The 72,089-nt window shown below is 38.8% G+C and overlaps 1 protein-coding gene and 1 long non-coding RNA gene across 2 annotated transcripts; one reads left to right on the top strand and one right to left on the bottom strand.

Moving 5' to 3' along the window:
* Positions 1-54,433: 54,433 nt before the first annotated feature.
* On the bottom strand, positions 54,434-63,981 carry LOC108166989 (uncharacterized). The gene is made up of 2 exons (XR_001777390.1): positions 63,739-63,981; positions 54,434-56,762 (listed from the first exon to the last, which is right to left on the bottom strand). It is a non-coding gene; the product is annotated as an uncharacterized LOC108166989 (long non-coding RNA).
* A 1,249-nt stretch (positions 63,982-65,230) lies between these two features.
* Positions 65,231-68,810, top strand: pou3f1 (POU class 3 homeobox 1). The gene has a single exon (XM_008431089.2). It carries the CDS (start codon positions 65,558-65,560, stop codon positions 66,683-66,685), a length of 1,128 nt encoding a protein of 375 aa, XP_008429311.1. The 5' UTR covers positions 65,231-65,557; the 3' UTR covers positions 66,686-68,810.
* The last annotated feature ends 3,279 nt before the right edge of the window (positions 68,811-72,089 follow it).

Here is a 72,089-nt window from a genome sequence, read left to right as displayed (position 1 = left end):
ATTATCAACCAAAATCCAAAAACTGAAATTCTTGCAGTGTGTTTTTAAAAGCTTGTTTGTTTTTTTAACCATTTTAATTTGTTGCTTTAATTCTGCCTCATATTTCCTTTTATTTTAATTACTCAAATAAAAATGGACAGATTTGGTAAATGCCAATTTTTCATGTTTACAATATTCTTTTCTTAAACCCTATATTGTATTACCATAAATCATATTATTTCATTGTCTTTTTCTAAAATAAAATGAGATATTTTTGCAACATTCATCAAGAAATAAAACTGATTTTATTGGTGTTTACTCAAAGGCTAATTGTCAAGTACATCACAAATATAAATATAAAACTTCCGCTGTAATAAACTCAACTTTTTCTATACTGCTTCACAGTAAGAGAAAAGTCATAAAAAAAACATTTTGCATTGTTAAAGAACAATTTGAAATGCACCAAATGATCAATGTGAGAATTTAAATCATTCCCTGATTTACCACATACATACTGGAAGAGTTACAATGATGCTGTAACCAGCTACGTTTTTGTTTTACAGTTTACAGTTTTAGCACTGTAGAAAAATATATAGACAGTAATACAAAGATAATAAAGATATTTGAACCTTTTTAATAGTAATTAAGTTCGTTTTTTGGTATTTCTCTAAATAAAAAAAACAATGCTATAGGAAATAGATTGGCTTAAGTGCAATGGACACAGAATAAGAATTGGATTGGAAGACTAAATAGCAATTTGTAAATTGGTGTATGACTTGATCAGTTTTTGTGAGACCTTCTCACAAATGATCATCCTTTGTGTTTACAAATGGGGTCCAACCGACCTCACACCCGTAAAACTTGTATAATTTGCAAGTTTTATAGTCCTCCACTTTTGCCTCAGTCCTCGCACGCACAAAGATCAAACTAAAAGCCATATCAAAATTTCTGGAGTTTTTCCACTTTATTGCTGTTTATTGTGTACAGTGAATGGCAGACATTTAAATGTGACTTGTTGCTGGGACAGCAATACTCATAAGTGTAAATAAAATAAAAAAACAAACAAATAAATAAAAAGCTCTCATGGGTCTCATCAAGACTTTTCTTGTCTTCAGTTCATTTTTACAAAAAATATACTCCATGGAGATCTCAGACTTTCCAAGTCGTTCAGACTTTAGGGAGCCTTTGTCTGAGAACTAAGAACATGTGAGAGGATTTTATGGACATGAGGAGCTAAAGGGACAGTAGAGGTGTCATAACTTTTAGAAGGGTGCCAGTGCCCCTCCTGCAACACTTCAACCAACCCTCTTGTGTCACTACTTATCACCACTTAACTATATCAATTTTACTTTTCGGCATCAGTTCAAATCTTTACACATTGTTCCTCATTCCATTGGTCACATTTCATTAAACTGACATGGACTCTTTTCTGTCACCTTAACTGATGTCCTTGTTTCCTCTGAAGACAAAACAAAAACAAATCTATTAAAACGTATACAATTTTGACTGTTTCATTTGGTTTATTTATTTGTATTTTCTAAATACAGAAACTAACAGAAAGTTGTCTTACTGTGCCACGTGATGGAGTGGTGCAATGAGGATTTTAGGACACATGGCTCAGTCTTTGCCAAAGCTCTCACGCAACAAATGGATGGAAAGAGAATCAAGGGGCATGGCATTCTTGTATAAACCGAGCCAAGTTCTTCATCCCCCAGCAGAATCGCTGTGCTTTTACTTCGGTGTGATTGGCAGCCACAGGAGCTTTATAACACCGGCTGTGTCAAAAGCATGCACGCTTCAGAATCTGGTCTTTGTGTGGCTTTGCTATGCAACAAGGCTGAAAAAGAATCACCCAGAGCAAAAACTCCATGGACTGATCCTGCCCATCCCTCACCTCTCCACTGAGGCTCAGAAAGAGTAACAGGACTTATGCACAAGCGTGAATATGTGTGAGCAGATTGTATGAGGGTGTGCCTATGCATGTGTAAACTTCAGCCGATAAGGGATGTGAGAAGGTGGAGGTGCAGGTGGAGGACATGTGGGAGAAGGAGTGAAGGAAGCGACAGTTAGAGAGTTGGTCGAGGTTTATAATGGGGCACAGCAGACGCCAAGCTCTGGCCCTAATTGATCTCTGGGTAATGTAGAGGGCCCGGCCTCGGGGGCCACTGGAGGGGTCATTAGGATGCAAATATAACAATATTCCTGAAGCAAATGCTAGACAAACCCATTGACAAGGTGGGAGAGATGAAAGACGAACAGTAGAAGCAGAAAAATTATGTCTGCTTCAATCTGTCATTCATGCTCTGACCACCTTGATTTATCCTGCTGACAACTATTTGCTTTACAAAATACATACATTTTTCTTTAAAGGGGACCCGCAATGTAAAGCTCAAGTTTTGCATATTGTTATCCTTGGAGTGTTTCTAGGACAACAATTTGTGGTGACAGTTTTCTTCAGTTTGGACTGTTTCTAGAAACATTCCAAGCGTTTAAAAAAATTACCCAGCCATTTTCTGGCAGTAAGTTAAAGTGTAAAAAAGGAAAGTGGGCCAATTCAAAAACCTCACAAGTGTTAAGTCACGATTGGCAGGGACTCCACCCAGCCAAGACCAGCCCTTCACCTAGCAATCCAAGCAGAGCTTGAGGACATTTGGTCAGCTGGTTTTACTGCAGGACACACTATACAATGGCTGCTGGAAAAAAGTTTGTGTTTTCTTCAGAAACCACTTGTTTGGTGATTACACAAGAAACTTAATTCCTTCTGCTTCTGTGTCTGACTCAGAGTCAAAGATGTACTGTTCTACAATTGAGAATCTGGCTCGATGGTCTATCCTGTTGCTGCTGAAGAAAATTGTTCCCACAAAAGCCATTTTTGATGTTTCGTACAACCAAAGCTCCTTCTTACACATGTTTGCAGTGTCTCCTACATGCCCTGTATCAAGCTTTTAAGTCCCTCTGCTTTTTAGTCCTTCAGCAATGCTTTTTCTCCCATCACTGTATTCTGACTGTACTATATAGGCTACATGTGGAGTTGTATTAACAGGTTTTCCTGACCTGTATATCTGACGATGCGTTAATTTCCAAATCTAACTCTGCTTTAAACTTCTCCACAACTTTATTATGTCTGGTATGTTGCTTGGGTTTCAAGATACTTGTTGTACTTTGTTTCTGACAAACCTCCATTCCTTCTTAGAAGATTGGTTTTATGAAATTGGAAATGTGTTGGACTCGATTTTATTTTAGAGGATTAGGATGCAGTGCAAATTCATAACACATTTTACGGTTCCTTGTCACATCACAATTATGTACTATACTACTTTGTGTTTCTACATTATATATAATCTCAATGTTGCAGTACAAATGGTTTTCCAAAGCAAAACCTATGAAAAACAGCGTATTTGATTTCTTCTCTTACTCAAATGACATTTAAAAAATATGTCTCCCTAACTTTTGTTATACTTTAACTCTCTTGGTTAAATATATTAAAAATACCCCTTAAGTTTTTAGCTAATGTAAATATCTGAATGTTTAGTATTTATCGTGATAGCTAGTACCATCAGAACAGCCAGGCTTTTAAAATAATTACTATACTAGTAAGAGACTATTTTTTTAAAAATAAATTTAGAGGGAGATGTAAGAAACTGCATTTTTTTGATCGGAATCAGTTGTTTGTGTTAAAAAATTACTTGCATTCCTCTATTAACACAAACTTTGACTTCCAACCTTTTAACAGTGAAAGCTGCTTATCCAAATACTTGTGCCCAGGTCCTTGTATGTGTCTGTTTTATTTGTCTTTTTCATGTCTCAATTTTTTAAAGACAAAAGCAGAAGATATCCATGGCAGGCGCAGGGGGCTGGAGGCCAACGAGAGCAGGGATCGTTTTTTCATTCTCCCCTAATTGACATGAACAGTTCTTTTGACCCTAATTAGCACTCTGTAATCTCTCATTTGCATATCACAAAGCCAACAGCATTTGCATATTTGTAAACGAGATGGGTCCTACATCTGCATGCGTTCCCTTGTTTCCTCGTCTTTCTTCTTTTGCCCCTCGCCTTTTTTCCCAAAGCTCGCTTGCTCTCACTGTCTCGCTTTCTCTCTCTCTCTCTCTCCATCAGATGGTTTTTGTGCCAGAAAGTGGCAGCGACAACAGGGCAACATGCAGACAGAGACAGGAGGGAAGCACTGGTCACTTGGCACGTGCCCTGGTATGAGTACTGACAATGAGGCAAAGGGAAAAGAAAGGCCTGCTTTCAGGGATGTCACAGAAGATAAAAAGAAAACAGGAAATTGGGGGAGACAAGTTTATGCAAAACACAAGTTGTGGGAAGAAGATTAAGAGATGAAAAATGATGATGATGATAAGAGGTTTTAGTTATGCTGTGGAAAAAAAAGAATCTTACAAATCACTATCTCAGTATGTAACCCATTATCAACAGCATTGTTATTGTTCTTTTTCTTATTTTTTTTTTATATTTTAGTTGTTAGCTAAAAAATGTTGAAGGGGACAAGCAACACCTGATAAAAGCTCAGCTACATTCCATTGCAATATAACATTAATACAATACAATAAGAATCAGAGAATAACTTTGAAAGGTTTCTCTAATTTAGCTTTGCTTTTTCCTCTACTTCCCCCTATGAAAATTAACCTACCCAGTGTCCCATTATCTACGATATTATTGGTAGTCAGTAACAGTTAGCACCTGTTGTTGTGAGTCATTTTTGACATTTTGGAAAATCATCACATCAAATTTGCTATCTGTCCTAATTTTTATATTCTTTGATACCCCAGTGCATTTAAATTCCAAGGTGACATTGGAAATTATTTTAGCCACAACTGCTTAGCAGAAATTATAAATGCCATTTTATAAATTATGTTACCAAGCTTTTTCTTGTCGGATTCACCTAATCATTACCTTCCATTGCCTCTCATTTTTTTGTTATAATTATGTTATTGTTCTTGCATCAGGTACCTGACATCTTTTTTTTTTTTTTTTCAGTCTACATCTCGCTCCCTTTGACCGCTCTCCTCCTCCCCTTGTCAGTCCTGACCTCAGTGACGCAGCTCTCTATTACTATGGTAATGGGGGCTAATTGAATGGCCGAGGTGTAATGGAGAAGACAACACAGCCTACATTATGATAAGGAGCCTAGACAATAGCCCCACGTCCAGGGTCACTTCTCGCCAATAAGGAGGGCTTAAAAGGGGGCTAGGTGTCCTTCTTGGTCCTGTCTTTCTTTGCTTCTAGGGATTCTGCATGGGAACTTTTTATCATTCAGGATTATCATGGAGTTACTCTGTGGAGGTCAAGGTGTAGGTATGAAATAAGTGTTGCATGTTGGTTTGTTTTAGGGTGGAGACATGTTTTGGTGTTTTGGGAAGGCTTGGTGTTCTGCTCACAGAGTTGTCATTAAAAAAAGTAATGGAGTTGAATTGCTGTTTTTCATACTGGATGCTGTGATGCTGGGAGAATGAGTGGGCATTCATTGCTCTCATTTAACAACAGCCGTAATGTATTCAACATAAAAGTACAGGGGGTCCACTTGTGTCTTCAAATCTTCCATTTGTGACACATCTTCTGATTGCAGTGTTTGGGACAGTGTAATTCCAAATGCAGCATTTTGACAACTTTGATGCTTTTGAATATTCACACGAGATATAAACACCAGGGATCCCATCAATGGGAGCTTTAAAAAGCATCCACATATTGTAGGGGACAAGGGGAAGAACTAAAAGGCTGAGGAAAACTTTTACTTTTGAAATGGATATGATTTAGTGAGCAATTAGATTGCCATTTAAAGTACAGCTTTTAGGTTGTGTGCTGCTCTGTATCTTTAGAAGAGCTGCAATTTAAAAGAAATCTGGTTAATGGCAATTTTGTTTTTACCAGCTTTCATTACGGCTCCCCCTGGCAAAAGAGAACAATGTGGTGTTTTACAGCGAGCGAGAAGATGAGGAAGACCCAAATTCATTGACTGAATCGCATTAAAGAGGCTCACTCAGAGGAAAGGAGAAAGCGCTGCTCCCTTTGATTTTGTTTATGTTCCAGAAAATTGCATCGCCTTCACAATTAGCGTGGTGTAAGGTGTGAGTCTGTGTTTAAATGGGAGTTCAAACAGATAAAAAAAAGGCGAGGAAGCAGAGAAGAAAGTGTCGAGTACTGCTAACTAAGCAGATATAATAATGATGATTACCATTCTCCCTTTCTTGCTTCAGTTTGTCAAATAACAGGTCCAACAACAAACTTTATTGATAACAGAAATATTTTTAATTGTAAGGCTGACTTCTCTAGATCTCTGGATTTGGTCTGGATCTGGACCAAATGTCAAGTACATCCAGACTGAGTCCACACAAAGCGTCCCAACATTCTTTATTGAATTTTCATATTTGTTTTTTTTAGTTATCAATCAGATGATACGACACGTCACTGAACTCATTTATGTTCAAGTTTAAGAAAAAAAGACTAGTTTTAGAGAAAGACCATCTTTTCATAACTAATTTAAGGCCCAGTGCATATTATGACTATATTTGGGGATCTGTAGATTTCACCTAAGAAATAGTTAAACTGGTCAAGTAAAAGTTAATATTTCTAATCAAAGTGTTGATTTTCTCTTTACTTTCAAAAATTAAAGCAGTTTTATGGTCTCAAACAAAAAAGCGTAGGGGACATTTTATCGTGCTTGTTAATTATAATAAAATATTCAACAAAATTTTGTTTTTTCGACAAATGACAAATATGAGAAATCATATTTGGATCCTTGAATATAATTTTTTTTCAAATCCTGGTGATTTGAGCCCCACTGTAATGAAGACAGCTTCATTACTGGGTCTACTTTTACTTAAATCGCTGTATAGCACTTTAAATGCACTTTTTGCACTTTATTAACAAGCACTTTATTTAGCACTGCACTTTAAGCAGAGATTTGCACATAAATAACAATTTGTACAYGAGAAGTTTTAATTGTATTTATTGAGGGTTTTAGTAATTAGCATGTAGCCTTTTGTTCTGGGCTCTGCACAGCTKCTCCTCATTGACAAGTGAGCTGGTTGCCTGTGGAGGGAGGATAATTGTTACTCAGAGCAATGAGCTACTGGTGGGTAAAACTGAACAAATGTGTGTGCATAATCTGTGAAGKGTGGAGTGCTGATATTGAGTGACTCACCTGYCTTTTCTGTGTCCTCTCCAGGGTGTTTGGGCAAATACTACCCCGGGGGTCCAGACACCATTTATAGGTTCTGGGAGAGGCCATTGAGGAGTGTGGGGAGATAATCGTTTATGGGTTTTTGTGGTGTTTCATTTGGTGTAGGATAAAATATGAAATATTTATAAAAAGTAAATTTAAATGTTTATATTTATTAAAGTGTATTTTATTTAAATAGGTGGAGATTTGTTAAGGGAGATCCCACTGTGAAGTGGAAGTGGTTGAGTCCAACACAGCTGAGACTATTTAAGCCTTCAGTTTTCACCTGTGGAATGATTGTCTGTGTATTGATGCTGTGAGGAGAATAAACCCACTGCTGTTACCACCTGAATCTGCCTCCTGAAGTCTTCATCATCGTAAAATCCAACCGCAAAACGGCCGCCTTGTTACACCCACTCAATCACCAGTAACAGACCACCAGAAGGGTCAAGCTTTCTTTCATTCGAGGTGAGGTTTATTGTTGTAGTCTGGTGTTTTCTTTAAACCTAAAATATCCCACCATGTTATTCATGAAACAAAGAGCAATCCAAAATGAAAAAGTTTGGCGTAAACTAAGCACATCGCAAAAACTTTAGATCAGTGGTTCTTAACCTTTTTTGAGGTACCAAACCCACCAGTTTCATATGCGGATTCACTGAACCCTTCTGTAGTGATAAATAAAATATGATCTTTTTCCCCCAAATTCAAGACATATGGGTTACCCACCTAGAGTCTAGTTGGGTCACCCCAAGATCACTAAGTCTTAAAAGGTAGAGTCTCTGAGAACAGTTCTTCAAAATATAGTCAGTGTTTTCAGCAAAGTTGAGCTGACTGTCCAGGAACGACCCAASRTATTTAAAATTTGCCACAGTTTCAACAGGTTGGCCATCGAGAGAAACTGGAACCACTTTAAGGTCTTGTTTAGATCATTTAATTAGCTCTATATTCTTAAGAGAATGAAAAATTAATAATACATAATAAAGACTTTGCGGTATTAGTAATGTAATTATATTAGTTGTGTTACCACCCCCACGCCACTAGAGGCAGTACCAACCCCGAAAAGATGCGACTAAGGAGCAGATTTAGAAGTACACCGAAAGCTACAGAATTTGGTAAAAACTGTGAGCTTTGCTGAAGTAATTAATTAAAGTCACAAGTTCAAATCCATGCTGAGAGTGGAGCTCCTTCAATCAGTGCTCCTCCGCAGCCCTGATTGGCTAAGCACTGTAACATGATCATCTGCAGCAAGTGATGGCAAAGCGGGGCGCGTCATCACGACTTTACACAAGCGTGTCTTTACCTCCGCGACAGAGGCTCCGCCGAACCCCTGAGACCGAACCCAGGTTAAAAACCTCTGCTTTAGACAGATACAAAATATTTCAAGTCTAGGATTTGGAGAGTGTTTATTTTTTTCAGCTAAATTGCACCATTGTTAGCTTTCAAAGAGCGACTTCTCCATTTATTTTTCTTCTGCCACCCTCGATTATTCTACCTTTCACCTTTAGAAACCTTGCCTAGTTTATTGATATGAAACTACCAGACTCTCTAAGAGACTTACAGAGGTTATATGTCATTTGTAGCTGATATTTAAACTCTTTAATACAATCTATGGCATATTAAAGTTTCAGATTTAATGAATGAACCTTTAGAAGTTTGATTACAGCTTGGCTGAAAGGGTGAATGTGCAAGAAAGTGTTTCTTTAAACTTTCTTTCAACAAAAACACACACTTACGTACTGTATCTGCTTTGAACCCCTACCTCGGCAAAATGGCTGGGTCAAGTGGGCTGCACTTCCCAGTCTCAGTACCGGCCCAATGAGCAGAGCATCAGAGAGGAAAAACTGAGAAAACTGGAGGAGGAACAAAAAAGAGAATAGAGAGAATGAACAGAAGGAGGCAGGATCCCATTTGAAGTCATCTCCTGTTGGAGGTCTGAGCATCTACCACCTCTCTCCTTCCCTCTCCGCCACTTTCTTTTCTACATCATGTTGTTGCTGTGTTTTCCACCCCTGCTGAGGGCCCACTCATGCTCCCCTGCCTCAACCCCATATTGGATCTCAGTAGGTATTTTGTGCTTTTAAATGAATAGGCAAATGAGAATCGGGGTCCAACTGAAGGAGGGTGGGTAGGAGTATGAGTAAGGGAAAGAAGATCCAGGGGAGCGGAGGCAATTGGGTCTCTGAGCGGAAACTCAAGCCCCCCACCCTTCACCCTAAACACTCCACGCACAATCACACACACGTAAGCCCAAATGTCATGGGTGGCTAAGAGCCTGGGGGAAGGCACCTCATTTCAATGTGGCTTCCTGCCGGGTTTCCCTGATGCAGCGAGTGGAAGACCCTGCACTTGGAGACCCACTGATCTGTGATAAAAGCTGCCACTGCATCCTCCTCATCCTCTTCCAAATTTAAAATCCAATTCCAGCTACTCCAAATTGCTTACTACTCTATTTTCTACTTGTAAACAGCAGCTTCTTGCACTTCTTTAGGATATTTGTTTGAAGTAATGTCTCATCTGAAGTGTACTTATCCATCTGGAATGGAAACTTTATCATTAAAGTAGTCATGTAAATGACCAATTTCATTGCTATGAAAGGTAAGGCTTAATACTAAGAGCCAACTTTGATAAAATAATTATCACTTCACTGGTCAGCTTCCTGAAACTGTTTAGCCTAAATCACTATGATATTGCTCACAGTTTTCATGTCATGAAAGTAGATTTTCGAGTCATTTTGACCACTCAAAGTGCTTTACACTACAGCCACATTCACAAATGCTCACACATTTATACAATATGCAGATTGGTAGGCAACGTGAGGTTAAGTGTGTTTTGTAGAGCCACATCAACATGTGACAGGAGGAAGCTGGAATCAAACCTACAACCTTCCAATTACAAGACAACTACTCTACCCTTTAAGCCACAGTCGCCCAATAGCTACTATTTAACCCAAAAAGAGCAACGCCAAAACAGTTCTGCAAAATATTGCAGAAATAAACAAATTTACATTAAAAATGTCACAAATTCCACATAAACATTAAGATGGCACTCTTAAGGACCAATTTGAACAGATTGTCTGCACAAAAGTTTATTTGAGAGCTTGATGTTCAGTATGAACAGTGAGCCTCTATACTGGGTACGCTTAATCTTTATAACCAAATTGGCAAATTTTGAAACGCCATTTACTGGAAATATATTGTGTTTAACATTAGAAGGAAATCAAAACGTCCCTTAAATGTATTGAATGTTTTGATTTCCAGTGATAACAATATAGTTAAATTATATTCAATAGCAGTAATAGTTACACCTGTGGAAACATAATGCTTTGCTTTAAAATTTGTTTCAGCTGAGGCTTAGATTAAAACAGTGTTGAGATTTTCTGATTGTCATTAACATCGTAACTTTTCAAATAATCACCATTGTTTTGGTGATATTTTATTATCAGTTGAAAGTGAAATTATTTCTTCTCAGTTGTCATACGGTGATGTGGTTGTAGGTGTGGAGAGAAGCCGAGACCCAGGTTGTGATGATAATGGAGAATTTAATGATAGCTCGACAGTCCAAACAAGCAGGCAGCACGGCAGAGCGGAAAACACAAAGGCTCAGCACCGGTAGCAACTGACTCAAAACAAAAGACAGACAACGACAAGAATCCGACGAGGAGCACAGGCAACAGGTGAGACTAAATACAGTGGGAGGGTAATTACAGGAACGAGACACAGCTGGGATCAATCAACAGGGACGACAGGACAGAGACTCACAGGGAAACAGGGCTAAACACAGAAAATCTCAAAATAAACACACAGAAACACGGATCATGACATCAGTGGTGCCCAATAAGACCTTTACTGACATTAAAAAGTAGCAAATTTATTAGTCTTGGACTGACTTCAATAAGAATAATCTAGTGTAAAACTAAAATGCACCTTGTAGTTAAAATGACCATAAAAAGCTGTGTGAAAGCACAGCTGGTGAAGAAATACTTCACGACAGGGAACCTCGGCTAAACACAACACATCCATTGGCGATTGATGGGCCAGACCCATTTAAAATATATTTTGTGGTCCCTGCTGTGGATCATTATCTTTGAGAAAATGTAGTAGATTTTTAAAAAGTTTTTGCTCTTGTTTCGTGTTGCTTTTCGTCTTTTGGTAATGATACAGACATTTTCCCTACAAGTCATTTTCTCATTGAGAAAACCAGCCATTACCCAGACATGCTTTTAAGCAACCATAATTTATTGTCACACAGTTACAAACCAAACGATTATGACTCATTTGTTTGTTTTCTACTCAAGTAACTAAGGTTACTTAAGATATGTTGAAATCTAGATATATTTTGTACTCTCTGTAAAAAAAATTTGGCATTGTTTTTTTTTCTCAATACAGGCTGTAAAGTTTTGATTGCTTAGCAGGATCGTTGTATATTGATGTAACGGCACTTTCACATTGGTTTTTTTAACATTTCAAAACAAAAATGAATATTTTTGACACATGAAATCATCAGATAGCCAAAACTGTTCATTTGATAAATTAATATATAAATATAGATTAAAATTAGTCCCAGAAAAGTACAAAGGGTGGAGCATCTAGGTGAGCCACAGTACCATCACACACCCATGCCATGGTGGTTTGGAGTTGGCATAGGGTTCTCCAATAAGGTCCACTAAAATATTAATCCTCTCCCCTCCCACAGCTTGAACGTGTCACACACACACACGCACACACTTGATATCGACACACATTGTAGCTCCCACTGGTTTCTGCGCCGTGCCTGCAGTGGGCCCTGAAATATTAATGTATAAAGTAAATTAAAGCTGCAACAAAAAGAGATGGGGTTTTTCTTTCTTTTTCTGTATATCTGACTGTCTGTTCTTTATGATTGGGTGGGGGTGATGGAGGGTGGTATAAAGAAGGAAAAAAAAATAGTGGGCGGATGATTAGAGAAAGGGATAAGGTGAAATAGGTGGGTGGCACATAAAGGAGCGTGGAGAGATTTGTGTTGCTCCTTCAGAACACAGATTTGAATTAGAATAATTAAAGGGTTTCAAACAAACAGTAAAGAAACAAATTTGTTACTATACGCATGGAAAATGAAAGAGGTTAGAACAAGATCACACTTAAAGGTCATGGGGTCACATATACAAGAGAATAAAATAACACAGGCTTATTGGCATGTAGATGTAGAGCTTGGAAGTTTGCATGCAAATGTTTTATCATTTTACACTTCTGTCTGTTTAAAAACATCACGTCGCCGCCGACCTTGGACCCCCAACACTAACTCCTGACCACTTTGACTGACAGTTAAGAGTTTTTCAACCCTCTCAGAGAATATTCAAATCTGATCATGATACTTTTCCTGAAATTCAAACGCTTCCTCTACATATTCCTCACACACTTCCATGTCTTTAAATCTCAGTTATGTACACCAAAGCTTTCCATATCTGCTTGCTTGTACAGTATCAGCTAATCAGACATTGCAAGAAGTACCAATCTTCAAACGTGTTCACACAGCACAAAGACTCATCCTAAAAGCCCCGGATTGCCACCTGATCAAACACTTGCATAAAGACATTGATACAATCCATAAATCTTTCTGTGGCTCATTCTCCTTCTCTGTTAGACACTCACGCTCAAAAACTCACGCGTACACACACACTTTGCAGCAGCCGCAGCATAGACTTTATCTCCACCATCAATTTCCGCTTTCTGCATATGGCTGGAGCTGCTTATGCATGTGCCGCGGTGCTGTACTTTATCAAAGGACCCGTCCTGGGCTTGGGGCCATGCATTATTAAACACAAGGAGTACCATACACACACGTGCACACGCGCACACACACACACACACAAACTGGGGCACACAGCAGGGCCTGGCCGAACAGGTACACACATGCACCTACACACAGACGCACTTACACACAGAAGCACACACGCTGCAGTATTTGTTAACATTACTGACCTGGTGACAGAGGGCAGACACAATTAGAACTTATTCAGAAATTCATGCAGACAAAAAATGTGGACAATATTCTGTGGTCATTGACTCTGACGCTAACAGAAAGCACACATTGCTGTTTTTGAGGTACACTAATCAAACATCTGTGCACAAATTATGGCTCAACCTACTGGTTCATGTGATTTCATGCGCAGCAAAATGCAGATTTTTTCCTTCATACAGTGGAAATTTACAGCACCCTGTTCAAGTATTAACACATCTTTTACTTTTCTAATTCTGCGACGCAGCAATCAAAAACCGCTTCCCTGTATGTTAACATTTTCCAAAACCCAGCATAAATACAGAAATAGAAAGAAAGGGATGCTTGCTTCTCAATTTCTTTTTTGAAGTGTGACTTATGTGTCTATTCATCCTCCTTTTTATGCCACACTAAATAAAAGACAAAACACAAAGATGTGAAGAGATTACTAAATAACATGTAAATATATAGTATAACCTGTCCAACTGATTTAAACTTTAAAAATTCATTGGACAAGCTATTTTCTGATAAAATGAGCAGCATTTCTCAAAATACCTAACCTAAAATTAGTATTAGTATAAAAATACTTCAATAATAGTTTAGTTGTACTGATTTTTGTTTATATATATAAAAATAATTCCTAAATAATCAATGGAAAAAAGTTAAATCTATCAAATCCTTTCCAAAGGCATTTTGACAATTTATCTTTGTTGATGAGCTCTAACTCTTTGAGATAGGAAAGTCTGATTGCCATCACCTAATCTTTAGTTCCCTCTGCAGATTCTATGTCAGACTCCAGTCAAGGCTCTGTCTTGGCCACTCCAGATTGTATAGATACAAGTAAAGCCCTAAGGCCTTGATTCATTGAACACTTAATCTTAACTATTTTTTTTTCCTTTTTGCTGCTATGGGAGAATATTTGCTCTCGATGTGAACAAGTATTACACGCTTGTGAGAAATCAGTTCTTTTGTCTCATTTGCCTTTGGATTGAAGGATGAATTAATATTCCTGGAATAAAAGAATAAATGCATTGGAAACCAAGGGTCTATTGCCCGTTACTGCCTGCTTGCATCAGCCATTTACTGCAGCTCTTTTAATGCTGCAGTATAAGGTAATATGCGCTTCTTCCTTTAACAGGTGTAGGAGTCAGCCAAGGTAAGCAGCTGCTGGGTCGCCCTCCCTCTCACCTTCCTCACCCCTTCTGTCTGGAAGAAACTGGAACACTTACAGCGTTGGAGGCAGGAAGTACCACAGGTGTACGTGAGTGCGTGTGTGTGTGTGTGTGCATGTGTGTGCAACGATAACATACCCTGCCTCACCCAAACACTGACATGCCTAGCAGGTGTGTAAAGAGGCTCTTCTGATCTTGGAGACCTTTCAAAGTTTGATACGCTGTGATTGGAATTTGATTTATTGCTAGATTGGTTGGTTTTATATCAGCAGGAAGTAATGTCTTTGAAAAAAAATCGTAAAATGAAAAAGTCCCTTCTCACCACCTGTGTTGCCTTCTCATCTATCATTATTTTAGGCTTAAAGCATTTAGGGAGCAGGTAAGAAAATCATTATTACCTGCTCCCTGGTCATGAAGCATGGATTGCAAACTATCAATAAAACTATCTTTATTTCCAAGTCTGCATTGTTTTTGAGTGTGCTGTTAATGAACCAAGTTAAAGAAGCAAGTTGTTGGAACATATGCTTGTACTTTCTGGACATATCTTACTAAATCAAAAATGTAAATGTTCTCCCTTTTGGCTTCAAGATTCTACTAATGGGCACTTTCAAACAGAACACAGCATTTCTGAAGTTTTCTTGTGCCGAGTATTTAATTTTTCACTGGCTTCACAAAGCAAATTTAATTAAATACATTTAGACACATTATGTCCATCAGGAAGTGCACCTTTAATTGCTGTGGATTCCAATAGTCTACTTCTCACAGAAACAACAGATACTAAAGTGTTAAAAGACAAGTTTTCAACCTTATTATTATTTTAATTGACAAAAAATCAATCAAATCTTTTCGTATTAGTGTCCTGCCTCTGCATTCCAAACATATATAGAGCAACTGGTTGGCTAAATGTGCGAGGGCATTTTCTGCTCTACAAAAAGGATATCTGGGAATGGCATCCAAATTGCATGCTAAACTTTATTAAACCAGGGTTGCCCCTGGCATCAAAGTTGACAAGTTGCATAATGAAACATGCATCTATGTTGGTATGATCTTCTGCCGTTTTGAAGATGTACATTTGGATGTGTGTGTGGGTGTGTGCATGTGTGTGCGTATGTGAATGAATCGAATCTATAACTGATGACATTTAAAAAAAAAAAAGCTAATTTATGTCTTAAAAGTATCAGTTTGTAAAGGTTTTACAATGTGGTTAAGAGAATAGCTAATGTAATTACATAAGAATAATAAAGAACAAGAGAACCATTTGTTGGAACATTCCTTAATCATGAAGTTTGTGTTCTGTGTTTAAAAATATTTCAACCATACATTCAACAATTAATTTGATTAGAAGATAGTTTAAAAATGCCAGACACACCTTATAAAAGGAGAGAGAAAATGTCTACTCTATAAAATACCATACTTGATTTTCTGGTTAGTCACCAGTGCAGGAGGTTGTTTTTTTGTTTTTTGTTTCCCCTGCATCAGAGTTAACATGAGCTTCCAGCAGATGGTATTTTCCTTCAATGCAGTTAGATTTGCGATGACTTTTGCTCTGACTATATTTTACATAAACATAGATGCACATATTTTTTTTCCAAATTCGTTTATAGTGGGCCAACGCCAACAGTACAAAGACTTTATTGTCTGGATAGAGCTAAACTAAGAGGAGAGTTCCCTTTGTGTGTCTTTGTAAAATTAGGACATGCAAGCTAAGGTTTGCAAATATAAGTTCATGAATTTCCTAAGTATTTTTTACCACCCAAAAGTAATGCTTTAACATGGTGACTGGAATGAAAAAAATAAATAAATAAATAAAAAAAATAAATAAATAAATAAAAAAAAAATAAATAATAATAATAATAATAATAATAATAATTGCAGCTTGTCAAAATAACAAGAAAACCTTTTTGTTACATTTCTGTGAAAGCAAATGCAATATTTAGTTTGTGTATTGCTGTACAAGATAGAAGATTAAATATAAATGTCCTGTTGTGGTTTTTCAAGGATTTGAGTGTGGAGACTGAATGTGGCAGAGCAGGGGTTTCTTTATTAATGAAGAAACCAAGCACAGATGAATGGAATCAAAGGAATGAATTAGTGTGGCAACACTTTGCCAACAACTAAATACGGAGAAATTATCTGAATGTGGTAAGCAACACAAACGATCAACAGGGAAATGATCAAAACACAGACAAATGAAAACAACAACAAAAAACAGATTATAACTGTAAAAGGCCTATTGAGATCCTACACATAAAATCCATTCACTGTGTGGTTTATTTTCTGTGTATATAGCCTCTGAAGATCGAATAATTTTACATATTGTCACACTTTTCTGAAACCTTTATTTCATGTCTAGTAAAATTGTTGTATTGTATCACTGTTCACGACTTTTTCTTCACCCAAACAGAATGTGGTTTTGGTATACTTATGAGCTCATTTTATGACCATTCAACTCTGACCTGAAGTATATATGTATGATTGGGAGCTGTAAATTTGGTGTGCATTGGTCATCAAGGTGACTGAAGCACAGAGAGGCCATTAAATGGCTGCTATGCTCTCCACCCTACTTTTCTGTCACGCTTGGAAACCACTGCTGTGACCGTAGCTTTGTAAAAAAAAAAAAAAAACAAGAAAAGGGGCACGCAGGTGACAAAAATAATGCAAGAGCTGTGACAGTGAGAACATGTGGATGAAGTTGTCTACAAGGCCCTTTAAACAGAATACATAAAGTCACGGGTGAACTGGTTTGAAGGGCTTTCAGACTCTGCCATGTTCAAGAATAAGATTTGGGCATATTGTGTTTTGATGCAGCAGGATTTTTAGAAGGACATATTGAGGGTTATGACCCAAACTGAGATGAGCTTCAAAGTCAGAGAGGGCTAGAAAACAGAGGAGCTGATAGGAATCACTTACATTCTTTATCAAGCCACATCGTCTGTGCAGTGATGAACGACTTCAGATGTTTTTAGATGAACACATTTTTCAGGGTTCACAGAGGCTGTAAGATTTTTGGCATTCATTCATTGCTTGTTGCTGTTAGGCATGAACTGGGAAGCTGTGATGAGCCTGTGACCTGTGGCATAATGTAATACGTTTGGAAAGCATTTCCGCACTGCAAGGCCGGACACGGTTTATGAATGCCCGCTCCAGCTAGTTCATGCTCATCCCTATCTGTGGTGATGCTGGCAGAGTTTCATCGGTAGATCCTCAGCCAAATTTTCCCCCATTAGCTCGTTCTCCCTTGAATAATGTGATCAGATGGGTTATTACCCCTCTCATTTATGTCTTGGAATTATATCACTTTTTAATTTAAAGAGATAAAAAAAAATGGTTTCATAGCTTTTTGATAACCTTTTTTCCAAGGCGTCTGTAAGTCACAGCTCATAGATGACAAGCTTGAATAGCAGTCTGGCACATTCTGTCCGCCTCATTGCACCCGCGCCCAGCCGCAACATGCTTGCTTACCCCTACAAAATGAAAAATCAATACATGTCTCCCATCTCCTCCATCTTTTGCAGGACAATTGACCCTGACACCATGATCCCTCAGTGTGAGTGATATTATTTCCACTAAGCTGGGCCAGAGGTAAGATGCACATTTTTCAATGGGCAAGCAGGACACCTCTCAAGGCACCTCTGTGCCAATGGCCAATAAAGTCAAGTGCAGGCCATTGAGCAAATAAATAGTTTTGTCAGGTTTAGGGCCTTTGAGGGCTTGATAAAATTGAAGGCATGTTTAAAATATGTCAGAGTTCAAGTTGTTGTAAAATAATATTCATCACACACAGCAACTGTTAGAGACATGCAGTTGTACAAGTATCATGGTTAATACCTTGGATAATATGCCTTAAAGATTAATTGTTTGAAGAAACTGATCTCTGCTTTATCAGAAACTTCTCAAAACTGAATTGAATGTATATCAGGAGCAAAGCTGGTGGGAGTTTCTTAGAGGGAGTTCATTTGAACCCCAAAGCTAGAAATTTGATCTGATAATATATCAGGCAGCACACTGCAGTAACATGTCCACCTAAGCAGTTGTACAAGGAGTTGTAGAGCTGCATGTGTGGAAGTTTTATTAAGATTTAGATATCAGAAGTGCAAATAAACAATTTTTTTATTGGATCTATACCTTAGTTTTATGCAAGGTTAGCATATTTCATTGTGAAGGTTGAGAACAACCAAATTTCCTATTTGGAATTCCCAATTTTAAGAAAATATCTGTTTATTCTTCCCACTTCAAACTTGGCAAATGCTAAAGTTTAGTAAAAAACAAATGCATTTTTACAACATGTCCTTGAATTAATATTTACTATTGTACATCTACTGAAAATAAAAGACATTGTTGTAATGTGCATTTGAGTTTTTTAAATGACATAAGACAGCGAGTTGAAAAGATCTTCGGCTTGTTGGGAAACTGTTTCAAAAGGTCTGCTAAAATGCAGGGAATTTAAAAAGTTGGTATTTACTTGACTGGGATTTTCAATCCAAGCTTGGAGAACCACTCTTACTCTTGTTCTTTTCTGATTCACCCCTTTATTTATAAGACACACTGTACCTAGAAGCCTGTGATACCGACTTCCTGCTGAAGTGTCGCACTTTGGACTTTCTAACACACAGCCACGTTTTAATGTATCAAAATACACTCTGTCAGCACATTTCAGAAATTATGGGCTAGATTAAACGGCAACTTTGACCCACCTGTCAGAGGATACAAGCTTTTTTTGCTGAGAGAGATTAATGCTTTGCTTTAACATTTTCTCCTGAACCTCCCAGAATGTTAATCAGAATGCAGAAGCAGCAGCAGCAGGGAGATTGGTCATTAGGGGAGGTGAAACACATTGATTTTTAATTTTGACATGCAAATTTGTTTGCCACCCTATTTGTACAGTAAGCTGACCTGCTTGTGTTCTTCTCAACACTTTTGAGCGTCATTATAATTTGCTTAGAAGTAGCAGATTAGTTTACTTTGCAGGTAAGATGGTTTGGTATACATTTTATATCTTAGCAACATATTCTGTATTGCATATAAAACTTCAAAACAACCTAATTTCCACATTCAGTATATTGTCAGAATATTGTTACTTTTGGTTTGTTTCTGGGTTTACAATTTTGATTATTTGTTTACTGTATTTGGCTTTAGTTATTCTTATTTTGATTAAATTGGCCTCATTTATGTTTTACTTTCAGTAAAAGATCAGTCTGTTCTTATTTTACGTTATTTATTCCTCAGGTATTAAGGTGTAAAAAACCTTAAAATGACGAAATGTCAGTTTACGTTTGAACACTGCGGAGAGCCACTGACGTGAGTCAGGCCAAACAAATAAGACTCATTTCGACAACTTGGACTGAATCGAAGGATAAATAATGATGAAATTCCATTCGAATTCTGTTTTACCTATTTGTTACTTGCTTTTGCTTCTCTATAGTTGTGTTTCCATAAGAAATGTTAACAAAACTTTGTAAATATTCTGTTAATGTTGAGAAAACACAGTTTTGCAATTGCAGTGTTTCTTCAATCAGATGGGAATAATTTTGTTCATGCAATACGTCATTAAAAATCATGCAGTGCCTTCATTCTCCAGCCACTTCATGTCAGCTTCTTCATCTTCTCTGCTAGTAGTATTATCTGGTTGTTGATCACATGACTCGTGTGATGCGAAAAAAAGTGTTTCCATAGCAGTTTTGTGGAAAACACAAATTTTTAAACAGCTAAAAAATCAACTTATCCTAGTGCAAAAACATAAAAAAATGTTTTTGCGTGTGTATTCATTTAGATTTTTTTTTCATAATTGAATTTGTGCAATTATAAGGTCAATGGAAACACAGCTTGTGTCATCTCTCTCCCTCCTTCAGTCTGCTTCCTTGTCAGTAATCAAGCTCCTCAGTGTAAAACCCCCTCTTACTCGGTCATTCTTTGCTGGATTCTTCCATTGCTTCCTGGTTCTCAGTTCCCATTGTCTGTTGTTCCCATGGACTATCCTGCAATGTTTTGAGTTTATCTGTTAAAAAAAACACTGCAACACCTTTAGAGATCTCCTATTTAATCCCAGTAAAACAGTTCAAACATGATACGGCGATACAGAGAATAAAATTGTCATTGAAAGTTATGTTCAAGGTCAAACTTTTTCTTAAAATAAATTTTTTTAGACTCAAACCATTGTATTTCTGTTAGATATCAGAAACATCAAAGGTAAGAAAAGACAACATGAGAAAGGCAAGGTCACAAACCAACAATCACACATCAACATGTCATCCCTGGCATAGAGCATCATCTGAAACCTGTCAGCAACTATCAGTGTATTAGAAGGTGGCCAGGCCTCTGACTGGGAACTGGACCTTGAGGCAAGCAGAGATTAGCGCTGTAGGGCAAATACACCCGTTAAATGAATCAACAAATATTCATAGGAAAGGCAGTGCACAATCAAAAAACTCCAGCTGTTTGGCAAAATACTTGTCCTGGATTTCCAACTCTCTTTAGCACTGAGCCCTTCATATACATCTTTGTCATTTCCACTGCCTGAGGATTATCTGTTTAGCTATAAGGTTATTGATTTCTATAGGTAAGGAAGTAAAAGATGACTTTTACTTTACGCAAATTCCTTCAGCCTACTCTCAGCCTCTGCCTGCTTCACTGCACAGCTGGATGAACTGCATCAGCAGTTCGACTGTGCCTGCCGCTGTGATAGTTTCTTAGAAGTGTGCTAGCCATTTCAGCGAAGCAGATAACTCACAAAACCTGCAGTCTGTCAAGGCGTGTCACAAATTTAGCTCAGCCAGAGCGCCTGTGGCACTGTCAGACAGAATTAGAAAAAAATTAAGACATCCATCCCAGGGACACCATGTAGGAAGATAGAAACAGAAACAGGCAGCGGTAGATTGACATATTTGCCACATATTCACTTGAGCGTGTTCATGGGAGCACAAGCAGTGTCAGTGGCGGCACTTTCTCACCTCAGTGACAGTGAAAAAGGCTGTGATCAGAGCAGTGGAAGGCGCAGCATGGTGGGGCTGGATTAGCTATGATAATATGATGACAGTAATTGAGCTTGTCATAATTGCTCAATCACTGAGCCTTTCCCCGGGGTCTGAGAGGCAACTGTTCGCTGCCGTACAAGCCTTCATTACAGGGTTGTGATACCGGGCTAATTCACTTACAGCAGGACGACTGACACTTTGAGCATTTTGTGTGTCACTGAATTAGGCCAGAAAAAATGGGATCATTTAACTGTAACATTATTTATGATATTGATTTGACCAGCATAAACATAGACTTTGTAAGAAGATTGAACCAGAGTCAGTTTCCTAAAGCACCTTCAGAAAGTACCCATAGACCTTGAACCTTTTGATGTTACACCCAAGTTTTAATATATCTTCTATTTTTATGGACAGACAAAAACAACAAAGAAATGGAAAATAATAGTTTTTCTTTGTACATTTAAAAAAATGCATACAAATTGTTTTATTCATGTATATTTAAAACCCTTTAGTCTGATACTCCTAAATAAAATCTAATGCAACTAATTGCCTGCAGAAGTAGAATACTTGTAAGTTGCTGGGGCATCAGAAAGATGACCTGTGAAAAGAAACTGGCTCTGTGGTGACTGTTTTTTTGTGTGTGCAAATAACACTCTAGTGCTGACTTAAAGTTACAAATCTAAACAGTTTGTGACCAGGATGTGTGGGGTCTGCAGATATCTTAGCTGCCTTTTCCTGATCCCAGGCATGCACACGTTCTCGATGGCGGGGCGGTTCAGTCCTGATGATCCTCTCTGCAGACCTAATTGTTCATTCCATTCTGGTCCAGTTCTGCTTTGTAGATGAGAAAACCACAGAGTGATGAACGAGCACAGGACAGAGTGAATGACAATGTAGAAATTGACCAGCAGTCGCTGTGCAGGGCTGTACCTCTTGAGTTGCTGCAGGAAGTGCAGCTTCTGCAGTCTGTGTGTGAGAACCATCTCAGGCTCTGAGAAATGGTTATTCCTAAGAACCAGAGGTGATCCACAGTAGACAAAGTGTTGCTGAGGACAGTGAATGAAGGCGGTGTGGATGGTGTTCTCTGGCAGTTCACCGTCATCTCCACAGTCTTGCTAAGCTCCAGGTGGTTCTGACCACACAAGTGGACAAAGAGGAATGAATTAGATCAATGAATTTGTGTGATCTGCAAACTTCTGGAGTTTCACAGAGCAGTCTGTGGAGGTGCATTCATTTGTGTACAGAGAGAGGAGTGCGGAGAGACCACAGCCCTAGGAGGTGCTAGTGCTGATGGCCCTTTTGCAGAACAAGACGCTCCCCATCCTCACCTGCTGCTGCCAGTCAGTTCAATCAGAAAGCTGGAGATCCTCTCACAGGTAGAGGCCAGCATTGTGATTTTCTGGTGGAGGATGTCTGGGTCGACGGTGTAAAAAGTCAAGCTCGTGATGTCCCAGATACGTCAACACAATTCTCTAAAAACAATGAACGAGCTAGGAACCAGTGATCAGGCCTGAAATCTTAATGTAGTGATGGGCTAGGATCTGAACCTTCAAATTCACATAAAGATTATTACAAAATCAGCCTTCTATCTCCTGAAGTACATTTTTAGGATTAAATGGGTGATGTCCCATCAAGTTCTAGAGAAACTCATACATGCGTTTATCCTTAGTTGCATTGATTACTGTAACTGTATCTTCACAGGTCTGTCTAAAAAAAATAAATCAGCTGCTCTCATTCTCACTAAAACCAAGAAGATAGAGCACATCACCCCAGTTCTAAAGTACTAAGCTGACTCCTTGCAGCACAGAAAATAAAACTTCTGTTAGTTTATAAATCACTGAAGAGCGTAGCGCCAAAAGACATTATATACTTGTTGCCATTTCATGTTTGATGTTGGCATTTGACAAAATGTAATGTTCATTGCTTGCTTCATGTTTGGTTTGGCTGTGTTGCGTTTTGATCATGAACGTCTTTGTTGCTGAAATGCACTATTTAGATAAACTTGGCTTGTCTTGATTTGACCAAAAGGATTTCATGACCACTGATGTAATCCTGTTACAGTGTGCTTCATTGGGACCGAGATGATGGTGCAATCCTTGAAGCATTAGAAGCATCCAGAGATCTGATAGACAATAGTGTTTATATCTAGATGTGCTAAACTGTCATGGACATACCACAACACATGTATTGAGACAAGGAGGCCTTTCACATTTCTCAATGATCAGTGTCGTCGCAGGTTTCCCTAAAAAATCTATCAGGCAGTTGCAGCTGATCCAGAAAGCGGCTGCTCTTGTTCTCACTAAAAAAAATTTTTCCCCCTTCACAATTATCACAGTGATCTTTTAATAAAATCCCAATAAAATACAAAAAAAAATTGTAATTGTAATGTGACAAATTGTAAATGTATAAATATTTGCAAAACTCTGTTTTATGTTCTTACTCCCATATAATGTGCGCCAGAAACTTTCAGTCACTTAAAAAATAAATACTAAAATGTATTTCATTAACTCTTTCAGTACCAATCAAGAGGCCAGAAACTCATGTGTCCCTGTGTCCTCAGTTCTAACTCCCCAGCAAATTCAAATGTGGGAGGAATAAACAAATGAGTTCAACGCTGATATAGATTATTAGGACACAGAGGTGGCAATGACAGGGGCACCTCACAGGAGAATTTACTGCCGGATTTTCTCCATGAGAATCCGGACCCAAATCCCCTCTGCCACAATCGAGAGGACGAAGACAGAAAAAAAGAAAGAGAAATTGGAAAAAACAGCTGAGGGTGTAAATAATTCATGCAGACAATATGACTTTTTTATGTAAATTTGGTGCATTAACCCTCTATTATAATGATGGACGACAGATACGGGTGATGTTTCCTTGGTAAGAGCTAATGGATGACCATCATAAATTCACTGCACATTTTATTGTGTTGCTGGGGAAAATTGTGCCTGCAGGCAACGTTGTTTACTTTTATGTCAGGGAGGAGGAGAAAAATCCCGCCGTCTTCAAAAGGAGAGATGGGGTAAAAGAGAATGGGGAATGAAAATAATGGGGCCCACACAGTGTGCCTTGCTCCATACCTTCTGCTATGTTTGGAGCAAGCGATCCCCCAACTGCCTCCGTGTGGGTTCTTCCGCTTGCTTATCCCTTCTGCCTCTCCGTTCCTTCGGCTTTTTCCTCCCCTCCAGCACCGTCTTCCTTGGAAAACAGCAGGGTCTACTCACATTAGGCGGCACCACGCTCCTCCACGTTGCTCCGATTACAGATTGAATGCCTTTCGCCACCACTGCTACTTTTCAAATTTGGGGAGGTGAAAAAAAACATAATTTTTCATCGCTGTCTTCGCTGAGCAGCTTACTTGCTGGGCAATATGCAAGCACATCTGCAAGCACACATGTTTTCAAGTGTCATTGTTGAGTACCAAAACTAAAAAGAATGTTTTTAATCTCTGCAAAAAAAAACAAACAACACGAGCAAGTGAGCAAGTGAGTGAGCAGACAACAGTTTTTGTTGTGTTGCTTAAGTTTTTACGACTGATGAAAGGGAAGAGAACTGCACATCCCGGATCAACTCCTGGTTAGCCAGCCTATCATTCCCCTTTCTGCCCTCTAGGTTGCCCTCAGGCCCTTCTCAAATCAACACTCTGCCCTCACTCTCTTCTCTTATTTTCAGTCTTTTTTTCCTCCTCCTTCTTCTCTGTCCCTCCTCCCTCATCTTTTCCCTCAAACCTTCCCTCCGTCTCTGATTTATCTTTTAATATTGGCTCCCTAATTAACACTACACCCTCATGTCTCATGTGTCTTGTTTTGGGTAGAGCTTTACCATGCTAACCCCCCTCTCACCTCTTAATATCCCAGTCCTTCTATTTTCCCTTAAATGTGTTTGAAAGAGTAGACTTGCTCGGAGCAAATGATTAAGAACCAAAGGGAAAAGCCAACATACATAAACACAGCGCGGCTTTTAATGCAATTCACACCAACTGTCTTTGTGGCAAAATAACTGACAGAACCCCACATTTTTCTGTTTGCAAGGAACCACAGAGGCAAATTTATGAACATATTGTGGGTCCAACATGTATGCAAAATTGGCCTTGTTTGTTCTGAACCCAGATGGAGATTATCTTCCCCAAAAAAAATCACTTCACCAAAGAGCATCTCTGTACATTGATGCAAAGAGTGTATTAGGCTTGCAGTGAAATCTTTATGTTTCTATCAATCACAGCCAAAGCAAGAGTTTATACTCTTAACTAAACTGTTTTGTGGTTTTTTTTCAGTCTAATACAGTAGTTTTAGAGACTGCATGCTGAAGATATAGATTTTGACACATATTAACATCAATTCAATGATCCAATTGAAAGGGTTTTAAAAGGGTGGAATGCTCTGGTCAGATGTATTAATGAATGCTTCCTTTCTTCAGTACCTGGGGTTCTCTTCTAATTTAATTAATATTATGAAAGTAAAAACCTTACTGTTTGTCTCTTTCACTTCGGTGTCAGAGTACAACTGCAACCTGACAGAACATAGACTGCAAATTGCTCTGATCTGTTGAGTTTAAATATGTGTCTGCACATATTTTGTGCAATGTGGTTTATTAATCTAGTGCAGAAATATTGCAACCAAAGTAAACAAAAAAAAATGAAAGCATTAGACTTCTTTGTGTCTACAAAGCATGCTTTGATATACAACACAACTCCTTAAATCAGTTTGATGTTACATTTATGCGTTATGTGCTTCATTGTGGATGATGCAGAAAGAAAGAAGGATCATGAGCACATTAAAATCACACATAAAGTACTTTCACATTCTGGTGGTGCCAATGAAGAGGAGTAGCAGATGGTTTCAACCAGCTGTTTTCGACAAAGCTGGCAGTGGGCACACATTGAAACACTAAAAGACTCTCACACACACTCATTCACATTTAGACCATCAGCTCCCCGGGGCTCCCAGCTGGGTCTTCATGGGGTCGTTCTGTCACCTTCCCCAAAGACATGAAGTTGCACCCGGGCTCCATTCTAGGGGTCACACACCTGCACGAGAGTCCAAAGGGGCAATCTATGGCTGACTTTAGAGCACCTGCAGCCGAACAGAGGTGAATGCAACGCTCTTCTAAAGAGGTGTGCAACTGCAAACCCTCCCTCACCCCCCCCTACTCACGCTAACACACCTCAGCACAGAGCTAAATGGGCCAACTAAGTGGTTAAGGCAGAAGTCATATATGCTGCCCTGCATAAGAGTGTCTTGCTAAACACGTAAGGATAATTACCACCCAGCTGCCTGGTGCCATGTGCCATAATAGGTCCTCGCCTCACCACTGGGTCCTCCGAGACTTTCCCCACCAGCCCACTGCTAATTTCCCAATTTGTCCGCCACATTTCCTTTCTCATTTTACCATGCTTAACCTTTTCCATCGGCTAATGCACACCTTCCCAGCCTCTTTGTCAAATCTGGGCCAAAGTGATGCCTCCTAATGATTCACTTACCAGCACAGTCTTTCTGTAGACTCAAATGAACAAACAGCAGCTCAAATGTCACAGGGGAATTCGATTAATAACGCCATGTACATAAGGACTTAATAAAGTGGATGAATAATTTGCTTTGTTATAGCCATGAACAAACATCGGTAGGTATTTTGTTTATTTTGTTTGTGCTTAAAGTTTCCATGCGGTGCCCCCTGGCAAAGCAGACACTTTGCATGGTGCAGGACACACTTTACAGAGCCCAGCCAACCAAGTGTCTGGGGAGCCCATCTCTACTGACATTGCTGCAGGAAAACCCAGGCTTGGCATGGTTTCCCCTTTTTTTTTATCTGGGGGCATTCGGAGGGTGTTTGTCTAGAAAAGAATAACAACTTGTTTTATTCATGTTGGGGATTGGAGACACTGCGTCCCCCTGAGAGAGGGGGTTGATGGGTATTAGTGGAAGAAGGATAGTCCCTTTATACTGGGCTTGCAGGTTTCCTCGAGGAAGGTCTGATCCTCAGTGCAACAGGCAACAGGTTTTTACTTCAGCTTAGAACAATGCAAATGTTTATTTTTTTTGTTGTTCTTTACAGAAAACAAAAATATAAAGAGTGATGTCTGATTAGCAGTTTGTCAGTGATGCTTAGGTTGTAGAATTTTTTTATTAACTTGGTTTTAAATTATATATTATAACTTCAGTCTATTTTAATTTCTGTAAATTTGACTGTTTTTGTCATTTTTTAGCTAATGGTTTAATTGTGTGTTCAGTGGTGCAGGGCAGTGAAGTCGTGCAGCGTATAAATCTTGGACTGGCATTACTGCAGGCGAGGACACTCTTCATCTCTCACTCGTTTGTGCCCAGTGCCGAGGCTCCAGGTAAACTGAAGAACAGAGAAGACAAAATGTTGTGTCATCAGGGACGAGGAGAAAACCCCTTTTTTCAACCTCAGAAAGCAATGTATGAGCAGCTATCATAAAGACTGTGTGGAACAGGGATGCCGTGTCGATATCTTCCTGTTCCCCAGACAAACAAACGGTCAGAAGGTTTCTCTTCTTTCCACTGGTGCTCTTCTTTTGTGCAGTGTTGCAATCGGAAACAATGGCCTTTCCCTCGCTGCGTTATAGAACGTACACTTGGACAGAAATTGGGGTGTGGCACTGAGTTTGTGTATGCATAATATTCAATGGAGAGCAGTAACAAGATAAATTGGATCCACTTCCAACCTCATGTGTTAAAATGTATGCGGCTTTAAACATTTTAATTATTGCTCTCACTGTAGATATAGGACAGTTTATATCAGTAGAAGTTTTCTTGAGATTCTAATGATCTGCTGCTCTTGAATAACATTTTCTTTTGTCTTTCACTTTTGAAAGAGAAGCTAAGATTAAAAGTTCTTAGTATCTCTAATAATTTTTTAAATATATTTTTCAGTATGATATTACACTTTAAAACAGAAATTTGCTTTAAGACTTTCTCTATCTTCAGTGTCAGTGTCAATGGGTGTGATAGGTACTTTGTAAATTTTACATCTGTTTTGACAAGCTTCTCTACTGAAATGGCTGTCAATGTGAAAAAGCTTCCAGTAAAACGCTGTCTGACATTTTAAATCAGCAAGGGCACACAGCGTCAACCTCTTTTTACTCCTCTCTCTTAGCCTCCACTGTATTTAATCTAAGCTAATTAAAATATTGATCATTTTACTATTAATTAAGCAGTTAAGTGCTAGTTGTGGTTTTATTAGTGTCACCATTTGGCAGTATAAGTGACAACCCTAATGGGGCCACTCTAGGAAAAAGACATTAATTGGGTTTGGCAATTCCATTTCTACCACCAACTCTCCCTGTACCCACCCGCTAGTCCATCAATAATTTATCTAATTACTGATATTGTGGCATGAGTCACTCTCAATTTAGGAGACAAACATGATTATTTAATAATAATAATGCCTCCAAACATATGCAATGTCTCCTGCCCTGCCTTTCTCCCCTCAATTTTTAATGATTTGATGACACAATGGGCAAAGGAGATCTCAAAAAGCCCAACAAAAGAAGTCCATCAGTGACCTTTACAAGCTAAATGCTAGGAGAATAACTGCAATAATACAAAACCGGCTTTTGAATGTGTGTGTGCCTGTTTGTGTCTTTGCATGTTTGCTTTCCTGATAAATAGGAAATCTTTGGCAACCTTTCATGGAAGGAAATTGGGAGGGCAGCAAAAAGGATGTGGTTGGAGGTGGGCATCTGACTGCTATCCACATCCCATAATGATCTCAATAATAACCCTGACATAAAAATAGTGTGTGATATGGCGATATGAGTGAGCGGCAGTATATACGCGGGGGTGTGTGTGTGTGTGTGCGCTTGGCTCGGATTATGAGGAGCAGTAAAACACAGAGCAACTCAGTGAATATGCTGGAGGTAAATGAAGTCCCACAGGGGTAATATCCACCTCACCGTAATAATTCTGCCACTGTCAAAAGCCAGCTTGCTTTGCTCTGTGTGTGTGTGTGTGTGTTCAGAAGGCCGTCTGCTGGAAGTTTCACACATGCTCCCCACTTCTGCCTCGCAAGCCGAATCCAACTTCCCGTGTTCTTCAGTGGCAAGCTCGACAACTCGGAACTACCTCGGTAGTCGGCTGAGGGGAGCAGGAGGAAGGAGTCATTCATCCAGCGTGTGTCAAGCATGAGTTGACTATGAGAATGAGCACAGAGGCAAAGCAATGTCTATTTCTGTCTCGGATGAGCGGGGATGGTCAGGGAGGAGAGCGCAGACTTCCCGCTGAGGGAGACACTGGCTTTCATTGTGAGCTCCAGGGCTACGGGGAGCAGTGATCGGAAGGATGGATCTGTTAAATAAGTGTGTTCCTGCACTCGCATGTTCCTCTGCACCCAAGTACAATGAATGACACTCATTAGCCTTGCGTTAGCCTTGCTGGCTGCAATGCCCTGCGGCAACGAGGTCACATGCAAGGTTGTGAGTCGATTACATGGTAACACACTCGCTGACCAGTGTGTATAAGTAACACACGCTCCAATTTTCCTTGGATTTTATGTACTTCTCAGTCCAAAAAAATCAGATTTTTTCTAAGAGTAAAGATGAACACATTTTTATCAGTAATTCCTCAACGTGGCTAATTTTTTAAGTATCTGTAGTTTTTTATTATTTTTTGCACTAATTTTCAATTGTACATTTACTTGTAAATCTCAGGTGTTAATCAGTTAATACACTAAAATACATACATAACGTGGAAACCATTAATAATCTATTGTTTCAATAGTCGTCATTTTGTGTTTTTAATCAAGAAGCAAGTATAAGACACTACTTCCAAAATGTTGTTATTCTGAGGCAAGTTTTGCACAGCAGCACAAATTAATTATGTGAAGTTTTTGCTGACTTTAATGTAAAGTTACTTTTTCAATGACACTTGAACTCTTGTCAGCCATTTGGACACATTCCCGCATTTTGAGAAAGAAATTCATGATTTCCTTTCATCTAGACTAACTTTCCATACATTTATATTAGCCCATGGTTTCACAAATTAATGTAAAAGTAGAGATGCGATGTCTCGATAAGGTCAAAGATCTGAACAACTTGTAAATGCAAATCCATTTTATTTATTTTGTGTGTAAAATCATCTTCAAGTCTTTGACGTTTTAAAGAAATTCTTGCAGTCATCCTAGTCTTGAGCTCCGTCCATAGATTTAATTCATGACACTGGCTGTACCACTTCAAAAATGCAATATTACTTGCACAAACAGGAAACATCTTAAGACATTAAAAATATTTATTTAAATCTAAATGCACCACAGGTGCGCATACTGTTATGCAACTGTGTGTACATGAATTGTAAAACACAAGGCATTTAATCAGATTTTATTTCAGAATATTCCTGATGTATTATAAATGTTTTCCACTTTTTGCAAAAACCTTCCACGTAGTTGTAGCGTGTTTGTTTTGTGGTTAGGAGAATGCAAAATAAATTTCCTCTCCTAGGGAGCCATTCATGTAAGAACCACTACTGTATTCTATATTTTTACTGTGAGTTTTTCCAACTCTGTATTTTAAATGTTTCTTTAGGTTTCAAGATCTACAGCAGAGTTTAAAAAAATTATTTAAAAAAATTATTTATTTTCTGACAGGTTTATTGGTGATTGAATCACAATTCAAATACAGTTTTAATTAAATTAAAACCTGTTTATTGAATTTCCCCATTTTGATTTTTTGCTGTTTTTTTGCATGCTTTATAACTTTGTATGAATTCTCAACTGTGAACATGAAGCAACATGAAAATAAAAACATAACTTTTTATTAAATAAAAAGGAAAATATTTTTTTACCATGATTTTGATATAAAGTTGTATAAATTCTTTAAAAAATGTGTGTTTTCCTTCATTGATTCTCATCTACATATCCCACAACACTTGGCCATAGAACTATCTGTTAGGGGGATAACTCCTCATTGTGTTTAGTGACCTTTGCTTGACCTTTCTTCATATACAACATTTAGACCAAATATTCCACCTCTTCATAAGGAATATGCATGATATTGACTGTCCATAAGCTTGCTTTCTGGCAAATAATCTCCCTCTGTTCAGGTCACTCGTATATCTCCAAGTGTCGCCTCAGGCCAAAACTGAGAAAGTTTTTAATTTTGCTTTGTGCATCAAATTTTTTCCCCATTCTGCTGGAGCTTTTTTTTTACTGTGTGACATATCCATCTACTGAGACATAACACTTTGGGATATATCTATTCTCATTAACCTCCCTGAAAGGCAGCTTTTCTTAAATTCAATTTTTACAAACCAGAAAGTATTAAATCATTCCATTATTGTTGCTCATTTTTTATGTTTTCATGTGCAGCTGATGGTCGTTGGTGTTTGTGTTTCATCTGTTGGCAAAGAATTGGATCTTCTCTTAATGTGCTTATCTGGTCATTTCTGCTGTTGTATATTGGACATTTTTATGTCCTTGCTTATCTGAATTTATGAGTGCATGTGTATTTGGGCCTGAATCTGAAGTCCTCTGACTCAGGCTGTTGTAAAAACACAGGTGAGGCTCTGTCTGAAATTAGTCTCTGTGGGAAGACAAGCGGCATTGCCGAGGCCTTCTCCCTCAGCCAGCAGGCCCGGCCCACAGCTGCCCAGCCACACTGGTTGTCACACTGAGAAGCACATGTCGCTGAGAAGGAGACATTAATTGGCTCGGAGCTGTGGCAGGATGCTCACTAGAGGAGCTCAGGTGCACCTTTGCTGCTGCCTTGCAAATGAGATGCAGAGTGTTGGCTGCAGTACCTCCTTCTTGTGGGTAATTGACCCTGGGGATCCGCCTTGCAATACACCCACCCTCCCTTCCTTTCCCCTTGCTTTCCCCATTCTCCCCGTTACATCCAAGACAGGAAAAGCTACCACGTGACCAACTGGTAGTCAGAGAGATGAGGTTGGTTCTTTGACCCACAGACTCCCTCATTTTCTTTAGCACATCTCATCCTGTCTAAAGCTCTTTCAAAAGGGTTTTTTAGGACCGGCTAGTGGCCACGTGAAATTTTGCGAATAGAACACGAACTTGTCACACCTTGTTTAATCAAGGCTAAAAACCCAAATGCTTAGAGATGCCTCTGATTAATAACTGGAACCTAAATCAACGTATTTCATAATAATTTGCTTGATAAATTTGATGATAGCATTTGGCAAAACGTAATGTTTCTTGCTTGTTTCATAATTGGTTACTGAATTATGTTTTGATGGCGTAAAGCTCTTTGAAGTGCCTTGCGGCTGAAATGTCCAATACAAATAAACTTGATCTGACTTGATGGATGAATGGATAAAAGGAAGGAAAATTAAAAGACAATCATCTGTTCATATTTTTCTTAGTTTTAATTCCATTTTCGTTATTTATTTATTTTTTTGTCAATTTTTCCAAAAGCTCTCACTTTATCCTTTTTTTTTCTGTTTGCTTTCAGAGCAAAGTAAAAGTAGTTAGTGCACTGATAAGCCATTTCCAAGAATTCAGCACCTGAGATCACGGCCCCTGAGCATAATATGACAGGTGTAGCAGAGAATGACACTTAGAGGATAACTTTCTCGTGGAGCAATATGTTACAGAAAAAGTCTATACTGTTGACTCATTTACTCTGTGAAGATCCTCTATCCTATCCCTCTTTGCTTCTATTGATGTACATGTATGTACTTGCTTTTTGTGGGGGTGTTCAAATGTTGAAGTGAGCCATCTGCTTGGATTTTTTTTTTTGTCTTTAAAGATCTGTTTACATTTGTATATTTGCAAGTGTGAGATTTAATCTCAACATAGGAGCATGTGTGTCTTATCTGCAGCTTTTAACTGGCAGGAAGCTGCTTCTTTGGAGAAGAGGCCAGCCACGGCAGCAGAGGGCTGTGCTTTAGTGCATTTCATGCTTAATTCTGTGTCAATTAGTTGACTGCTACCTTCCCTCCAGCAAAAGAGCAGGGAGAGAAACGCATGCCCACAGAAATCCTCTGGCTTTGACAGGCGCAGTGTTCAATCATTTATCCCAGAGCCCGGGGCCACGGAGCACTGTCAACAAACATTCCATTGAAATCATATCAAGCCTCTACTGTTCCCTCATTTTTGTCCTCTCCCTGCTCTGCCTCTCACTCTTCCCTTCTCCCTCTGCCTCTTTATCTTGCATGTTTCTCTTCCCTCGGCTTCATCTCTTTATGTGCTTCTACCCACCTTCACTTTTCTTTCGTTCTTCCCCCTCACCCTTCACCCTGTGGGGTTTCTTGGTCTCTTTAGCAAGGATTTTAGCACCTTCTTTAAGCTATTTCTTCCCTCCCAGGACTTGGCAGCAGAGTGGCAATTTGTTAAGCTGCTCCCTATATGCACAAGTTTCGCCCCTGACTTGGCATGCTGTCAAGTTGTGGTCAGAACTAAAGATGAGCAACAGATATTCCTAAAACACAGAAATTTAAATATGGTGCATTGCAAAAGTATTCATACTGTTTGAAGCTTTTGCCCTTCACTATTACAAACTGCTTTGGATTTTATTTGGATTTGTGGTAGGACACCTAAAAATAGGGCATATTTGTGAAGTGGAAGGAAAAAGACGGGCTTTAAGGGGTTTCACCAATGCAGTAATAAAAGTATAGAAATACCTTTTGTAGTTACAGCTGCATGTCCTGTGGGGTATATGGGCATTCAGAGAGTGAATTTATTGCCCTATTTCTTGGAAAATAGGTCCAGCTCTGTCAAATTGGATGAAAAGTATCTGTGAACATCAATTTCAGGGTCTTACCTCACTCTTTCAGTTGGACAAAGGTTTGGACTTTGACTGGATCATTTAAACACATTTTCATGTGTTCATCCCCTATTTCTAGGGATGGTATTTTTAACGCGTCGTTTTATTTATTTATTTATTTTTTAGCTTTGGGTGTCAAAGTAAAGTGCACTGACTATGAATGCATGCCACCCTTTTTTGTATGTATTGTCAAGAATCATTTTAAAATTCCAATAAAATACATAGCTTTTATGGTTCTGATGTTACAAAATTTGAAAAAGTTCAAGAGGTATAGAGTTTTTTTTAAAAGCAAAATTCATTTTAGTAAAAATCTGATCAAGAGGTGATTTTGGGGAAATAAAAGTAAAATTTCATATGACCACATATCTGTAAGGCATAGTTTTTAGACATACATTATTATGACTATTATTTACTGTAATGTATTCTTTGGAACAGGTGTAATTCTGCACAAATGTTTCTGTTTCCTAAACACATTGAATGTAGTGACTTGATCTAACAACAAAGCTACGTACCAGAAATGCATTTTCTTTTTTTTTTTATTGTAGATGTTATGTTAGATTTAAAAGAAAATACATCTCGGTAGTTTGGAATACACAGGCCAATTAGCTCCCCTGTCTCTCCGTTTTCAGCTCCCCCGTTCTTTGCTTTTTGGCCCCATGGTACACTAGAAAAAATGCTGATATAGGAAATTGTGCAGGTAAAGGTGGACAGAGGCCAAATAGGATTTTTTTTCTTGGCTTCCTCTGCTCTGGGCTACAAACACTCATGCAAAGCATGAGAGGAAAGAAGAAAAAAAGAAGAAGAATCTTCTATTTTCTCTCCTGAGCATTTATCCCGAGAGAAGCTTAACTCACCTGGGTATCTCTTTGGTGAAGAGTAATAAATAAATGCATTGGGTTAATTATTAAAGACAGCCTAAATGAAGACAGATATCATCCTCTGAAGGCATGTTCGTTCCAGATGCTTCATCTTAACTCAGGATGTTGTTGTTTGTTTGTTTGCCCTGCTGGTGGTCAGGAGACATATGCTATAAATCTTTATATCTTTCTTCTGTCAACTCAGACAAGTCATGTGCAGATAATGCTGGCTCAGTTTTTCTTTTACCCTCTGTCCTGCAAACAAAAAAACCCCTCAAAAAACATGTTTTTGTGTTTCTCAAACACAAAAACGTGTTTGATGGACTCAAACTCAGTCCATCTAGAGATTGAGATTTTTTTATACCATTCTTGTTTGCTAATAGGTGAGTCCAAGATCAGTATTGCCTCATATTTGCAGTTTGACTTTGACTGGTCCCTTTTAACACATTAATATGCTTCTACTCTGACTAGCTTCCATGTCCTTGCTAAAGAAAGGCAATCATGATGCTGCCATCACCATCTTTCACAATGACAGTCATGTATCTAAGATGATTTGGTGTTTGTTTTCTGCCACACAGTGAAAACACTTTGCATTGGGCAGAAAGTTTCATTTAATGCCCATTGAGTCAGACTGTCTTCATTCACATGTTTCAAACCGTGAAAGTGACTTTGTATGGCTTTCTTTCCATTGTAACTTTGTTCTTACCACACTTCCATAAATACCAAATTGTTATAAAACAACAAATATGGAGATTCACGTTTGGTTCTTCAACATTGGTTTATGTAACCCAAGTTAGGCTGAAGTCAAAGTTTATAATGCTTGTTTTGAAAGTCTGTAACCTTTGGTCTTTTCTTGGTGGGTTTGCAGTTGTGCCATAATCTGTCCAGTTTCAGATGAACAATGCAATGTTCAAAAGATTATATACTGTTTTCGTTTTGTGGACTTCATGTTATTGTTCATTCACATATGTTCTCTAACAAGCCTGTTAGAGAGAAAAGCTGCATTTATCCTGGGAATAAATTGCTCACAGATGGACTTTATTTACTGATAAACAGTAAATTGAGGTAGTTTGTGCCCTGGATTTTATTTTGTTGTATCAGCTCAAACAAGTCCAATTCAATGTACTTATGTGGTGTCAGTTCAAAGCAAATGTCATCCTAGGGTGCCTTGCAAAACAAAGGCATTCCATTTATAAACATAAAAATAGGATCATAGCTGAAAACAAATGCACATTATATTTTATAGATTTCCATTTATAAAAAAAAATCACAATAAAAACATGTTTAATTTTCCTTCAGATTCAAAATGTTGCTCTACTTTGTCTTGGTTATAAAATCCTACAACAATCACCTTGGTTTGTGGTTGTTTTATGGTTAAGCAGGAAAACAAGGGGTATGAATACTACGCAAGGGTTCGAAATATTTATAAATACACGATAGAACTTCACTGATCATATTCTAGACAAAAAGTCTCATACAAAACAGGCAACTGTTCCTAGAAACTCTTGTCCCTTTTTGGAACAAATAGCATATCTAAGCCTTTTTCTATCCAGTTTCACTCTGTAGGAACTCGACAACTAAACAACAAGGACCCTGGATCAGTCCCTGGACAAAGACAATTAATATTTAAAGATGATTGCTAATGCCCTGAAGTCAAATACAGAGCCTAGGTAATTAATTGAGCTGGATGGTCTGCAGAGAGATTAGACCGGATGTGTGTTGTTTATCTCAGTTGTTATTGAAGTCTGTGTGATTGCTTTCAGCAAACAATTTTCCATTGAATGTAAAGAAGGGGACGACACTCCTGTATGTTTGACCTGTAAGGCATATGTAAAAAGTTCATTTTCTTGGAAGCTACAGAGGCAGTCGGGGGATTAATTGTCTCTTGTGCTTTCCTGCAGCATGTATGTAGTGCAAATTTGAGATGCCTTTAGTTTATTATACAGGATGGTTTTTACTGCTTTTAACTGAGACCCATGGACCTGTTTTCACAAGCTTGTACAACAAGTGGATGGATTTCCACTGCCGATAATAGCAGATGCACTTGGCAAGACAATGCGCCGTTTTTTTTACATCACTTGGCCGACTTCCTGTGTAAACTGTTGGATGTGAAAGGAGTGTCAACGGAGTGCTAATTGTTGTTCGGCGGTTTGATTTATCACCCGCACGAGCCACAGAAGAACAGAGGATGATTTTGCATTTGGCTGACTGTCCCCATTCCCCAAGCAGCATGCTGATGATTCTGTTTCCATGCAAAATGCCTAATTTCAGTGTTTCAGTAAGGCTGCCAGCAACGTCTACATGCTGGATCACTATGTTCCAGTTCATTAATGGGGCCTCTAAATGGTGTATATGTTAGTTTACATGGTACATGCTGATTGTAACGTTCATGCCCAAAATAAAAAGAGAAAATGTGTAAAATCCCCCTTGTGTTTTTCTGTCTGCCTCTCCTGTTGACATTTCAGAGGCTGTCTATTTTATTCTACAGTAAAATTGAACTTGTAATTTTGCATATGAAGTCTATTGAGGTTTGATAAAGCAATGCATGTTTAATAATTTGAAGAATGCTATTACACACATGAAACTTTAAACTAGCAACACAATAATACATGTTTAAGTTAAGGAAGATTCACTAAGAAGTCTGGTAGATCTTTGATTAGGTTAAATTGGGTTAAAATAAATAACTGGAAAGATTAACTTTAACTGAACCAGATGTTATAATCCAAACATTGCCAGACCTATTCTTCTATGGCATTTGAAAAGGTTTTTGTTAAACTAGAAGGTGTCTAAAGATCCACTTTGACACATTTTAAAAGAGTCTGACTGCTTTCCAAAAAAAAAAAAGACCAATTGAAGATTACAGAAATATGCATAGTATTGTCTAGATCAAATCGCACTCAAGCCTGTGATATATATCAGACATTAATTAACATAAGGTCTTGTGCCATTGTACTTTGTCTGTGTACGGATTACAGATGAGCACACAAAGCTATGGGACTACAGAAAATGTGTGTTTTAAAAGAGTATTAACTATGTAACGTTCCATTAATTATGTTTCCTAAAATGTGGGGTCTCCATTTAAAATCCTTGAATATAAGGATTTCTGTCACCTCTGTGGTCAGAGGTGCATAAAATCCAGCACTTTGACATGAAACTCCTTCTTCATAACAGCTGTAAAAGAAACAGTGTCTTGAAGTAGCTTAGTGAATTCACAGCGTAATAGGGCGCCACCTGTGCAATAAGTTTTTTCATTAAATTTCCACATCACATTCAACACGTAGTATCATAGCGAGAGAGCAAATATGAATAGTGGGAAATAGTGAATAGTGAATAGCATAGAGTTAAGCTACAGTTCTCAAAAAACTTCATGTGATCTGCAGATTAGTGCCAAAACAATCAAGACAGATTCAGGAAATGACCTTACGCAATGTAAAATGCCAAATGCAATGCTGCGAGGTATACTGACAATGAACTGTAGTGGCAGTGATCTCTGGAGAGATGAATTATACTTCCCTGTCTTGTAATTTACGAGACCAGTCTGGGCTTGGCAGTGGAAAGAGGAACAATACTTTTCTGACTCAATCCTGTCAAATCCAAAGTTTGGTGAAGGGAAGGTTATGGCTTTTGGCTCCTTTTCAACGTTTGGGTTTGAATCCTTAGTTTCAGTGAAATGAACTCCTAATGTTTCAGTCAACAAAAATATTTTTGGACAATTGTATGTTCAGAGAATTGCTCTTCTTTATCATGTAATATATAGCCAGTGAGAATAGGAAATCACTAATTGACATTAACAGGTTCTTTCAAAAAGGAAAGACATTAAAAATGCTTTAGCTTCATTTAAAGATATTGGTTTAAGTGATTGTGAGCCTTGAAACAGGAATTATTTGTAGGATTTTCCCTCAACAGAAGGATTTTTTTAAGAACAACATTAAATCAATAAAAGATTGATTTCCTTACAGATTTCTGTAAATTATTTTTTAACAGGCAATGCAGGCAGTTTTGGTACAGTTATTTAAATTTGGTGAAAATTTTAGTTTTAGCCTTACCAACTTTTCTAAAATGAAACTTGAGACAAATTATATCACAATAAGTTTTAAAATAATACATATGCATTGTTCTGTTATGTTTTCATGTTTAATGAAACATTTTCCAAGAAGGAATACAATTGGCATTAAAGAACACACCCCAAGAATCTACTCCAACAGCATACATAGGTGTGTGTGAAAAAAACCTTTTATTGAGTTCTTCTAAATGTCTGCAAATGCAAAAAACAACAGAAAGTATCACATTTAAAAGAAGCACTACCAAGCTGTCCTGAATGTCCTTGTCTTAAAACACCTAAAAGTTTTTTTTTTCTTTCCTTCCTTCTTTTCGTCTTTCCCTTCCTCTTTTAAAAGCATCTTAAAGAAGGAGCATTCAAAAACCACAAGGTTTTTCACAAGTTTTGGAGATGCCAGTCATGAATGAACATGGTGGTGTGTTTCACTGCCAGCTGGCAGAAGAAGCCTGACATGTCCCATAGATCAGTGCGGGGCCAGCTGGATACCTGCCGAGAGCTTAACACGCTCTTCAGCATTGCTGCAATCTCCATCAGCCTGTCCCGTTAACTGATGAAACACAGATCTAACTGTTCATTAATCCCTGTGGTTTGTTACCAGATCCCTAGAGCACGTGGTGCACTTGGAGCAATGTGGTTAGTCGCCTAATTTTAAACAGATCTGAAAGTTGAAGGTTAGGTGAATCCTTAATTGATGTCAACAGACATGATTTTTTTTATTGTTTTATCTTTCCAGTCGTTCCTTCAGCCAAACCCATTGCTTTATTACAGTGATGCAATTATTTTTTTTCTGTGTTTCCTGTGCACAATTTCAGATTGAAATATGGTTAGTTTTAATGTTATTTGCAAACTCACCTGAAATACAACAGTGACCTTAAAGAACAAACTGTGAGAAAATGTTCATGACACAAACACTTCTGACTGGTTTTGTGCTTTGCTCACTTTTCTGCCAGAGGCGATAATCAATCATCCAGTCGTTTATCTCACACCGGTGCCTGAGTCTTTTTATCAACTGCCAGAGCCTTTCAGCTGCACAGTATTTCTTAATACTGGGTTGTTCGCTCACTTTGTCAAAATTACGACTAGATTAAAAGTCAAGTTCCCATGCCTCTCCTCCCTGTTTGCTATTATGTGCCATCTGATCTAACTGAGTTGGACACAAGCTTTCTGGGACTTTTGCGATTGGTATTTTATTGAGAGTAAAAGAGAGGTTTCAGCAGGAAAAAGTTTTTCCAAGTTTGATCATGGAGAAAAACAGTTTGATTTCTACTTGAGCACAACATAGGGTGATTAATGAGAGTTTTGCCAAGATGGTCTTAACATAAAATTTTTGGGGGTTATAACATAGGGACTTCTAGGGGCTCAGGAACAGTGACATGGGTGTATGTGGTTTCCAGCCCTATAAAACTCCAACATGTAACACGGATATTTGAGGCAGTAAATGCTGGGTTCCTTAAGGGCTTTTTCCACAAAACCGGTTGCAGAACTTGTTGGAAAAAATTTTTTGTTTTTTTCTTTTGGTTTTGTTTTGTGGTCATTTTGTTACATTGCCAAAGCACTGACTCTACCACCAAAATCCTAAAGCTGTAAAAAATACCAACTTTGGTACGCTAGAAGAAGGAGTACGTTATTATAGCAAGAAATAAACAAATAAATAAATAAAAAATAAAAAACCAGACGCATTATTGTGAAATGTGGAGTTAGCATTGGAATAACATTAGTGAAGGAGAAAATTCATGAATATATTCTTAAGTGCCTTGCTGCTTGGAGCATATTAATTGGACCCAAATCAGTGTTTCTGATGCCAAGTTAGATCCAATGAGTCTCAGCTTTGAGCTTTTTTTTTTAAGTAAAAAAAAAAAACTGACATTTTTGTGACTGCCTCTTTGGCAGTGTGATAAAAATCACCAAAAAGGTGTTCCTTGTGTCTCACTGGTACTTAATGAAGGTCTTTCTACCTGTTGCATCACCTTGTGTGGGGCAAAGGTCATCTGTTTATGAATGTGTTAATGTGATGCATCTATTTCTAATTATGAGATTTTGAGACAGATATAAGAGAAAGAGAACCATCCAGCTGTGTGTCTGACTCAACTGACTACTTCATTAAGAATCACAAAGATATAGCAACATGTGACCCCTAGAGGTTACATGTTGACGCCAAACACCAAATATTTTCCATCTTTGACCATTTTTTTTAAAACGATGATGAATAAATCTTATGGCCTTCTGTCATTTTGACAAACTACAATTCACACACCTGATCGCTTGGTGTAGATGCGCAGACATTTTCAACTTTGCACTCGGAGTACATTGCAGAAGTAACTAAGTTAACTGAATATAATTGTGCATTTTGTTCAATTTAGACACAACTACAGGTTGCAGTGTAATTGTGTAGATTGTGTTTTGATTTATTTGTACTTCTGTAATAATAAAAAACAGAATGTTCCTCTATCTCTTTTATCACCTCACTGCTTTTTGCTGTTTTTATCGCTCCAGCAAAGAACTGATTGTAGAACAAACATTTGTCCACCTCAGAGGAAAACCCTCTTAGCCATTATGTAGGCCAGAGGCTAACTCAGTGAGCTTCTTTTCTTTGCCTCTCCGTACAGGAGGTAAATATCACGGCACAGAAACACACTTTTTATTTTTAACCTTTCCACTTTTGCTTTTGCCATAAGTCACTGACATTATTAGCCTCCTGTGTTTTTAACTGTCAAAGATGTGGCGTGCCTGGCCTTCTCGCCTTGGGTCAAAGCTGACTGTGTTTGGGACGATAAAGCATCAGGGAGTGCATGTGCGTGTGTTTCTGTGTGTAAGAGGGTTGGTGTGTATTGAAGGGGGAGATGGAGTGTGGCTGCATACAGATGGTTCACAAGCCAACCTTTCAATTAGGCCGGGGGTATAAATAAAGGCAGTTGATTGGAATGTGGCGGCTGCTGGCACAAAAGGCTCTCCTTGGCTGAGCTCCAAGGCCCATTCGCTCACTCCCTCAGTCGTGTTAGAAGCTGCCCAAGGTTACTTCCAGATTGGACACAATCATTTTAAACTTCTTGTGTTTGCTGAGGCCACCTTCCATCTCCATCCCTGTTTGTGTCCTTGTTGCCCACTTTATGTATGGAAAAGGCATTCAGATGAAGCCTTCTGGAGATCCAATGTACCACCTTTGGCTATTGCTGCATTTTGTTCATTAACTTGATTTTAAACCACAAGGAAAAGCATAGTAACTGCATTCTCACCTTCACATCTTCAAACATATCCCCTATGTGAATTTGTGTATGGGTATTTTTATTTATATTTTTGCTTACAGCAAGTGTTTGGGTTCCAGTCTAGCTCCTAATCGTATTTAGCACAACCTGCAGGTGAGCAGTCCTTGTATTCTGCCTGGGGTATCCCTGTGTATCCTTCACAGATTATAAGGATGAGCTCCCAGACAACTTATCCCTCCGTACCCAAAGCCTGTCACTGTAAGCTGTCTCAGAAATTATCCACACACCCAAACATGGGGTGGTAAGGGTATGAAATGACAAAGCAGAAATGTTTTGGGAGGAGGATACGTTATCGCTGTCACAGAATGATTTGGAATTTGCTTGCGAACAGGATTGGAGTTGCTCTTTTTTCTAGAGGGCAAAGTCTGGGAAGGTTTGGGAAGTATGGAATTTCATTTCAGTGTTTTCTGGGTATAGATACATGTAAAAAAAATGTTTTAACTGATTTTATTTCCCATTAAATTTTTTAATGTATCCTTTCATTTGTCTGTCCCTCCATTATTCAATTCTCCTTTAATCCATCCATCCATGAATGAACCAGAAAGGTGCGCTTGCCCAATTACTGCTGGAGACAGGTATCAACTTCCCTGGAAACTGCAAGGACAAAAGAGTCTAAAAAAAATGGATGGATGTTGACTTTGGGAACTTTCGTAGTACTGTATTGCATTTGGTCATTTCTTGATTCCTCCAAATGTATACAGAAAAGAAAATATCTCCTTTTGAAACATTTGAAGATTTTTCACTTTGACAAGCTAAACAAATCATGTTCTTTCAATAATATATTATTCCCTTTGTTAAGAAACCTTTTCTGTCCCTCACCCCTCCTCCACCCTCTCCTGTCTGCAACCCACCTACCCAAACTGTGTCAGGGAACCCCCTACTCCCCTACCCCCTCCCCCCCTTTCCCCTTATCCAGGCTCTCATCCATCCCTGTAGAATCAGGAGAGATTAAAAATTATGGGATTAGCTTCCCCTCCTAGCCCTGTAATCCAAAAAAACAATGCTTTCTAACGCTAGCGAGAGCTCTTGAGGCGTGGGTAAGTCCTCTGTGTCAGTTATTCCTTATGGAAGGATTCCCTCGGAATAGACGCACGCTCCCTTTCTGTCTTTGACCATTTACTCTGTCCCAACCCCCTCTCTTTATGGTCCAAAACTACAATGAGATGACATGGGACACGGGGCCCTAATATATCCTAATAGGGTCAATGGAATAAACTGTTCTATTAGGTTTATACTTGGCATAAACACAAAGTGACGGATGAATTCTCATCACCTTTGGTGCTAAGTGTAGTGTTAAACTCCTTTTTTGTACAACAGCTTTGTGTCAAGCAGTAATAATGATTTTGATAACACTGAGGTGTCCTAGGGTTGGTAAAGCACTTGCCAGCTACTGAATTAAGGTCCTGTTTTAAATATGTCAGTGCCACAGTAAGGCTGGAGCTACAGCTGGCCATGGGATGCACTCCTTTAATTTCATCGCTCTGTCAGCTTTTATTAAAACCCATTTGTCATGGAGAGAGAGAGAGAAAGAAAACAAGGAGAGAAAAAAAGTATTCAATGGGTGTAGAGTGATAGGAGAAAGGGGCAGCAAGGGGAAGGAGAGCTATAAGCAGTAAGACAAACAGGGATGACAATTTTGAGGTGGCAGATGAAATAAATAGTTGATTTGAGGATGGATAAGTTTTATGGGTGGTGTTCACTGTTGGAAAGGGGGTATGCAAGAATAGGTTGCTATCACAATGGAAAAAGGGGCAACAAAGCCAGGAGACAACGGTGGCAAGAAGGGGCGAGAGAGTTGGAGGGGCTCAGCTCAAGTGATTAATGGTGAATCTGGGATATAGTGGACCAATGGGAAAACCCATCCTTGTCTCCATTCTCGTTCCTTCTACCCCCTTCCTCCTTCTACCCCATCCTTCTGTCCTCACAACCCCACCTGTGTAACCATTCATAACTGTCTTGGGAGGGGCAGTTCAGACTCACTGATGTACCCCTTTGTTTCCTTAAAGAAAAAAGCAAGAAATGCATCTACCCAAATTCATTCCTTGAATTACTTTTAGAGAAGGCATAGTTCACATTAACATATTTAATTAAACAAAGTTACATTATTTTATTTGGATCAACAAACTCTGAAAATATCCCAGATCTTTCTCTAGAACCATTGGTTTGTTGTAACAAACCAAGACAACTGAGGCAGTGAGCCAAGGCAAAGTCCTGCAACAGATTTTATGTTATTATATAAATTGTTATCCCCTCTCATTGTGACTATTGCAGTTGATTTTGTACATAAACCCAGATATTATGCCCTTTTGTAATTTACAGCTTATTTAAAAATGTAGCTTAATTGTCAACAAGAATGAAAAAATATCAACAAATTACATCAGAAAGGACATCAACACTGGAACAAGTCACACACTTCACCACTTCATATCCCCTTCTCTGTTATGATCGTCAGCTTTTTGAGTTTGGGTTTTCTATTTCAAATCTTCCTTGTGTTTTTGTGTCATTGCTATTTTTGGTATTGATCTTCATTTGATAGGTGGTGCCTATCTCCAGCTAATGTTCCGGGCGAGAGGCAGGGTTGCACCAGTACTACTAGTAGCAAAACAGTTGATTATGACTATGAACTGTTGAAGTAGTTGACAGTCATATAGTTAAACACAATCACAGTTGACTATGATTTTTGCCACTACTGTGTTTGCGAGTTAGAAGAAAGAACAGTTTGAAGAAATCATTAAAAGTTCAAAATTAACGCCATCTAAACTTCTGTCTAAATCTGTACATAATAAGAAGAAAAAGGACGGTGCTAAGGAGAAGGGAAGTGGGTTAATTGGGAGTCCACATAATTGATAGGAAGTCATTGATTTCAAAGCATGATAACATCCACACTTCTGTCTATAATTTCAACGGTTAAGACGGCCACTGACTGACACTGGTCATCATGTGAAAAAATCTTTCTGGAAGGAGTAGAGAAGAAATGTTATGTGTCTATCTAAAAACGTGCATGTACAACCGCTACACTTTGCTCACTCTGTCTTTGACTTTGGCATAGAGCTCTGAAATGGCATCAAAGTGGTCCACCAGCTCATCTCAATCCCATCCCTTGGTCCCTTAATCCCCATGTTCCACCTCCAAACCCACGCACCCCAGCACCTACAATCAAAAAGGAAATTAAATGATTCATTATGTCTTCCCGCCTTCTCGACTAAGTAAAAACATAAAAAATAAAAGAAAGGGCTTCAGGAAATCCTTTTACAATGCTTTTACATTCTTCTGTTTCCCTTGATTTGCCCTTTCTAACTGAATAGTACATGATGGCACTTGACGGAGGAGAAGTGGAGGAAGATGACGAAAAAGCAAAAGAGAGAGAGTGAGTGAGAGTGAGGGAGACTAAAATCAAGTGTGACAACATATGAATTTCAAATTTCTGAGGAGACATCAAAGTGCACCATCCGGGTGTCTCCTCGACAAGGACACTTTCTGATTTTTAATTCCATACCCTGATTGTATCGCTGAGGCCCTAACGAAGAACGGAGCAGCAGTGCTGTAGAGTGGCATCAGGCAGTGAGAGATAGATGAGCAAGGGAGAAAGCGAAAGGGGAGGGCAAGGAGAGAGTAAGAGAGATCAGAGGGGGTTAGAAGGAATAGATAGAGATGGAAGAGGAAAGAGAGAAGAGAGAAGAAAGGACAGCCTCATCCAAACACAAGCAGCCGGGCCCTTTGTTGTCGAAGTGATCATAGTTCCTCTTTTATCAGACAGAAAGATGGAGAGAGGAGAAAGGAAAAGAGACACAGGGAGTGAAAGTGATCCACTCCTTTTTCCGCTGGGGTGACAGGGACATGGGTGGAAGGAGGGCAACTTTTTTCACCCTTTGCACAAATCCTATCAAGGCTCCTCTTCCAAGGACTCATCGCTATGTGTGCCCTTTGAGAGCAAATACTAAGAAGTAAAGCTGGAAGGGCATGTTACCAGTGCACCCTCTTTAACCAGAAACAATTTGCCTGCGTACACCCAGCAGCTCAGTCATGTGCCAATACAAACTGGTAGACTCTGCTAATCCTCCGTCCTGCTCAGTGCTTTCCCATTTAGACGGCAGATCACCACTGTAGCAGCCTAATTGCCTGGGAGAATCTCAGCAGGAATGTGGCATGCTTCTGGCTTCCACGTTCCTGCCAAAACTCAATGCCAGCACTGCTGAAGCGGGAGCCTTGCCCAATCAGCATCCACGCCAGAGGCCTTATAACCCCAAACAATGCCCCATGATGGGCACTCCCTGCAAGGCCTCACTGGAAACGGATGGGAAACCCCAGGGAAGACGCATAGAGGTTGCAAAGGTCATGTCAATGGCACATAACTGCTCAAAGGATGATATCAAGTTCTAACATGCAAACACACACTGAAACTCACGTTAGGTGCACTTAATTTTCCTTTTGACCCCTCTTTTCTCTAATATATGGAAATCATTTTGAATATAAATGAGAATACAGTGAATATTTTGACATCAACCTTCGGGAAAAAGTAACTCAGACAGACAAATGCACACCAGATTTGTCAGATTTTTATTAGCATAAAATGTCTAAAACCATGTAGGCTGTCATTGTCCTTTTACTGTTACCTACTGTTGCACTGTCAAGTTAAATTCTTATAAATATATTGACGTTTGTAGTTATGAGCTGGAAAATTGTGATAATATTAAAATAGCGTAAACAATTTTGCGCATACTGTATGTTTTGAAAGCGTTGATCTGAGAAAGGAAATTTTGAAAGTCAAATTTTCTCTCTTGAAATGTGCTGTATTCTAGTTTGTGACAGGTTTGGATTCCCAGCAGGCCAGTTTAGCATCAAGTCATGCTGTTGTAATACATGCAGAATCTGTTTGAGGTTTTCTATTGTCTTGATCAAATAAGAAACAGCTTGCCTAAATGCATAATCTGGATGGGAACATATGTTGAGCCAGAATCTGGATGTATAGCTCAGCATTAACGCTGCCTGCACAGATGTGCATGTTAGCTGCGATGCTGCCTCCTTCCATAATATCATGACTGCTGCTAACAAGATCATGTATTTCATTGTAGAGGGCACTAGTGTTGCTGTTGTTTTTTTTTTTTTCCAACAAATGTCAAATGTTTCAAGTGTTGATTTTTTTATTTCAAAGACAGTTTTTAACATGCTTTCTTTATTACCTTGCAACTTCTCGGTGTGAGTTGCATTTGAAACGTAATCAATTACGGATTTAATGATGGCACTTGACTTAATGTAAGTCAAGTGCCATGACTTTGTTGCATGACTTTGTGTTTTTGTGTTTGTTACAATGTAAAGCATGTTGAAATGCCTTGTTGCTGAAATGTGCTATACAAATAAAATTTTATTTGATTGAAGTAGAGAAAAAGTGTTTGTACTTGTGCAAAAATGTGCTTTACCCATTGCAGTGAGAAAGTGCTGCAGCGTTTCTTCTCAGTGTTCTAAACTGGGGGAAAGATGGACTCTCATATTGAGCCTGCTTCTGTCAGAGGTTTATGCATATTAAAAATGAATGGTTCCTCTCCACTGCTGCTATGTGCTTGCTTAAGGTATGCTACAGTAGAATCAGTCATTAGGTCATATGGTGGCAATTGGCAAAATTTTATCAATATTAAACAGGCACAGCCAATGGGTAGACTCTGCTAATCTGCCTACTGTCCAATTTGCCTCATTTCAGCAGGAGACAAATAGATCTGAAATTAACTATATCTTTTGTTTTTACAGAAAAGGATTAAAATGTAATCTGTTCTGACACATGCAATTCCTCAGTAGACATACAACTTTTGTTTCAGCCTAATGTCAGTCATGTTTTGAACATGCTCACTCTAAGTGAGGTGAGATCCAGAGTGACTCCCAGTTTTTTGTAAGTGGTTACAATTGACAGTTGTTGGCTTAAAAAAGTGATGTTATTACATGTTGATGAAGATCACCAACACGAGACAAAATACACATAAAGTAGTAGTAGAAGAAGATTCTTGCAGCTGTCAGTGTCAATGCTGTACATCTGTACTTAATTTAATTGATTTATCAGTTGAATACGCAAAACCACATTTCTTCCTGACATATGATATGACTGACCTTCATTTTTATAAGTTTGCATTACATTTTTAACGCTAATATATATTCTTTAAATGTGGCTGTTGTTTTTTTTTTTTGCAAAATAAAGAAATTGATACGCCAAAATCAGAAGCTTTTCGTTTCTTTAATGATAATTTGATTTTATTACATTTTCAACACTAACATTTTATTAGAAGTGCATTCATGTTGTTGAAAATGTCACATAGAGGAATACATGACAAATCTCCAACGTCCAAAATAAATTTTAGTGGACAGCAAATATTTTTTATGACCTAGGAAAGACTTAAAGAGGCAGCAAAACCAGTTTAACCGGAGCAATTAATCACTGTGGCAATCACGTCAGTAGTTTAAGATTTAAGCATAGCCCATCTGGAGTTATGGCCCCTTTCATCCTCACCAGAGAGGAGGCAAAGGTGCCGGCACCCACAGCAACACACCTGGGATTTACAGCAGTTTTACTACTACCTGTCATATTAGACTTGATATTTAAAAATGATTTGAAATATGTTCGCCTGGTAGGTGTGAGTCTACAAGTAAAAATCCTGAAAAAAGTACCTTTAAATTCTTCTTAAAAATATTAGACTGAGTACTGAAACAAAGTTTCTTTCTGAAATTTGTTAAAGTTTGCAAATCTAGGTTTTTATTGTATAAGTCGAAATGCAGAAATTAAAACTTTTTTGCTTGTCCAACCAAAGTGGCTTGTCCAACCACCTTTTTGCTTGACCAACACTTTTTTAACTTCTTCACTTTGCAGTGACACATTGCATTGTACAAGTTTTGTCATTTATGAGAAAATATAATGCAAAGTAGAATTCAACAATGGATTCAGTAAGGAACACAGCAAACATGTGGAAGAGAGTGCTCTGGTTGGATGAAACCAGGATTTAATTTTATCAGGTATGCACAAAAAACATTTTGTGGACGAAAGCTAGTATTGCACATCAAACCGAGATACCATGGTGCTGAGGGAATACTCTCTTTAGCAGGGTCAGCGAAACTGATCAGTGTTTAGGAGAAATGGCTGGAGCTTTATACAAGAAAATATTAGGGGAAACAAACCTATTGAAAGCAGCAAAAACTCTTAAACCCGGACAGAGTCTCTGTCAAGCAGGACAATTACTCTAAACATATAACTATAGCTATCATGCAATGGTCCTTTTTCAGTTATATTGAGCTTTATGTTGGTTTAGCATTCAAACTCCCAATAAAATACTCTGATGTTGGAGGTTGTAAAGTAACAAAAAGTGAAAAAGTTCAAGGGGCAGGAGAACTTTAGAATAGTTCTCTATATCGTGCGCTTCTAACAGCTCAGAGAATTGCAGCAGAAGGTCAGGCAAGCCGATGCCATGTGAACCATCTCATCCTAATACACACACTTGCAGGAGCCCCTCCTCAGCCATGGAGTGGGGTGAGCAGTGAAGCAGCTGGGAGACGTGGAGCCACAATGGCCCTTTAGGGCGAGACGGCCCTAATCCATCCCGCGTCCGACAGCGCCGGTGAAAGGAGGCCTGTCAATCATGGCACGGCACCCTCGGGTCTCAGAGATGGGCTTGCTCAGATGTAGGATTTACTGTACCCCCTCTTTTCTGTCTTATTAAAATCTCTTTGCAGACAGACTGTGATACGTGCACGTGGGTACAAACACACCCACAAATGCACACAAACAGCTCAATGCTTCTCATCTGTCAAAGCTGAATATGTCATGATGACGGTTATGTGCAATTTCATAGTTTGGAGTTATGCATGTTATTTAGAATAAAATATAAAAGTACAAATGTGAACTGTTTTCACAATAAACTCTAACCTCAAATCTCTACAAATGACACATTCACAACAAAATTTGATTAATTTTTTTTATTTATTGATTTATTTTTTTTGCTTGATCATTATACAGATAGATTGTTCTTTACTTGATTGAATATGCAATGAGAATGTTTTTGATTGATATGAAAAGTTGCACATAATTATATGCTGATAAGGGAGAAAGTCATGTAGAGGCCAGAAATAGCTCATGATCATTTTGGGTACATTTCGTTGACGTGTTGTTTCCTCCCTCACAAACACTAACACAAACTCATAGTCCTAGATGGGAAGGTAACTATAGAGGGGGAAAAAATGCAAAAGGCAAATACACATGCACAGATACACACACTCTCACTGACACACACAGAGAAAGAGTAAACACTTATTTAGAGGTGTCAGACACTACATGTAATATCCTCTGGCACAGTGGCTGTTTGGGTGCATGTGTGCGTGTTGCAATGAGCCGTCAGCTGAGCTGAGCTGCATGCTGTCCGTTGCAGTTGGGTGATGGTGATCAAATCTAACAGACAGTGAGGACTGGAGCACACTCGCTGCCTCTGAGACACGGAGGGAGAGAGAGGGAGTGCACCGAGATCGCCTCTGGCCACCATTATCTCTTCAGTGCATGACTGTGTCCATGTGAGTGTGACAGTGTGAAAAAATAGTGTTTGTTTACTTGCTGCATGCTTGTGTGTGTGTTGGCGTGTTCGCATGTGTGTCAGCGGATGTGACCGAGTGTGTGTTCGTATTTGCTGGTCAGCGTGCTGAAATCCTAATAACTGACTGGGGGATAACTACATGACAAGAAGACACTTCTTCCCATGTAGGCTCCAGAGAAGAAAAAAAAATAAAATAAAAAACCTTCCTGTCAGGTTTGATGCTACTTAAACTTTGTTTCTTCTTATTCATTTTTTGTCATTATTAAAGTTCAAAAACTTTGAAAATATTCTTCTCTTTTGCAAAAGTGAATAAATCAAGTCAATAAATCATAAGGACAGTTCATAATCTTTTTAAGGTACAGTCCTGTTAACAGGTGTTAAGCAGTTTGCATCACACCTACAGCAGAAGATTCTCCTCGCATCTTCATCTAGTATTAATCCAGAGGATGGCACTAACGGATACTCCTGGAAGACCCAGCACATACACAACTAAGTCCTGCTGACCTAAAACCACTCCATTCTCAAGAACATAATCACAGTTTATGTAAAACCTAATTATGAACATTTAAATTTATGTCATTTTTGAGTATGGAAGGGTCATATAAAGAGTTTTTGGTTAAAGTAACTCCCTAATAGATAAATAAGGCTGTGCACTAATAATAAACCACAACAACAGTTCCTCTTATTACACTGCTTTACTTTTTTAATAAAGTTTTCCAGCACAGATTTGACCTTTTCCTTTCTGATTGTGTGTTTTACTCAAAAAAATCTACACAACAAGCATCACTTTCCACCTCATGCTTTTACTGTTTATGCATTTGTATATACCTATAACACTCCACACCAAAGTAGTGTAAAGAACAGCTAGCAACAGTAACCCTGGAGGCCCAGCCACATGTTGTCAGTCAGCGGTGCGAAGGTTTTGGGGCCTACGTGAAAAGAAGTGGGACAAATTGTGTACTAAGCTCAATGGTCATATTATAGTACTATTAAGTCAATCTGATTATGAATTCATTTCATAACATCGATATCATGTCTCATTAAATTCACCACCAGGAGCACGTCATGCCAAAAAGCCACCTAGGTTACCAATAGTGTCGTAATAAGTGAGTTATAGTTTGAAATGAAGCCAATTATGTTGTATTTTAGCTTCAGGGATCATATAATATCTTCTACTTTGAATAAAGATAGAATTAATTTAAACAACCTGAAACTCACTTTCACTGCTACAAAAATATCTTTCAGTTCTGAAGTTCTAACCCAGAGGGCACAGTTTGGCTGAAATTAGAAAAAAAAATTTAAATTTTAAAATATGTTTCATAAAAAAAGAAAGTTATGCATTTGTATATTGCTATTATTTCACAAGGTAATTGTGTTTCATAGAAAAAATAGAATGTAGACATTTTGAGAATAAAGCACTCCAGTGATGAAAAGGAGACATTTGAGCAGCAGTTTTTTTTGAATGATTTCCGTTTGATTAATAATGATTTCTAAAATTAAACTACTAAAGGAACAACTTTTGCTCTGAATGTGTAGATTGCCTCTACAAACTTTGTTTCATTTTATTTTAGTCTGTCAAATTTTGCTTTTACTCAGTTTACAACATGTAGATATTTTAGTGTTTAGTGTTTAGTTAATGGCAAATGAAACATTTTTTAGTCTTTTTCTCTGTAACCAAAAGGGGAAGAAATTTACTTTTTAACATAAAGTAGGAAAATAATTTTACACTTACTACTAATCGTGCAATGCCAGTGATGGGAGGAAAACACTGCCTCAGCACATTACATTTGTTCATTCTTGCTGCAGTTGCAGGGAATTATAACGTGGAGTGCTAGAAGTTTGTAATTCATATCTAAAACGGAATAGCCTTTTTGTCAGTGAACAGACAAAAAGGCTAAAACTAATGCTGTGTGTGTAGTTAGTTGATAGCTGGGGCAATAGGAGAAAAATAGGGATTTGTAACTTGTGAGTTAAATTACAAAGACATACACTTGTAAATCAGTTTATTCAAACCGATTTACAATCAAACCCATCAATTTTCAGCTGTTTTTTTTTTTACTTTTTTTTTTTTGTTATTTCTATTTTGATGTGCTCACCAAACTTGATATTTCTTTTTACTTTATGAGACATATTTAAAAATATCAGGTTTATACTTTTTGTCTGGCCAAAAAAGTTATTCAAAAAAAATAAATAAATCTTTAAAACGGTGATGAGTCTGAGAACAGAACACAGCCCAGAGCTTTGCTGGCCTGGAGACCCACATCATTTAACATACTGCCAACACCACTCTGCCTCTGCACCCGGAGCACCCCACTCACTCCATCCACACATCAGTCACTGCTCATACTGTGTTTGTGTGTGCGCAGGTGTGTGTGTGTGCGTGCGTGCGTGCGCGTGAGTACGTGTGAGTGTGTGTGTTTTGAGGAAGAAACAGAGATGAATGACTGCCTAATCACTCACACAATGCAGCGAGGCCCCATAATGAAAACCACCGATAAGAAAAATTAACATAAAACCTAAGTAGTACAGGACAAGACAGTGGACATAAATAAAGAAGGCCCATGCAACATAAATCTAAACTATAAACACAAACACTGACAACACACTCATGTAACTGAGAGGCTTCCTCACTCCAGGCTGGGGAAAAAGACCCTGGAGCACATGTGCTCGTATCTGCTTTATCCTCATTTTTACTTTTTGCCCGCTCCCGCAGAGCTGGGTCCTCCGCTCATAGCACGGTGCAGTAAGTTTTAATGGTAAATCAACAAAGGGGCGACATGAAAGAAAGGCTAGCTTTCCAGTTTGCAGGGTGAAGAATTATTCATCAGCACTGTAGTGTTGCACTGCAGGCGAAAATCCTGCAGCAGCGCTCCATTTTAATTGCCAGAAAATGACTGTAAATGATACACAGAGAGAGAAGGAGAAGGGGGCCCAAAAGGAGAGAGAAAGGAAAAAGAGAGCTGGAATCAGAGGTATAAAGAACTGGGGAAAAAAAAGAAATCCCCCACTACCAACAGCTGCCCCCCAAAATTGAAGGCCGTGGTGATAAAAAGCTATGTGGCAATCACAGAAGTGGAGTGTCCCCCCACCCTCTCCAGCAGTCTAAAAAAGCGATAGTGAAGGGAGAAAAAGAGGACAGGAGGGCGAGGGGGAGTGCCATCAAAAAAGGAGTGGTGGGATTAGGTCTGAGAGAGAGTTTACTACGCTCTTTTTGTGCGCCGAACCTGCAGGATTAGAGATAACAAATGTTAGCTGAGGAGGAGCACCTGCTGTGAGCTGAGAAGTGGAGGAGGAGACGTGGAGGAGAGGGGAGGAGTGGAGAGACGAGCTAACCCGCTAAAACACCAAAATGGGCTTTTGCTGCCCCCCGTGCAGAATTAGAGGAAAGAGGGTCAAAGGAAGAAGGGGGGAGAGAGGGAGAAGCAAAGAAGTGGATGGAACGGGTACAAAGTAAATTTGTAATCATCAAACAGATGAAGGAGGGGAAGTATTGTGGGAGGGTGGGGACTGAAGATGCTGCTCTGTGGAGCTCAGATCCCACACTGCTCGCAGCAACTCCAACTTTTTCTCTGGTGATCAAACTTTATGTAGGAAAAATTAACAGAAAAGAACTAATTTCTTACCAATTACTAGCTTCTTGTTTGTTCCTCTCATTGAGGCCTTACTGCCCTGCTCTTTTTCTCCGTTGTATTTTTTTTTTCTCCTCTCCACATCGCTTTGGGGAGACGTGGCTAAAATTACAGCTGGGGCCTTGGGACCTCACTGTCTGTTCTCCTCAGTGACCCCAGCCCAGGCAGCACTCAGACTGGTCAATCAACAATTAAAAGCCTGTCTGTAGCCACTAACTCAATTCAGCCACTCAGCTTAGTGGTCTGTTAGAAGCAAGTCTCTCAGACAGAACTGAGACAGCCTTAGAGGCATGGACTACCCTGCTTCTCACACACACGCACACACACGCGTACAAAAAGGGTCTTGCTGCTGCGATCACGCCTACGCAACCTTATGTCTGAACCTCCGTAGGGAAGGCATAAAAATAATCCCTTTTTTGGGTAAACAGGAGTGGAAACAAATGTGACAACAAGAAGTAGGAGAGATCTACCTTGAGTTCTGGCCTGGATATAAATGTTACAAGCTCTTTCGGTAGTTGATTAGTGCAACAACAAAAAATGTCTTAACTACAATCAAAAGTACTTGACACAAACTAATGCAAGTACGATTGGATTGTCAGCTATGAAGCACCGAATCTGGAAGGCCCATCTGATTGTTTAAATGTAGCAGTTCAAAGATGTGGAGTTTCAAATACTTTGGGCAAAAAGTTGTTGCACAAGTAGAAAATGGAGCGACTACAGATCAGTGGATGGGTTTAAAAGATGCAGCGGTGGAAGCGACATACGCACGGAGGCCTCAGTTCCCAACACAGCCATCTAAACTATGGCTGTGAGTCCTGGCCCACTGACCTTTGCCCCATGTCTTCTCCATCTCCCATAACCCACTTATTTGTCAATCTACTGTGAAATAAAGGCCCCTAGAGCCAAAATATTCTTTAAAAAAATAAATACACCAAATAATTTGTATGTTTATGTTACATTGATTAGAAGACTTAAGGGTTATAGTCATTTTTCTTAAATTGGCATTGCAAAAATTTAGCTCTTTTGGTGATATTTAAATAATGTAGAAGCAAAAATAGTTCACCTATGTCAGCTGTTATGGCAAAGAAATTTACATATCCACTCTATATCCTCTATATCTAAATTATTAGATGTAATGTTCAGGAAATAATCCTCCACAAATCACTGGACACAAAATAAACAAACTCGCCACTCCTTTTCACTCAAACAAGTTTTAGCTACTATGGTCATTTATTTGCAGCCTTGTCTTTGAACCCGTGGAGAGGATGTTTCGTTTGGGAAGCAGGAGTAGAAGCGGGCATGACAACAGCAGGCAGGAGTGATTTACCTTGAGGTCTGGCATGGACAAAAGGTCACAACCTCTCTTGGTTAACTGCACCTCAAACTGAGGGTTTAACCCTTCTTAGCCTTCAAAACCGACTTTGACCTTTTCTTAGCGCTGATGTTAAGCAATTTACTGTAGTGGATTGTTGGTCAGTGTGTATGCGTGCGTGCGTGCGTGCGTGTCTTTGTGTGTCTGAGAAATTCAACATTTGACAGACACACACCCATTAAAGTAAAATGAGCACAAACATATGGGTGCTGGTTCTCACTCTCAGCAGACACACACTTCACTCACCCCATATGTTTCCTGTTTTGACTGTTTAATCTTTCACTCACGGCTTCAAAAAATAAATAAATAAAAAAAGATTTGAAAATGTAAAATAAAAACAAAAGCCAGAGAATAACTGCAGGGGCTGGTAAATGAAGCATAAAGACCCCGAGTGACCGAGGGGAATTATTTGGCTCCATTAAGCAGGCATTAACATGAATTACTATCTAATTAAAATTAAACAGCTCATTAATAACTTTGCGGTGGGGCCTTAGTGTGGAAGTTCTCCTGAGTGTGTGTGTTTGGAGTGTGTGTGTGTGTGTGTGTTTGAGAAAGCAAAGCTGTGTTTGAGTAGTGGCCAAGAGAGCAATCGAGTGGAGTAAACCTAAGCGGTCGCCCCAGAGGAAAGTCGGGGCCAAAGAGGGCTACATGTGGAACATGAGTGCACTCAAAAAAGATGTTCCTCTTCAAATAAAGTTAAGTTTAGTCACTGTTTAATTGTGCAGCATAAAGGACAAGAACTGTTAGGAAAAACTTGCACCACTGTGACTCAGAGGATAAGAACTCAAACACGTAAAATCATGACATCAAGCAGATGGAAAACCCGCAGACTACAGCTGATAAGATAAGAACGCCAAATTAAATTGAGTGAAGATGAGAACCTACCCAGTTTACATTTGAATATTTGCACATACAGTGAAAAACTGGGGCAGTATGTGCAAGATACATTCACTCACTCCTACAGCGTCCGTTTGGGGTCGTGGCCTCCATGCTGGCAAGCAGCTCAGCACTGCGGGGCCTGTCAGGGAGACAAGAAGACAGAAAAAGGTAGTCAGTGTCCTGGACTTTAATGATAAAGGGAGAAGAGAAAAGGCGCTAAATCCAATTCACCTCTTTCCCCTCATTCTTAGCCCTTAAACCCATACGACACCAAGGGGAAAGGCGTCTCGATTGTTTCTGAAGGGAAGGTGACAGCAAAGGGGAATGGCTTTCTAGCCCTTAAATGCTTACTTTTTCTTAGAAGTACACTTAAAAAAATTATGAAAAAACACAGGACTTACAGTTCCACACACAAAAGCAAATATTTTCTGAGTTCAGGGGTTTTATCGGCGTAGTGACCACTGAGTGGACTGGAGTATTTTATTTGTTCTCTATTGATGTAGATCATAGTTAATTGGTTTAAAAATATGAAATTTAAGAAAGAAAATTAGTAGAAATATTTCTCCTTTTAGCATCCGTAAAACCACTCAAATTTAGTTCGATGCATTCTGATGTATTTCTCCAGTGAAAAACAATACAAAATAACTAACATTTTGGCATCATGAATATATGAATCATGAATATATTTAAAATATCAAAGATCTAAACACATTTTTAAAAACATTACACATGTTTATTTCTTGTTTGGTTAACTTTGGTATTATGTTTTCAATGTTAGCCTGCATGGGTGGAAATCCATGTAGGCTGACATCTGCTACAGGACTGATAACTGATTAAATGACCTGTAACATTAAGTCATGTATGTCCATATTTAGGAATTAACAAAAACTGATCTTGAATGTGCTTATTGAATAAGTGTTAATTGGACATTTTAACAGCTATCTGCTCTTAAGAGCTATAAGTATTTACAGACAGTATCTCATAAGGTATTTATGTGCCTTAAACTTTCTCAGTTTTGTCACAACTATAAATTTCCGTTAATGTTATTGTGATTTTTGTAAGACAAGACCAACACATAGTCATGTCGTACAGAGAAATGAACCTCCACCCTAGTCTCCAATCAGCCTTTCATACTTTGATTTAGATGTGCCTTTTACAATTCACATGACAGATTGAACAGTGATCTTTGAGATATTCAAAGTTTGAGATTTCTTTTATTATTCAAACTGTGGCTCATAATTCTATATATTTTCTTACACCTGTAGTTCCTTGGTCATTATGAAGCTGTTTGATCACTAATGACGTCTAGCAATCATGTGAGGCCTTTACTGACAGCTGTAATTGTGCTGAAATTTATTGCATACATGTGGTTTCTATCTATTATTTGAGTAACTTCCGATTGGTTGTAAATGATTTTTTTCAGTGGTTTTAGTGTAAATGGTAATTAAAACATTTGTGCAAAACATTTTTCAGATTTATTTATCAATAATTTGAATCAAAAACTATGCATTATTATATTTTTTTCTCTTCACAATTATTCACTATACTTGCATTTATTTGTCACTTAAACTCTCAATGCAGTACAATATATTGTTGTCATTGCATTGAGAAAAAGTTCAAGAAGTGAGAACAAGAGGTTGTAAGATGGTGAAGTGTATCTGCCATGAAGTGCCTGCAGATAATCCAAGTCAGTTCCACAATGAAATAACTAAATAAATGTATAGTCTACTTTTGTTGATTTATTTTCTAATGTGAGCTTTAATACTCATTATATTAAATGTGTAATGCACAACATTTCAAAATATCAAACTTTGATTTTATGTAGGACCTTTTAGTTGAGTTGTGGTGAACTTGTTGAGAGTTCCCAAAGTAAATTCTGATATGGAACCCATACGGTCATTTACTGACTCTCTTTGGATTCATATAGAAATAAAATATACATCGTTCCAAACAACTGAACTGGCACCTTTACCAGTACTGATTCTGCTGATCTGGATAAACACATTCTTTACAGTGTGAAATTTGCAAGTTCTGAGCCATAAGTCAGATTTACAAGCTCCAACTTCCTGCGCATTGATAGTGGAAACCCATCAGCCAAATCCACAAGATCGCCCAGAAGGAAGTACGACAAAGAAATAATGACAGATAGCTCTTGATGATCAAGAATGAATGACAGGGAAGGAAAGAAAGGGAGTTAGAGCCCCAGATGTATGCCGGTGCATGCATCAAGCATATCCCTCCACCTCCTACCCCTCTCCTTCCTTCTCTTGGCCAGGAGCTGTTTACCTCTCTATCAGCAGCGCTCTCTGAAAGCAGGGACCCCATCCATATTCACCGGCCTCAAATTCCTCTGCTTATCTCCCTCCCAACCCTTGAAAAACCTCCTCGTGCTCTTCTCTGCACATACATACATACATAAACACGTCTTTATGGAGGCGAGAGGCAAACGCGCTGGGCCAGGAGGGGGTCGGGGATAAGAATCACCTTGAATTCAAAGCAGAGGATTGGGGGTCCTCGGTGGGCAGACGAACAGGCAGCAAGGCGCATGGGCTGAAGCTCACACTGGCATGACACAGACAGGTAGACTGAGGCTTTATAGGCTCTGAGTCCAGATGTGTGCGTCTTTGGTAATTCAAAGGATTTGAAATAGGGGCATGTTGTCGTCAGAAAGTGCCTAAAAGTGTACATCTAAAGTGTGGACTTTCAGATTGCATGTCCAAATCTGATTTCTAAATAAGTTCCAGAACAACTAGTGAGAAGGAAATGTTTTCTAATAAATGTGCTCACATCAGTTTGCCAAAGATTACAAATTTTCTCTTCTGTGGGAAAAAAAAAAATCTTGAAAAATATTAAATCAACTGGTCAGACCTCAAAGAAAACTGGAGAAAGCTATCAACCAAGACAAGTTTGATTCATCCACCTCTTTTTACATCCCATAAGCAAAGAAAATTAAACTTGGAGAATACAATTGTTTGTTTGTGACCATAAGACACTCTTTTGTTTTTTTGTTTTTTTTACTTTGACTTTATCTTTTTCATGCCTCAACAAACAATGTATATTTCTTTGGACACCAGAATAAATAAGCAAATTGAACTTAGTGTGCAACAACACAAAAATATATTAAAAAAAGAAAAAGAAAGAAGTAAAACTCACAGGTTTCCAGAAATTTCTCTGACACTTAGCCTGGTGTCAGGCTAAGTGTCAGACTCCAGGCTGACACTTAGCCTGTTTTCAATAAGCTGCTTACACCAGCATTCCTACGGAACTAGTTGTGCTTTTTTTTCTGCAATTCTATCCTGTTTTTCCACAACAATTTGTATCTGTATGTTACTTTTCATAGTATAGGTCTTACAAAAAATATTTTGTTATACAAAATATCAATAATTTAATAATAAAAAAATTGAGCCAGTTTAGTAGGATATATTTAATTATTTATTGTTTTGGAAAGTTTTTCAAATCTATCTGTTTGAAAATCCACAATATAGAAAAATAACATCCAACATGCTACTGTGAATGTGTAGTGGCCTTAGATGGATCTATTTGTAATGATGAAGATTTGTCAAAAGAACTTATGTTTAAGTTATTGAAGTACATTTTGTAACTAAAGCATAATGCATGTGTGTTATATGCAGGATGCTATCCTTTTTGTGAAATAAAATTTCCAGAGCATTTTATCAGTTTCACATAGATTTAGTTTTGGTGACATTTTGAGAACTAGCTGACTTCCCATACAGCCTGTACATACATACTTAAACGTTTGCTAGATACTAGGCCTGTCTTAGTTTGCTTCCTTTCTATTTTGGTATGACTTTTTGCTAACAACATGCATCTATGGGTTCCAGTTTGTGGTTTGTTGACATAACTTACGGATAGGTTGTTATCTTGCTTTTTAAGCTAATAACTTTTTTTCCAAGATGCTATTTACAGTGTGCCATGGTTCTGTCCCCAAGTCTCTCTGATGCAGCTGTTGACTGAGGTTCACTTGAGAATGCCGTAATGATAAGGTATCGATAGGATCTGGACTGGCTTTTGTTATTGATCACAATCACTGATCTGTTGTAAAGTTTTTATGTTCTTTAAAAATAATAATTTTAAATAAATTCTAGGTGTTAAAAGGTGAATCCAAAGATCTCCAAAAGCTTTCATCACACAAAAAACTTTCTGTTTAGGCCACCTCAGAGGTTCCTGACAAATCTAATTGGATTATCTGTTATTCCCAACATGGAGATTCAAATGAAGTGGTCCAAACACTTATGATGGTGGCTGCTTTGAAAAGGAGGGGGATGAGGGGGAGTAGGAGACCAGCTGATAAGCTCTGCGAGTACAAGTTGAGGGCTCAAAGAGCGTTCCGGCAGCAGAGACACATGGAGCAGGAGGGGGGAACTCTACCCCGCTTCCTCTGCGAGCCATGCGTTGTTTTGGGATTGAAGTTGGGAACTCTCTCCTCTACTAATTGCGCACTGGTGGTTTTCATGAATATTCATTCTGGCGTGTTCAGACCCCGCCTAATTAGCCGGGAGATAGAGGAAGAAACTCGCACCTTTTACCACAAGAGATACACACACCCCCCTTCCTTAGCTGCATTCTCAAGGGGATGCTGGCAGAGTAGCCCAAGTTCATTAGCCAAAAAAGAAAGAGGAAAAAAGTTACCTGAAAAGAACAGGACGATTTAGTGTTCAAAATGGATGGCCTACAAGCAGCTTTTTCTTTTGGCGATTGCATATTTAGTGCCTATTACGCATGTCTGTCAAAAACAGTGAAAACAAAATACAATTATCTGATTGAACGACTTGGTGGATATTATTCCACTGTCTGCAGGAGGTACATCGCATGAATTTTAACATCTAAACACGCTCCTGCTGCTGCCCCAAATGTTCCCCCTGGAAATATGAAAAAGGATTATTGATCTGCAGTGAGGCTGAGTACAAATCAAGGATCCCTTCAGAAAGTTTTGAAAAGGGGTGACCAGATCTGGGGGGCGAATGTGGGGGGGGGCACTTATAATCTTGAGGTAGCACACCAAAACTGAAAGTCATACGAAAAATTCAGGAGTTTTATTCTGATGTTGCAGTGAATCTCTACAACCTAGAACTTGCTGGAGCTCAAGGGAACCAAACAGAGTGTGCCTCTTGGCAGACCCTCAACATACTCTGTTCCCAGGGGGCTATAGTTACCTTTTGTCCTATGGTCTTAGAAAGTCTACCTATATGGTTGTATTCTGGCAAACAGTTTCTGACCAGCTGCCTATTTTTTCTTTGAATGTCTACTTATTTTTCTACTTTTTTTAACTTCTGTTGTATCCAAATGCCAAAAACTAGTCTTATTGGTTATTATGAGTAATAGGTTTAAATGTTCTTCTTTGTTTATTGTGATTTACTTAAAAAGTGAGACTTATTATGTAAAATCTTGAATTTTTAAAAATAAAAGAATCAAAATATGATATCAATAAAAAAAAGAATATATTTTCTCTAACAAGACGTCTTGTTAGTACGAGAGATTGTAGCCCCAAAGCTTCCGGCCCCCGCCGATCCGGCCCCCCTTAGAGACGCCACTGGTCTGAATTAAAAGAGATTTACGCGTCAGAACCGGTTTAAAAGCCGCAAATTCAGAAGCTGCATTTTATTTTAAAATTGATTGACACCTTCCTGTGTTATTTTTATCGTCTATCTGAAAATTTCAGAAAATGCAAAGACAGTTTTAGAAACTCTTCAGACGCTTTCATCGTGTTTCTCTGCATATCCCAAAGCAGACGGGAAATGAGAGAGGAACTTCCTGTCTCCTGACAATAACTGCTTTATAATAAGGTATAAGTTAAGAGACGATTGCTATAAATGCTTTCTAAATTTCCTAAATTACAAAAACTGGAAAATAGTTGCGTGTCTAAATGAAATATTGATGCAAAATATATCGAAACTATAATTTGGACATAAAAACGTAACATGCAGTTTGGATTACAAGTCTGAACTCGTTCCGCTTCTCATTTTCTGTAACGCATTCCCACATCTGTATCATAGGGAAAACTGGCAAAAAAAAAAGTGAAGCATAAATCATAAAATCATGATGTCATATAGATACAAAGAACACTTATTTTTCCTAAAGGAGGTCACTCAACTTCCTCAACACTCATCTCCGCGGTTCACACTCGGATCGCTCTGTAATTCCATCCTTTATTCACTTTTTTTCCCTTTTCAACCCATCATATCGCGCTCATTTGCAGCCGTCTTTTCCCTGAGCGGCCCGTCCCTTCACAGCTGAGTTCTGTGTGATCCCCTTTCATCGGGCGCACCATGGAAACCTTGTGCGTCCTGGCAAAAATGCACCTCAGCGCAACAACAAGGCCGTATTCTTTCCCCTGCAAAAAAGGGCCCAAAGCATCTGGAGCTTTTCTCTTTTCCAGCAGCTCGTCGCTGGCATGGCAAAGCACAAGCCTGGGTCTGTGTGACAGAAACCAGCGCTTTTTATAGACTGGAGGAGACAAGAGTGACTGAATGGCAAACGCGTCTTTATTAACTGTGAGCTGCGTGGAGCTTCGGGTCCCTCAGAGCAAGCGACACGCCGGATCTCTCAGGGGGTTTACGTACAAATTCCAAGAAGTTTGCTGTTTGGAATATCTCGAAATATCAATATAATATATTGCTTTCTCATTTAAATAATATTTCCGTACTCTTCTCAAACAACTGATTGCATTTTTAAAAGCCTTATTTTATGATTTCATTGCAGAAAACAGTATTCCATGAACCCCCCCCGTCAATTTACACATTCAATTAAGCATTTTTAATGTGTTTTGCGAGTGTCGCAGAGTGATCACTGCTTTCTCTCTTTAAAAAAATATATTAATTCATACGCCACGAGGTAACAGATTGGATTTACTTATTGATAAATTGCATGGAGACGCGTGAAGAGTGTCCCCCACTTATTCCAATAAATATATAAAGGACGCGTGGGCAAAAACCACGCCTTTCCGGAGATGATGACGAGCACCTGTGACCCGGCCAACATTTTGCACACAAACGCACACCCCCTCACACACACTTTCACACATGCACACTACACTGTTAGCGTAGGAGACAAGGGTACAGCGAGGACGCATCTACAGCAGAAAAGAGACAACTTACCGTTTAGTCATGAAGCTCCGGATTAAAATGAACACCAGAGCCGAGTAACTCCTGTAAAGAGAGAAAAAAAAAAGAACAGTCGCATGGGGCTGAGATAAAAACGGGGGGAAAAAACCCACATTGCTTTTAGGTGAATGATTAAAATGGGACCTTCCCCAAAAAGCAGCTCCTGTTTTAGAAGGAGCGGAACATGCGCCTGATTGCAGAGTTTTGGGCGAATGGAAGGGGAGAGATGTAAGATTTGTTTAAAGCCCCGCATTTCCATTTAAGAACGTGATTGTGTTTGCAAAGATCCCTTTCAATCTTTGCATCCCCACCACCACCACATCCTCCCCCTCCTCTCTCTACCCCTTCAGCGTCTCTGAGGCTGCTTTGCAATTCATAGAATTGGTAATTTGCTATTGGGACAAAACGTGAAGGGAAAAATAATCAGATCAACCGGGTGAGGAAGAGAAGAGTAAGCCAGGAGGAGGAAAAAAAAAAAACAAGAGATTTATCTCTTTAAGTTGCAATGCTTCAAACGATAAATGATATTTGAAAAACATTACACGAGTTGAGTAGAACATCTTGTCAGGAATTATGTTGAAATTAAATTAGATTGTCTTGTTATAGATAATGAAGTAATAATTTCAGCTAAATTTAAAAATAAGGTCCTACAATTTGGGGGCACGTGTAGAAAGTTTTAAAGCGGTGGCCGGACCGGGGNCCTTGAGTGGCACACCAAAACTAAAATCTATAATACAATTCCAAGAGTTTAATTATATTGCTGTCCTATTTTTGGAGAGGCTAGAGTTAGAGTTGGCGTGACATTCAAAACTTGCAGAGACGGAAGGACAAATAAACACACATTATAAAACCTTATCCTCTATGCTGTTAAATGTACATTGTAACAAATATTTCGCAAATAAGCTCATCAAATTTAATGGGGGCTGGAGCCGAATAATGTGAATACTTCCTGTTTAACATTTCACCTGCACGCTGCAGAGAGTCAGGGAAAAGAGCCCCAAACAGAGAGCGTGCATCTTGGCCTATCATGACTAAGTGGGTGGCGATGATGAGGTCTTACAACACTGAAAATTACTGGAGACAATACAAATAAATGACAGACGTGGAGGCTTTTGAAACAGAGCAAATGCTCTCAAATTTGTCACACATTTTCTTCTTTCTAAAGCGCTCACAGACGCATCACATCAGCTTATTTCCGCGCCTCTCGTCGTGTGGGAGGCTGCAGAGCTGGAGAGGATCGCGCCTTATAATCTGTTTAAAACGAGGAGCGCTATAATCATCAGTGACCTATTATAAAGGTGCACGTGTGTGTGAGTGTGTGCAGATGTGTATGTGTGTGTGATAAAGACGGAGGGGGTGAGGAGAGGGGGGATGGGGGGGGGCAACCCTTCAAAAAGATCTCCGTACTCCCCCACGTGGTTATTTGCAAAACAACCGATCCGAACCTGTGGAAACCCAATCAGACCCCGCTGCTGCAGCTCCTGCTCACCTTCTATACCGAGAACATTTAGAAGACACGCAGAGTCTGTGAGCAGGTGCGCACAGAAACTCAAAGAGACATTTCATAAGTAGAACATATGTTTTTTCTCTAACATATGTAACACCGGACCTCCATCCATCGCGCACGCCGTCCTCTGAAAGCGTGCGCCTATTGAGTTTCTCTCCAGTGGGCTTGAGTCGGAGAGGAGCCAATACAAGCCGAGGGGAGGCGTGTCTTCGCTCTTCCCGAAGACCTCCCAGAGCAGGTTGTTGCGTTTTTGGCTCTAAAGCCCGGAGACCTCCGAAGCGCTCGTCAGTTTTCCAAGTTGGAGCCATGGCGACAACAGCTCAGTACATCCCGAGGAATAACTCCTTACCGTCCAACCCGCTCATGCATCCGGATTCGGACAGGATGCACCAGGGGACGACCTACAGAGAAGTGCAAAAAATGATGCACCACGAGTACCTGCAGGGGCTCGCGGCCACCAATACGGGGCATCCGATGAGCCTGACGCACCATCAGTGGCTGCCCACCTCCAACACCGACTGGTCCAGTGGCACCCACATCGGTCAGCAGGAGCACAAAGCCGGCGTTCAGGCGAGCAGGGAGGACTTGACCACCGGCTTCCACCACAGATCTCACCTGGTGCACCAGCAGACGCAGAGCGCGCACCACGGTTCGTGGGCGCCCGCATCTACGCACCACCTGTCCCCGCTGTCCCCGGCTTCCAACGGCCACCAGTCGCTCGTCTACTCCCAGCCCGGATACACAAACCTCAACGCGATGTTGAGTCCACAGCCGGGCGCCCTGCACCACGGCATGCGGGATCCGCTCCACGACGAGACAGGCAGCCACGATAACCAGATGGAGTCGCCCCAGCAGGCTTTCAGTCATCACCAGGACCACTCGGACGAGGACGCGCCCAGCTCCGACGACCTGGAGCAGTTCGCCAAGCAGTTCAAGCAGCGGCGGATCAAACTGGGCTTTACGCAGGCGGACGTGGGCTTGGCCTTAGGCACCCTGTACGGAAACGTCTTTTCTCAGACCACTATCTGCAGGTTCGAGGCGCTGCAGCTCAGCTTCAAGAACATGTGCAAACTTAAGCCACTGCTTAACAAGTGGCTGGAGGAGACAGACTCGAACACGGGGAGCCCCACCAATTTGGACAAGATTGCCGCGCAGGGCAGGAAACGAAAGAAGAGGACCTCCATTGAGGTTGGGGTGAAAGGGGCGCTGGAGAACCACTTCTTGAAATGCCCAAAGCCATCCGCTCACGAAATCAGCACTTTAGCCGGCACTCTGCAGCTGGAAAAAGAGGTGGTCCGCGTTTGGTTTTGCAACAGAAGACAAAAAGAGAAAAGAATGACACCGGTGGGGGTCCCGCACCCGAATATGGAGGACGTATATTCCCAGGCAGAGACCCCTCCACTACACCGCACACTACAGAGTCCTGTGCAGTGACTGTTTTCATGAACAATCCGAGCATTTAGAGAGAAAAATGGGAAAGGGACAGTGGAGTTTTACAGTATTTAAGTTGAACTTTTGTCCTCCCGAAAGGGAGGGAAAAAAAACACACAAGATCAGTTTTTCCTTTTAGTTTTCGGAGATTAAGTTAATCGGATATAAAAATCAGAGGGGAACATAATAGGGAAACAGAAAAAAAAAAAATCGCTAAAACTGATTCCATGCGCATTCAAATTGAAGCAAATATCTTTTATCTACCCAAATCAAACAGAGGAAAAATATATCTAAAGTAAAAGTTGGCTGTACTGAAATGTTAGACTCGATCTCCTCCTCCTGGTGCACCATGAACTCTTGGACATCACTAGAATGAGGTGGTCGTCTGAAAAATGATTAACACTGGAGATAAATGGCTCACACTGAATCAACTTTTTTTGTGCTTTTTCTCAGTCTCAAACTGCTCAACCAGATTTCTGAATATGAGTGCACACTTTCATTATAATATAATTATTTTTCTGTCTTTTTGCAAATACTTTAACTTAAGTGTCTTTACCTGCAAAACGTGTTTTGAATTTTGCTCATCATTTGCTCATCGGAGCAGCTTGTTTTTGTTTATTGTTTGCTGTTTTTCCTGTTTCCTTGATGGTGGATAAGTGTTGGAAAATCGTGAATCATACATCTGTCAGATACATTTACAGTTAAAGTCCAATGCAACAGAACGTTTAAAGTTCTGAGGGCATGCCTTAAAAATAATAAATAAATAATAATAATAATAAAAAGTTTTCCAACTGATCACGTCGAAATGTGCAAACAGCATCAGACGCTAAAATGTATGTTTTTTTTTTTTAAATCGCATTTTTTTTTTTTGTTCTTTTTAGAAAGTATATTCTTTGCATGGAGCACTTATTTTTTTTTTCGCTAATATTATTGTTATTATTATTTTATTGTTTGTTTATAAAAGTGTTGATTCCGTCACCGAAACTGTCTGCTAGTCTGCTAAAACTCAAAACATTTCAAGAAAACATTTGGTCTAACAATAAAACCGAAGAATAACTCAGGTAACTGTAGAATATATCACGCCTGTACATGATTTGCTGTTTGAATCTGATTGCATCTCTACCAATTACCTTCTTTCCATAGAAAAACTGTATTATTTTAGAAAGCTGTACTGGGAGAAAAAGAAGAAGAAGAAAAAAAAAAGAATTTTTTTCTTTTAAATCTATTTATTTTGTTCTCTTTCGACTTGTAAGGAAATCTGAAAATCCCATGCGTTGTGTCATTTCTCAATGTTGGATCAGTAAAAAAAAAAATAGTGATAATAAAAAATGAAGATAAATAATACAGCAGTGCTTTTCAACACGAATGAGGGATACTTTCTTTTTTTCAAGAAAAAAAATAAAATAATAAAAAGAAACGTTTTAGAGAAAATGTTGCCAGGATTATTTCCGATCTGTAAATATGTCCAATATGTAAACTTGTATTTGTTCTGAGATATTGTTTTTGTTTGTTTTTTTCTTTCTTTTTTTTTCTTTCCGGGCAGTTTTGTACACTTACTAATTCCAAGAAGATATTTTAATATGATTTCATTTATGAATCTGACCATTTATATATATAAATATTTATTTCTTAAAAGTGTTTGGAGCTCTTTTTGTTTGTTTAGCTCTGTCGATGGTTTTGTTGTGGATTTCCTTTTTTTTCATTTATGACATTGGTTGTTTGTTGATTGCTAAATGTAGACTGCAAAGTCACATTTATATTTATGTTATAGTAATATTTTATTACTTACATAAAACATATATACAAGAAATTGTCTTGTGTCTTCATTTGGATCCAAAGCAATCGCTGTTTTGTTACCGTTTATTGTAGAGCATCAGCAGGCAAACAGGATGAACATGAAGCTGAGGCAGATCAGACTGTGTTTTTTTTCTCTTTTTCTATTTTTTTTTCTTTAGGTGCAGTGATTGGTTATGTAACAAAGCATCGTTTGAAAGCAGAAGCTGTGTGTACATGTGCTGTTTAAGGGAACTGACAACAGTTATTTTACCTCAGGCATTCCCTGCTAACTTCAGTCTGTGACGCTCTTCAAGTCTTTGTGTAAACGCAGAATTAAATTGTGCAATATTAATGCGAAATTATTGTCTTTTTATTGTGGTGCTCTTATGTTGTTACTCTGATTCGTTTAGAAAAGGCCAAGATAGGCGTTCTTCATTTAGCTTCCCCCCCCCCCCTCTATAAACTATCAGATGACATGTTTTAGGCTTTGAAGGGAGAATTGTGACGACTCTTTGATCTGGCAGAGAAAAATGCCTGGAGGCGCTAAATCAACTAAAGATAAAGACAGAGAGAGAAATACACATAAAGGCCCAAGAGTTGCTAAATGGACGAAAAAGGATTTACAATCTGCAGAATTTTTAAATGTATTACTTAGTAAATCAATGACTTTTATGTTGCAAGAGCGCGATGTTTAAGTCCTATATTGCTTTCTAATTCAAAATTTTAATTCCAAAGTGGATGTGACCAGATGTTGTCATCTTCCCCCCCCCAAAGACAGCACCTAATTCTGAATTAAACTACAGGGCCTTCTTGTTTATTTTTCCTTCCACCACAATTTGGAAAAAAATCATTCAAATACAACACCACGAAAAAACCCGTAAAAATGTGGGGAAACAACGAATAAGCTTGTAAACCATCTGATATTTTTTTCTTTCAAAAAGTTTTTGGAGATTTTGCTTCGCGATTCATGTTTTATTATTATTTCGTTGAAATTCCAAACCGAAACCGTCACAAAGAGTTTGCTTGAAGTTTTTCAACAAAGCTTCTTTCACATCCTGGTTTTATTTACATGTAAGTTATTTGTCTGTCTATGAAACCGAACTCTGAGTCCGCGAATCTTTTTTTTTTTTTCGTTCATTTGCTCCAGTACTGTTTGGATTCAAACCTGGTTTTCTGCGCGTCTTTTGCGCACCTGAAACAACCAGCTGATATTTACTGCGACAACATAAGACGGCAACCTGCATTTTATGTGACTGTAAAGTGAGTGTCAAAAAAGGGATATTTTGAAGTGACAGATGTGGTCAGTCTGTTGGAGGAAGACACGCTTAGGTGGACATCGATTTGCCAAACAATAACGAGTCAAAAGCTCCACCTGCTGGTTAAACTGCGGTTGTTCAACATGGTACCTGGATCTCAGGTTCTCGAAAGATCATATTCCAACCGGAACATCCACACAGATTATTGTGTTTCTGAGTTTCTCTCAGTTACCAATAACGTTAATAAGTAAACTCATTTAGGCAAGAAAGCATAGTTTAATATCAACGTGTTTTTTTTTCTGAACAAGCAAACTTATTTCATTTACTCACGACACCTATTCAATCTTTGACTATTGTGTAATTTTTTAGACCTTTAATTGTGTTTAATTTTAAATTGCATTATTTTAGATGATTAACATTCGCCTTTTTTATTTGCTATACTAACTGTAATAGTGGACAATATATATTTTTAACAGTGGAGGAAAAGATGAATGACAAAAAATAAAAAAAATAAATAAACAAAAGTTTGGTTTGTCAAACTAAACGTTTAGTTAGCACTTAATGTTTGCACATTAAGTCAGTGTTGTGCAATAGAGGTAAAACAGTTACTTCAAATAAAATATCAAATATAGATGAATAAGTAATCAATGAAAAATTCTATAGTGGGTAAAAGCTATCAAAGTAAATTTATAATAAATAAAAAATCAAAACAGTCAGAAAAACTAAAAGAGACATGTCTAGATAAAACGTTAAATGGTCCACAGTTATCAGTCCGAATAGATCCAGAGACACCTCACCACAGGTTGTTGCCTAAGTGTTAAAAATAAAATTTGTCCACTTGAGGTATATGAGAGGTGGATATGTCAAAATGAAATCAGACAAAGGCTTTAGACTCAGAGTATTTAAATTTTTAAAACCCAGTAAATTAACTATAAAATCAGTCCTAAAAGACACAGGACCCAGTGCAGAAATACCAAAATCCGAGTAAGGACGAGACACAGTTCTTAAAATGTCCTTTAATTGAATTGCTGTAGTTACAGTAGAAGTGATAGAAAATAGGTTTACTTAAAAATACTACAATAGGTCCTTATAAATGTTGATTATTACATTAGCATTTCCTCCAAAGCCTCTCAAGACCGATGATTGATCTATCTTTTTTGGTTAAACTACAGGATATTTTTCCCTTTCCTTTTTTTATCCATTTCTTGATTTCCAAGATATATTTAAAAAGTATTCATGGTTCTTTATCACCAGTAGGCACAGCAGTGGAAATCTGTTGTCATCTGCAAACCTGGAAGTGTACAGCATTTCTTCTTCCTGCTCACTAATAAATTAAATTGAATTTCAAACAAGCTTGCATGAAATTTGCCGTTTTTTTTTATTACTAAGACACTTTAAAAAAAAAAAAGTCTTAAACCACCTAAGAGTCGATAGGAATGAGCTAAAATCCATTGCAAGCCTCTGAATCCAACAGGGTGGACTAAACGGTTAAGCAAAAAGAGTCCACAGTGGACCAGATAAGAGAAGTGGTTGTTGCACACACTAACTGTTATTTTCTGATGATATGCAGTTTTTTTTCCCCTTGCTTTGTGGAGGTACACAAGCTCCATTATACCATTAAATCAATAATACATGAGCAGAACCCGTCACAAGACAGCAAAGCTCCCCAAAAATGCAACCCACAAATCACAACCGTCCATCCTCCCCTCTGCTCTCATCCCTGCAGCCTGTTCTTCTGCACTGAAGGGGCCCTCGGCAGCTCTTCGGGAGGAGCTCCAGCTTCAGCAGTGCCCAGACGCATGTGAGCACCAGTGCCTCCTTCATCAGGGAAGTATCGTCGCACACAGAAGAATGTGGATTAGTGATGATTAGCAGGGATTATGGCTGGTTAATGGTGGGAAAATACATTAGGAACCATCGGCTCTGTCAAAGGGGGAGGGGGAATTTTCACTCACACTAGCGGATTTGCATTGATCCACAGCAAATGAATGAGGATTAGCAGCATCAAGCTATCTGCCAACAGATAAATAACATTAAGCGCATTATAAGGCAACGCTTGTTATTAATTACATTACAAACGGCACTACATTGCTGGCAATTATGGAAATAATAGAAGCAGCTGAAAAACGTACTTGGCGGATTCTTGGATTTCTGTTCATCATTGTGTAGAAATGGGTGATGATGCAATAGAGGGCAGTAATAATCGATCCAGAAGAAATATTTCAGCTTTGTAGTTAAATAATTTACCATTGTAATTGTCTAGCACCTTTCTTTCAATTACCTGTGATTTTATACCTGAAAGCGAGCCACGTTTATTAGAGTGTACACAGAGTTCAGAATTTACTTTTTGTCTACAAGACCTCTGTTTTCAGATA

The sequence above is a fragment of the Poecilia reticulata genome, linkage group LG16 (assembly GCF_000633615.1).
Source record: "Poecilia reticulata strain Guanapo linkage group LG16, Guppy_female_1.0+MT, whole genome shotgun sequence".
Lineage (NCBI taxonomy): Eukaryota > Metazoa > Chordata > Actinopteri > Cyprinodontiformes > Poeciliidae > Poecilia > Poecilia reticulata.
Note: the sequence above shows the minus strand (reverse complement) of the source record. Positions and strands in the feature narration are given on the sequence as shown.

Excerpts from the sequence above, each read along its gene's own strand:
- pou3f1 (XM_008431089.2), top strand. The coding sequence starts at position 65,558 with ATGGCGACAACAGCTCAGTACATCCCGAGGAATAACTCCTTACCGTCC.